This window comes from Lontra canadensis, unplaced genomic scaffold (genome assembly GCF_010015895.1).
Source record: "Lontra canadensis isolate GAN:19392208 unplaced genomic scaffold, GSC_riverotter_1.0 scaffold56, whole genome shotgun sequence".
Classification (NCBI taxonomy): Eukaryota; Metazoa; Chordata; class Mammalia; order Carnivora; family Mustelidae; genus Lontra; species Lontra canadensis.
The window spans coordinates 1,628,778-1,693,020 of record NW_022631050.1 but is presented as its reverse complement, the minus strand read 5'-3'; the positions used below and the strand labels follow the sequence as shown (position 1 = coordinate 1,693,020).

Sequence of the window (64,243 nt, the reverse complement as noted above, 5' to 3'; positions counted from 1 at the left end):
AGCTTTCCAGTGAGTCCCTGTTGGCTAATTTGGTATTCTCAGTCTTTCCCATGTCTCTGCTGTTTCTCTCTGCTGTCTCTTGCTGAAACCACACAGCTCTGTAGCTCTTGGTGGTTTGTCCTATCATCACTTGTATTTGGGGCTGTGTAGATACTTTCTGGTAGTTGTTGTCTATAGAGTTTTGGGTTTGCTATTTGTCTAGTTTTTTAATCAGGGAAATTTAGGGAGGTTAAAAATTCATGTCGGGGCTATCACCATTTTCCTACTATTTCTTCACACTTAATCTTTAAGTAAAAAATATTAAGATGTGGGGGGTAGGGTGTTGGGTGAGCCTGGTGGTGGGTATTAAGGAGGGCACATATTGCATGGAGCACTGAGTGTGGTGCATAAACAATGAATCTTGGAACACTGAAAAAAAAATAAAATAAAAAAATGTTAAAATGCTATTAAAATGCCTGAGAGATTATTTTGCTTGATTTTTGTTGTACTTCTTTGATTAGAAAGAAAGGATTGTGTTGAAAAGCAGTAGTTAGTGTGAGACACAAATAATTTTGGAGACTTTCTCTATGATTTAAAGAATAAAGGTGATCTGGAAGATATAATGTGTCATGGCCTGGGCATGAGAGTAAAGGACGCAGTTTCAAATAATGATGGAAATTTACATTCCAAAGAGGATCTGATCTGACAAATTGCATTGGTACATGGGAAAGAATGAGTATTTCCCCATTTTTTTCTGATTTTGGGAATAGCACGAAGACTCCTGGCTTAGATTTCCCAGAGGCTCAAGCCATGACACCAAAAGTATGTTGGAACCATCTCCTTGGTAAATAAACTCATGCAAAATATAGATTTTCTCAGTATGGGATCTAACATAATGAAAAATGATTATCCTTATTTCAATATGGGTGTTTCCTTCTGATAAATTCAGAGAGTTTCTCACATAATAGTTACACCAAGGAGACAACATTCCTATGAAGTTTAACTGTAAGGCACTATAATCCCTGTTATAGAGGGGAAGAAACAGAGATATCTCATTCATTCATCCATTTATCTAATCAACCATGGTGATACAAGTATACTAGTTATGTTAAATCAGGTCATAAAACTCAAGAGTGCAAAATATTTTTTTAAAAATAATTGAAATTAGCCACAATGTCAAAATCTAATTCTTCCTAAGGCAAGAAAGCTTAATTTGGCCAATTCCACATGTACTTCTGTTACCCAAAAATCGCTCCTGACCCCAAATCATTTCTGGTTAAAATATAATCTCTTTATAATGATCTGACTCACCCTTGTTCTTCTCAGGGTAGCCACTAAATTCTTTGGGGTGGGCTGTGGAGGCAGGTGGCAAGGGTAGATACCTAGTTCTCAGATGCAAACACCCTTGGCTTTACCTCAGAAACTGATGTCCACCTTTCTATTGATTTTGGATCACTGATCTATGCACTTAGCTCTGTCCTTCTTTGTTTTGACCTCTAAGCCATTCCATCCTTTATAGTCCTCTCTTAGCCCCTTTGAATGGTCTTTAATGCCATAGATACTACAGAACAGGTGTTGGGGCATTTCTCTGGCTCTCCATACCCAAATACTTCATGCTAACATGCTGCTCTCTGTTGGCTTATCAAAGAGAAACACCAGGACCTTGGTTGTTTTTCAGATTTCTGCCCTAGCAATAGAACTCAGATCTCCTTTGTCTTCCAATCTGAGAAATATATCTGGGGGTTCTGTTATTTCTAACTCCATAGTTTCTTCTAAGCTAATCTTGACTATGAGTGGGAGGTATAAATCCCTTCTTGATGATACCAAAACCTCTAGGATGAGGGAAATGGTTCCCCTGTGCTTGTGGCAGTTTGCATTATTGTTTATAATTAACCACCACCCACCACTGGTCTGTAAGATTAGAACCCATGCTCATTGATATGTGATTTACTTATGGAAGCTGTAGACTTCTTCTCCACTGACTTGGAGTTTGACTATACGAAAAATTTTGGCCAATAGGATTTGAGTAGACATGTCATGACATGCTGAAGCAGCAGCTTTAAGAGACCTCATGGGTTTCTGCAGTCTCTCAGGTTTTTCCCACATGTCATGAGAATTGCCAAGTCCCATACAGGGACTGCTTCTTCAGCCTGGGGCCTGGAACAAGAAGATCTTGGGAGCTGATCCACAGCATGTTATTGTACACGCAATAAATAAACCTTTGTGGCAATTAGCCATTGGGATTTGGGAGCTGTTTGCTTTTACAGAGAAGCTGATTTATATATTACGGTCTAATTTCTTTTCTTCTTTCAGCTCCTAAAGAGCTATTTCAAACCCAAACCTTTGATTTATAAGACTATTGACACACCATGAGCTTCAAATATCTGTTAAACAAACATCTGAGACTTACTTCTTCTTTCTCCCTGTGGCAGGGAAGGAAATGCCCTAGCTGTTTGGGAAGAGTATAACACCAAGGGTAGAGGACATGGAAATATATGTCTGTGTACAGAGCTGGAGAGTGAGGTACCTCAGTTAGTATGTCAGATTTCTATCCTGACATACAGAACTGAATTAAAGAATGAAATATACAATTTGAAAATTCCCAAGATATGTATCCTTTCTGTGCTTAAGACATTTGTAGGGCAGAATAGTGATTTCTTTAAGTAACTATAATACAGAGCAATAAATATTAAGTGTGTCATCAAAGTGTGCAGAGAAGTGCTATGCAGTGCATTGAAGACTAGGGCTTAAAGGGTAGGTAGGATTTAGAAATACAGGCATGGGGAGAAAAAGCACTTGGCATTCAAGATGCAGATAAGAGGTAAGTTACAAAGGCAGGAAAGTGAATGCCATGGATGGGACCTATCCATGAGTAAGCAAGTAAATATGAGTGACTCTGTTTTGTTCATTATTAAGAGACTGATACGATGGACAGGTTGGAAAGGCTAGCAGAGATCCAGCTGCAGTCCTAGCTAAAGAGTATAGACCGTGATGTAGCTAAAGACCATGCAAGAAGAGGGCTGGAAAGTGAATTTCAGCAGCATTTATTATTATAAAAGCAATGTGTCCCTTTAAGGTTTTGACACACAAAGTATATATACATAAACAGTTGAGAGAATCAATTCAGAAAAATTCTGTTTTCTACCTAGGTGTGATTGATTACTCTCCCCAAATGGCCTGTGTACACTAGCTGTGTGTGTATGATTGTTAAACAATCATTGTATTTATGAAGTCATTTCTGGAATACAGTCACTCTGGTTTGTTGGTGGTGGTCCTGGATGGCCTGTTTTTCATCAAAGAAACAATCTTAATTTCCTGCAGTAGTTGCCTACTGTTCGGGCACATTTCTGTACGTAGATCTCCTTGACATTTTAATTAATGATTAAAAAACAAGCACATGGCCATGTGAATATACTTAATGGCACTGAACTGTACACCTCAAATGGTGAAATAGTAAATTTATGTATATTTTGCCACCACCCCCGCAGCAAATCTTCCTATGGAATAGTTGACAAATTAATAGAGGTTTAGAGCTGTAAATTCCTCAGTTCATATCTCAATGTCAACCCTACAAGTGTCGAGGTTGACTAGGAGAAGTGTGACATTCTAGCACCAGCCGATCTCTTTCTGGTCTTTCCTGTCTTGCAGATAACGATCTAGGGATCAGGAGAAAAGTCTTCTCTATCTCTTGCCCACTGTAGTGCAGGTGTGTGTGTGTGTGTGTGTGTGTGTGTGTGTGTACGCGCGCGCGCACACACACGCACTCCTGTGTGATTGGAGACCACTTAACCGCTAGTCACTCTCTTCTTCATCTTGGGGAGAGGTGCCGTTTAAAGGTTCTGTCACAGCACTTTAAAGGATCCTGGACAATTTGGCAGGACCTTAGGTGGCAACCAGCGGACTGAGGGCGCGGCTGGAGTGAAAAAGGTTTGGATCTCAATGACAGGAGATGAAAAGTTGCAAAAGCTCTGTCTAAGCGTCTACTCCGGATCAACTTTCCTGGGTGTAGGTGATAAACAGCTAGCTCTTAGGACCTGTTCGCTGGGTGGTGCACCCACCTTCTGCCTCCTGCTTCTTTCCCATCCCCGCCCCAGCGTCCCTGTGCTCGCGGTGCCCGCACCTGTCCGGCGCGCACTCGGCCTGTGAACTCGGCCTATGAGGGGTGCTGGAGCAGCCGTGCAGCCCCCGCCGCCGCCACTGTTGCTGCTGCCGCTGCCTCTGCCGCCGCCTCTGCCGCCGTCGCCGTCGCCCTCGCCGCCGCCGCCGCCGCCGCCGCCGGGCCGGCCCTGCCTGGCACATGCGCAGTGGTGACGCCGGGCCGGCGCCTTCAGTCTCCTCCTTCGCCGCCTCCCGGTTCCGCAGTCACTTCCTGCAGCTGTTTCCCTGTGGGTCCGGCTGGACTGACTTTTGACAGTCAGCCTTCAGCTGCGGCGGGGGCTCGGCCGGGGCCAGCCGGGAAAGTTGCGCGGAGCGAGACAGAGTTGAGTCAGGCCGAGCCGAGAGCGCGGGGCAGACGGCGGCGGGCGCCCCGGGTGGACGCGGCGCCCAGACTCCTGGCGCGGCCGGAGGGTTCCGGTAAGTGAGGACGATCGCGAGTCTCGGGGCATTTAGGACAAGCCCGGGATCGAAGGCGACTAGCGGTTCCTATCGGGTGCGGGCTTTCCACCTGCCCTCCACGTGACAGGCTTGCGCTGCTTTTATTTATCCGTTTGTTTTTGAGCTTTTCACGTGTACCATTCGGATCGTCTAGCGGTGCTGCTGCCTTGGCCCTCGCGTCCCCCCCGCCCGGTAGGAGACGGGGGATTCCATCTTTCGTGATGGCATCCTTACGGGATTGAGGTGCGTGTGTGCCCGTGTGTGTGTGCGCGCGCGCTTGTGTGGATGCAGGCACACATTAGGAATGTAAGGTATATGTGGGCGATGCTGAAGTGTCTGTAGCTTAGACTCAAATGTGTGAACGATTCCCCTGGATAGGAACCGTCGTAGCTGAGACTGGAAAAACATTCGCCAGTTCACCAAGGCCTTTTCTTCCCCAGATCCCTGCGTTCTTTTCAGTCTTCCTTACAGGACATACCTTGCTTCAGCTGATTATTTTTCAATTTTTCTCTCTCTCATTCCTTCCCCATGCGTTCTGATGACCTCTGAATAATGCTCACCGTTTTCGCCTCGTTTCCAGAATTCCCAGTGACTGTACAGACTTCCCTAGTTTGCTGAGGTGTCAATAACCTGTTCCTTTACACTGTTGTCTTTCCTCTGTAGATTTCTCCAGATGAGAAAGTGGTTGTCTTTAATACAGTATGTGAAGAGTAGGCCCCAGTCCAATCGTGAAAACTATGCTATGACCATCCGTTTTCTTTAAACAGGGTACACTATGAAGCTTTGACTTTCTTTATTATCTCCTCAAAACCCCTTCCAAACCAGGACCTTAACCATCATAAAGCCTTCATTTGTGTCACTTCAAGCATCAAATTGAATGGTTTTTAAGATCTGAGGAATATTTTATTTACATCAGCCATCGAGTTAGTTTCTTTTCATCTACTGCAGTAGTTGAACGGATCTGAGTCGCCTTTGCTTTGAGTATCTATTCCACCATCCATGCTTTCTCTAAAGGCTTGGTTTTATTTCTTTTAGATTTATGCCAGTTTTTGTTTGCTAGCATAGTGAACAGATGTAGTTGTCATGCACAGAGCCTTTTTGGGAGTTATATTATCATTTTGATTGTTGAATATTACAGGAAATAACTTTGGAATATCTAGCTATTTTTAAAAAACTGTAAAGGTGAAATGTGATAATGGGTATGTCTGTACTTGGCAAGAGTTTTTATTTTTTTTTAGGAATGCAGGGGATTTTATCAATTCTGGAGGGGGTCTCTTGTACCTCTGGGCTTTGAGACTGTCCTTTGTTTTGATGGAAACCTGTAGGCAACACTGGGGGAGATGCGTGCTGGAATTTCCTCAAGTGGGAGTGAGCTTTCATAAAACAAGTCCAGACATGTCTAGGCAATCGGTAGTATTTGATTTTGTTTATATTGTTGATTTCCTTTATCCCGGTATTTCAACACCCTCCTCCATTTTCCGTTCTGAACTGGCAGCTTGTCTGTGGCAGTTTGATATCAGTATGTCTCTGTACAGGTGGTTTGTGTAGTCTTTTAATATTGTGAATTATTATAATTAGGTAGTTAACTTTTTGAATCCATGGTTTTTGTTTCCTTAGTTTTCCTTTTTAAAATGTCCATGCCTGTCTTTGTGTGATTTAATTGAGAGGAATAATATGATTACAGAGAATCTTTTTAAAGGTCCTAAATCTGCATTGCTTTCCTTTATGTTCCCAGAGATATGGATAGCATACTTCTGATTAAGAATAAAAAATATTGTTCTTTTAAGTATTATGAATGAGAAGTACTGTTGAATATTATGACCAATTTTTGTACTTTGTTACTGCACTGATACCTCTGCTGCTCCCAGACCCTGAATTTAGTATAAAAGTTGTTACTTGATTGCAATTTCCATGTGTATACTTATTAAATGTGGTAAAAGAGATTGTTAACTTTTTAAAATTTTGGTTAATTTTGGTAAATGTATTATTGTCAGAAAATATACACATTTCTCTTGCAGATGGAAAATTTCAGCCATTTAAAATAGCCATATTTTATTCACCAAGGAAAGAGGTTTTAATAGTACTGAGAGAGTGGAAGGAATTGTGTATTTTGGAATTGGGATTTTAATTTGAGTTAATTAGAATCATGGAAACTCAGAACATGTACTGTGGTTCATTTTGAGATACTCAGGGCTAGAAAGCACCATCTGGGTGGGAGGCAGGAGAAATCATGTATAAAATCAAAGAGGTATTGGAACATATTGGATCTTTTCTGAGCAAAACAGAATAATCAGTTACTTAATAAAAAGGGAAAAGGAAATTGCTGAAAGACTGAGGAACTAGAATTAAATGGGGGCTTCTGACAGTGTGAACCATTACCTCAGAGGACATTTACTTGATACATTGTTTTATGCAGGTAATTTATGGCTAGAGGGAGAGAAGATATTCTGATTTTAGAGGGGATTCATGAATATAGTTTAAGACCATCTGAGGTGGGGTCCTAAGCTCAACAGCCTACAGGGAGCAGTTAAGTAACACAAATATAGTACACTAAGCGGGAAGGAGATGGCTTGGAGAAGACAGACCTGGCTACTGGGGACAGTGCCTCTCCATTCTAATTAATTGTCCATGTAGGACCATGTGTCAGATGTTGCCAGATCATCCCTTTATCAGGAGAAGCCATGAATCTCTTGATTTTAAAATGTTGATGACTAATTCAATTTAAAAAGTGAAAGCAAAACACTACATTATATGTTCCAAACAGAGCACATCTGAGGCTGCCTGCGGCCTCTGCTATGAAGAATCATTCATTGGCTTCCCTCTTTAAATATTACTGGTTGATGGGAAGGAACTCTTTTATTTATTTATTTTTTTTACACAGTAACTGAGTTCCTTGATATTTTAGCTAGCTCTAGAAGTGTTTGAAGGATTCTGAGACTCGGAAGTCTTTATTTTGCTGTTTTTGATTCCTCTAGATGGAAAGACCAATTTGGATGAAAAGGAGACATTTGCTGAGGTCCTTTGCCACTGGTGTTTTTGTCTGTGCTTAGTAATCATTGAGAGTAGTTAAGTGTCAGTGTGCCTGAGGGAAGGGGTCTGGACTGGGTGACCTTTGATGTCCATTTCAGCCGTGTGACTTTTAGATTTAATTAGCCATGGATGCAATGCTATTAATGTCCGTGGGCCCGAGGGACCACAGTTGGAGCTGGGCCAAGCAAAATAAAGTGAAATCTATAAGGCTGTTCTCCGTGGAAGAGTATAGTGTCAGTGTGGATTAACAGATAGGGGAAGTCTGCTAGATGAAGCAAAAAGAAATCCCAAAGGTGGTTTGGAGAAGTGGAGGAAGGGGTCAGATGGTGTGGTCATTTACATGTTGTATTGCTGAGGTAGCATTGTTAAGTGGGCTTTTTTTTTTTTTTTTTTTTTTTTTTTTTGCTGTTGATAAAGATTTGAAGATTTGAGTTCTCATCGCCCATCGGATTATGCCCAAGACTTTCCTACCCAATGATCCTCTTGCAACACGCCGGCCTTCCTCTGCCTAAGCGGCCCTCATCCTCTCCTCCTATGTCAGTGGCTGCCCGGTCTGCAGGAACTTTGCAGCTTCCGCCACAGAAGCCTTTTGGGCAGGAGGCTTCTTTGCCTCTGGCCGGGGAAGTAGAGTTACCGAAGGGAGGGGAGCAAGACTCTGCCCTGGAGGAGCTGTGTAAGCCCCTGTACTGCAAACTCTGCAATGTCACCTTGAACTCTGCGCAGCAAGCCCAGGCTCATTATCAGGTAAGGGGAGAATGGAAGGCCAGGCATTTGGTGAGAGAACCTTTTAGGGCTTTGCCCATTTCAGAGTCTTTTCTCCAGATATGACCAGTTGTGCCTGGAATAATCACGATGGCTTAGTGAACGACTAGACATTAATTTGTTTGATTACAAGCATAATGTTCCCTACATTAAAAGAACACATCACTTTTCACAGAATGAGACGTCAACCTAACTGTGTGGCTTTTGGTATCTTGCTAGTCATTGCATGCTAATGTATATCATCTATGCTTGTGTACACACCTGTGATCCTAAGGTGAATAGTTTTTGAGACATGATGTACCAAACTCAATTCCACCTGTTTAGAAGAGTTAGCCTAATGAATATTGTCTTCCAGCTAATACAGTTTACATCGGTTCGAGGTAATCTATGAATGTTATGCTTTTTCTCTTTGACTTCTGACTCTTCTTACATAACCTGTCACTGCTAAAGAAAACACATGTATTTTTCTGTGGCTGGAATAAAATGACATTGGAATATTGAACCTTACCCTTCATAGGAAACATACTCTGAACTGATGATCATTTCTGAGATTTAAAGCTCTCACCTCCATGTAGAGTATCTAGTCGAAAGGACAATTTTAAAGGGGTTATTACCTAAGAACAAAGAGAAAGCTAACCTTTGTCTAGAAAGAGAGAGTGCAGTATTTCTTTTTATTCTAGATTGCTATCCGTATACAATTATATAATTTCCTTTTTTTGGAGAAAGGAGACCCGAGAAGCAATTGAGGCCAAATGCCACTGAATGAAAGGATGTCTTCTGGGTCAGCACTGATTTGACTCTATTCTCTGCACAAATAGCTGCAATCATAAGACATATGGTAGAGAGATGACTTAGACATGTATTTCTTCTATCGCGAGGCTCTGTCTGTAATGTAAAGTTGTTATTTACTCTAGGTGAAAATCTTTTTCGTTTTGTTTGGATCCTAAAGACTGATGATTGTGTCACTTTGTGATTATACCTCAGAAATATTTTGAGGGTGTATTGTTTTCTCTAGGATTGAGGGGAAGATATAATGTGTCGCTTCCCTGGAGTTGCCTTTGTTTGGGTTTGTTTTGCCCTCAGGTGTAGCGCATTGAGTTAATTATATCTCAGATCCTGGCATTTGTCCTCAGTGGTGCATAAAGGCATCTTCTGGTTTTATTTTTACATTTCCCCCCTCCTTCAGCCTCACTCATTCCCTCTGTGTATCACTCTCCAAACCATAGTGGTTTGATATGGGTCTTCCTTTGCCTATTTTGCCATTTGAGGGGAGTTCTATTAGGGTGCTGCTTCTCAAACCCAAGACACAGTGCTAGCTTTCCTCTTCATTTGTTCCTGTGACAGATTCAGTGTTACAGCCTTAAGACCCCCTTTGAAAAAATCAAGCTTGAGATCTAAAGTTTTGGGCTTTAGCTGTATAAAGCCCCTTGTAAGTCATTAACTTGAGAGATAACCCACCTTTGTGCCCTTTAAAGAAGAGTTGTTTACTTTTATGAGGTAAAACTCTTGGGCAATATGTAATTTTAATATATGTGTATGGGTTATATCTGTATCTCCTGCCTTTTTTTCCTCCTAATACCACTTTGTGTCTCCATAGACAGTGATGGATGCTTCTGGTTATGCATAGAGAGGATTCAGTTTGAGCAGGGTCATTGGATTATAAAGCTTAAACTAGATAAGAAACAGGATCTGCATTTTTTTCCTTTGATTCCGTGTTTTCATGCGTGTGTGTGTGTGTGTGTGTGTCTCAGTAATCAGATTTTTAAGTGGAAATGTTGGAGGAGAAGGGCAGCCTGTCATAGTGGATAATGTAAGCAGCCAAAAGCTTGGGTAAAGATAAAGAAGAAGATAGTTGGTATTAAGAAAGTAGAACCTGATGGAAAATTAAAAGTTTCATTTTTTTCCCTAACAGTTTGTTTCTAAGAGCTTAGAAGCAAAGATTTGAATGAAGTCAATGTTATTCTTAAAGAGGGAGGGTTTTTTTTTTTTTTTAAGATTTTATTTATTTATTTGACAGAGAGAAATCAGAAGTAGGCAGAGAGAGAGGGGGAAGCAGGCTTCCGCTGAGTGGAGAGCCCAAAGTGGGGCTCAAACCCAGGACCCTGAGATCATGACCTGAGCCAAAGACAGAGGCTTAAACCACTGAGCCACCCAGGCACCCCTGTTTTTGTTTTTTTCTTTACAGAGAAACAGGCCAAAGGAGTTAGTATATGAAAATATGGAGCAATTTCATTAGGATAGTATAAAAAAAAGTTAACTTTAGAAGTAAAATCTAGATTTCAGCAAGAATGATATGGTCAAGATGACAGAGTATGGATCAAAGAGTAGATCAGAATAATAAACAATTAGAGCATGAACATTACTTAGAGGTGGGGGAAACCACTATAGAGGGGAAACATAGAAATATCTACCTGAAGGATGCATCAAAGTCTCCGTACATGGTACAAAAATAGGCGGTGATTTTTAAAAAGGCTACTAAAGACAAAGGTAGGACCAGCAAGTAAGGCTTACCAAGAACCAGGATTAGGTAGATTGACAATGATTCTAAGTAGACTAATACAACAAAGTGGTAGATGAGATGATGGAAAGTTTTATTTCTGAAAACCTGCTTTATCATTTTTAATATAGAGTGATACTAAGACTGCAAATTCACTATTTCAGTTATGTGTGAGATAAAAGGGGTCAGTGGTAGACTGTTTATAAGCTGGATACACATTTGGTGTAAAGTAATAAATCACTGTGATTACATTTCTCCAAACAGTTGAGTCAGTTGGTGCCATTGTTGAAATCGCAAAGTTTCAAATTGCCCATGTGTTGTAACCAACCTTCACTCTGGTGTGTGTGGTGTTACACTAGAGTGTAACTGTATCATATTCCAGAAATCCAGGACATACAATGGAAGCTGCTGGATAAACACTTCTTTTAAGCTCACTCTGACATCCCACTGTTCCTGAGTTGGGGCTGCCTTAGCAATGAAGCATGTGTATCTGTGATCACCACAGATTTAGTTTTATTCCCAGGACTTGTCACCCAGTCAGTCTGCTTCAGAATACCCTGCATTGTTGTTTTATTTTTAATGATATTGCATATTTTTACATTCTCAAATTTATGGATTTAGTTATATCTTAAAATAAAAGCTTTGAAAGAAAAACACATGCCTTCATTTTATTAAAATCTGTCTGCAGGCTTCAGGTTACTTAGGGCAAGCCTGGCATGGAGTAACACAACACTGTGTTAACAGCATACATGCCCAGAGGAAGAACTACTTTGGGTGGAAGGTTGTTAACAGAAATAAAACAAACAAAAAAATGGATAAATTTTGCTAGGGCGTCCACAGTGTAAAATAATGTCAACCCATGTATCTGCTAATTTGCATGTCCGTTTGAAAAGTAACTACTCTGATACTCAAAGTACATTTCTAAAGTTTGTCATAAATATAGGTTTCTGTTTGTAATATTTAGCAGCCGAATAGTAATGTGCCATATTAATTAGATTAATTTGAAAGTGAGACAGAATGCAGGTTAAAAAAAAGTAGTTCTAGAGTTATGAGAATGAAGTTGATGTTATCCCAAAATTTAGAATACTGATTTTAGCACTTATATTTTAACATTGGTCACATTGGTAACATTGGTTTGGATGGCATGATTAGCAACTCTAATCTCAGCTAATTTTATGTTTTCAAAATTCTCCCACCTGGTTTTTTTTCCAAATGAACTTGCAATGGACTGAGAATAGTCAAATGGCACTTCATTAGGGGACAGAAGTTTTCCTTGATACTGCTGAAGGTTGTGTCTCACCAGCTCTCTGCCTTCCCATCCCAGTACGACTACCTCATTTCTTCTTCCAAAGAGTACATACCTCTTCTGACAGGCTGATTCCTCACCCTAGCTCTGGTTTTCATCACCTGTCATCACTTCTTTACCTCAATCAAATTAAAAACCTGCTCATGTTTTTCTTTGTAAATAAAAATAGCAACAACAGCCTTTTCTTTGCTTTTAATCCCTCTGGTTGGCAACTTTTCTTCTCTCCTTAGAGTTCTGACAGGTATAATTGTCCTCTCCTGGTCTTCATGTCCCATCTGTTCCCAGCCCACCCCTGCATTCTGGTTTCATTCCAATATTCTACTGAAAGAGTCCTCTCCATGGTCACTTGTGACCTTATTGGGCAAATCTAGCTTTTTCTCACTTGACCTTTTGTAACATTTGCCACTGGTAGCAGTTCCTCAAAACATTTAACGAATTTTTACTCAAAACAACGCCTGGGGAACAAAGGCCATATAATGAAAAGCAGTAATCACCTGTGCTCCCTTCCGCCTCCATCCCCATCGTTTCTTCTCCATTCTCTCTTCCACTTCTCATCTTGCCTCGGCTATAGTTTTACTTTAATACTGTTAAGGTTGATCAGATTTTTGTTTATTCAATAATAAATTAAGTTTACCATGCTCTATTTGTAAGGTTGATTCTAATTGTTGGAAATTGACATTCAGCATTTGCATTGCTATAACTAGGGAAATATTATTCTTTGAAGAGGTGTTTTCTTCTCTGTGTTTCCAAAGTGACGATCCCATGCTACTCAAGAGGAATGTTCAAATGGATGACCCTTTCTTGAGTGCCACCAGTTACTCAAAATCATGTCCTTTTTAGTTTATGTCATATGTGGGTTGTAACTTAAAAATAACCTTTTGTTTTTCTTGAGTTTCTGAAACTTTAAAAACAGGGAGAAGAACCTTATGCTTTTGTAAAAAACAACTACTAGCTTCTTAATCATTCTTTTAATTGCTTATAATCCTTTTCATTAATCTTCATTAAATCCACTGATTTCCTGTTCTAATTTGGACTAGTTGTTTCATAACTGGATCTTGACTTCATTGTGTAGCTTATTGTATATCCTGGAGTTTTTATTTGCTTTTCTTCTTTTTCCTTCTTTCTCTCCCATAATGTATCTTTATCATAACCCCATTTCCCTCTCCAAACTCTCATACTTTCCACTGTAGAATTCCTGCTTTATCCTAGATCCCCCCCATCTTCCTGTTCCGTATGCAACTGATTGCTCCCTGGGCTTGCTACACAGCTGTCAAATTTGGATTTTTCTTCATTGCCCTCTGGCTTGGGCTACAATTCTCTAAATATGCATGCTTTCTATTTTTCAATCTTGTTTTGTTGGAGTACATCTTGACATTATTTGAAGGAAGAAAGAATAAATATAAATGTATATTATAATAGATCTCTGTCTTTAAAATAAAGTGAGAGAGTAATAAGACATAAATTTTTTTCTGAGCTCTTGTGTGTCTAAAAATGTGTGTATTATGGCTTCATAGGTAACCATTCATTTTCTGGTTGAAAGTTACTTTTCCCAAGAATTTTAAAGGCTGTACTTAATTGTGTGTACGTGTGTGTGTTTGTTTTTTTTGTTTTTTGTTTTTGTTTTTATTTATTTATTTCTTTATTTATTTTTAATCTAGTATTTCTGAGGAGAAATCTTACTCTGATTCTTATTCTTTTGTGGGTGACCTACTTTGATTTTCGGCTTTTTTCCTCCTGGAAGCTCTTAGGCTCTCCTTTTGATCCTTGATATCTGAAATTTTACAATGATGGATGTGTTTAGTTGTGCATCTTTTTTTCATTTGTCTTGGTCAGCACTAGAAGTTCTTTTCCATTTACATATTCCTGTTTCTCTTGAGCTCTGGGGAATTTTATTTGATACTGTTTCCTTGATAATATTCTTCTCTATCTCTTTTCCTGGTCATTCTATTAGCACTAGCCTGGACTAGCTGGATTGATTCTTTATATTGCTTATCTCTCCTTTCTTTTATCTTTACTTTATTCCTTCTTTTATACCATAAGAGGTATTCTTGAATTCTAAACCTATATTGAATTTTTTAAAATTTTGACATTTATGTCCTTAATTTTTAAGGGCCTTTTGATTTCTTTTTTTTTTTTTTTTAAGATATTATTTATTTATTTGAGAGAGCATGAAAGGGGAGAAGGGCAGAGGGAGAAGCAGACTCCCCGTGGAGCTGGGAGCCTGATATGGGACTCCATTCCGGGACTCCGGGGTCATGACCTGAGCTGAAGGCAGTTGCTTAACCAACCGAGTGCCCCCGGCACCCAAGGGCCTTTTGATTTCTTATTGTTCCCTTTACTAGCATCTGTTTTATAGGCTATTAGTTAAGAACATGAAATCATGGACTTTGGGGTCAGACTAGTCTTCAGGTTGTAGTCTTGTAACTTACTAGATGTGTATCACTGGAAGAAATATTTCCTAACTTCTCTGTGTCTCATGAAGAAGAATTTGTTGATGATAATAATGATACTGCACCTTAGTGTGTATAAGACATTTAGAACAGTTCCTGGTATCTGAGATGATGTTTAATACTCTTGAGTTTTCTGAGGGAGCAGTGGAGCATGGTAGTATGGGCTCTGGAATGAGATTGTCCCCAGCTCTGCCATTTACTCGTGGCTTTGGGCAAGTTTTATTTTATTTTATTAACTTTTCTGTTTGAATAACATTTAACTTACAAACCAGTTCCAAAAGCAGTCCAAAAAATTCCTGCATGTACCTCATTCAGATTCCCCAAATGTTAATACTTATGTAACTGTCCTACAATTATACAAATCAGAAAATTAACTCTGATAACAATAATATCTAATCTACAGACTACGTTTCACCAATTATCTAATGGTGTCCTTTTTTTAATGGTTCCAGGGTCTGATCCAGGATGAAATTTTGCATGTGGTTGTTTTATCTCCTTTAATTTAGACAGGTTTAGTTTTTCTTTGCTTTTTATATAGTCTTGCAGTTTTTGAAGAGTTGTTTTGTAGAATATCCCAATTTGTGTTTGATTGATGTTTTCTCATGATTGCATTCAGATTATGTGGCTTTGGGGGCAAGAATATCACAGAAGTGATGTTGTGTCTTTACCAGTGCATCGTATTAGGAAAGATGTGAATATTTTGTATCACTGGTACTATTATTTTGGTCACTGTTTAAGATGGTATCTGCCAGGCTTCTTCTTTGTAAAGTTACTGTTTTTCTTCTTGTGTTTAATAAGTATCATGTGGGGAGATACTTTGAGACTCTGAATATTTTATTTCTTACAGTGTTTTCATTCATTCATTTTAGCATTCGTTGATGATTCTTCCCTATAGTGATTACTACTATGGTGTTTGCCAAATGGTGGTTTTCTGTTTTAATTATTTTTTTTACATGTATTGGTTGGAATTTTATTTTAAAGAAGAAATTCCTGCTTTCTTAATTAATTCATTCATTCAGTCACCATGGATTATGGATTCTTATTTATTCTGGGATGTAATCTCTTACTATCATTATGTATCCTGATGTTTATTTTTTCCAGATTTGACCAGTGTGCGCCCCTTCAGGTTGGTGGTTGTGTCCTTTTGACATGACCCTGTAATATTTGTCGTACTTCCTTAATTCCTGAATACAAAAGATTCCAGGATTTTCTTGTATTTTCCCCAGGCTGGCCATTTCTTCAAGGAGCCAGGTTTCTTTTATTGGAAAATGGTATTTAGAAACCCAAATCTGAGTGCAGGGTATGCTTTTCACTACTGGGATGTTATTGTTTCTAGATCTTCTCAGTGACAGAGCTAGTAATATTTACCTATGTATATACATTTATATTTATCTACATGCACGTAATGTTGAAAACTGAGTTCAGACTGATACTTCCAATTTCAGTACAACACAACAGTGTACATTCTAATGTTCTACCTTTTCTTAATTTTTCACTCCTTTCTTCAATGGGGAAAAACCTAGGCTTTCATTAACCATAAAACACACACACACACACACACACACACACACACACACACACACATTTTCTTCCTCTCTCAGTATATATAGTTTGGAGTTTGATAAGCTATATGCCCATGAAAAACAAACCTACTAACCAGGGGATAGCATTTGTGAATTGTTCTTTTTGTCTTTAGGATGATATATTGTCAAAATATTGTTTAACAAAGTTACTTAGGTTACAGAGTTGCTGCCTGTTAAGGTTCTTGTTTTGTAAAGTTTTTCTTTACTATTTTTCTTCTTGTGTTTAATAAGTATCATGGAGAAGTTACTTAAAGACCATATGAATAGTTTTTTTTCCTCCCCTCCCCATTCAGTATGGTTATGTTATTCATTTTTCTATATAGATTTGTTTGCTTCTGTTTATATTTCATTTTTGATCCTTCCCTATCCTTGTTGACTTTGATTCTTTTTCTAAGTTTATGAAATGTTAATATAATTATAAAAGTCAGAACAATACAAAAATGTATATGTAGAAAAGTGTCACACTCTACCATTGCTTGTAGTCCTCATACATTTTTATTTTTTACTTTTATTTTTTGAAAGAGAGAGAGAGAGTAAGTGAGTGGGAGTGGGGAGGAGTAGAGGGAGAGAGAATCTTAAGCAGGCTCTATGTTCAGTGCAGAGTCTGATGAGGGGTTCAATCTCATGTCGCAATCTCAGTGTCAGATAGTTAACGACTGAGCCACCCAGGGATCCCTTTACACATTTTTAAATGATTTTACTACCCTGTTCAGTTATTTAATGTGTTATTATCTGGGGTTGTCAGTTTTTAATGATATCCCAGCTAAATTGTGTATTGCAGAATCAATGAACTTATTCTACCTTCTTTTTCCTTTTTCTATCTCTCTCTCTCTCTCTTTTTTTAAAAGATTTTATTTATTTATTTGACAGAGATCACAAGTAGGCAGAGAAGCAGGCAGAGGGGGAGGGGGAGGCAGGCCACCCACTAAGCAGAGATCCTGATGTGGGACTTGATCCCAGGACCCTGAGATCATGACCTGAGCCAAAGGCAAGAGGCTTTAACCCACTGAGCCACCCAGGCATCCCTTTTTCTGTCTCTTTTTTGTTGCATTATTTCCATTGTGTCATAACATGTAATATTTGAACATTAATCTTTCACCCTCATCTCCCCCTTTAATTCAGTCTTCGATCTACAATTATATCCATGAAAATACTCACCATCAGCCTTTTCGCTGAAGTTTTCCCAGTCATTTCTTGGTTGAACGAAGCTCCAAAAGATTCCTCAAGCAGGACTTAGGAGTATTGAATTCCTAGGGTTATGTATTTTTAAAATGCTTTTCTATAGTCTTGACTGTTGATACAGGGATAGTTGCCTGTACATCAAGCCTTAGTTCACACTTTTGTTAAGTTTAAGAAAAAATACTTCTCAACTACTGCCTTGTTTTACATATTATGGATGACATTCTAATTCTTACACATTTGTAAGTTATTTGATCCTTTTGCCTGGAGAGCTTGAAATGTCATACCTTTTAAAAGATATACTTTAGATCTGATTGTTTTAGATTAATTTTCCCAGATACTTGGTGTGCCTTTTCAGTATGTGGATTCAGGTCTTTACTTACCTTTGGACAGTTTTCTTGGATTACAGTTTCAAATATTAGTTCTGTTTTCTTGTTTTGTTTTTGTCTTTAGGGACTCTGGTTTGACATAAAGTATTTCTTCTTTATCTGTTTCCCATTTCCATTGCTTCCTCTCTGATCCTTTAAAATTTTCCTTCATATTGTTTTATTTTTGTGAGAATGAGCGATTGCTCACTGGGATTTGATTTTTTCCCTTTTTTACTTACGGTTATTTTGAAGTCTGGGCATTCTGTGGCTTCTGGTTCTGTGGAGGGCATGGCTTCTCTGTATTTTATTTGTTTTTCTTACTATTCTGTATTGTTTAGTGAGGGCAGATGGGTACACACAAATCCAGGCACCTGTTGTTGAGCTAGCTGAAAACTCTTGGGCAAGTTTTTAACTATCCGAGTTTAGTTTCCTCATATGTAAATTGGGATAATAACACCTACATGAAAGAGATATGAATATTTATTTAGAACACTGCCTGTCATATAAGTGCTCAAAAATTGTTTGTTGCCATTATTATTGTTATGTTATAGATGGAATATTGGCTTGAAAACTGTGAATACTGCCTTGGAAATAAAATATTTGATATTCTCTAAAGTTGACTCTTCCCGCAGTAATGTGTACCTGACCTTCTGCTTTTTCAGGGACATGCTTTAGTGTCTGCACCATCTATTCTTCCGTCATGCAGATGAGCCCAAGTAAAACCCATCTTTAAGACCAATCTTCCATTGACTATTTCCCCCTTCTAACTCTCAACCCTATCTCTGCTTCCTGTCATAGAATTCTTCTGAATAATTGCCTATACTGGTTCTTTCTACTTTTTCACATCTCCCATTGTCTCCCCAAAGCACTCTGAGTGACATTTTAACCCCTAATAATCTACTGAAATGGTTCTAACAAAGTTACTCTTGACCTCTAATTTTTAAATCCCAGCATTACTTCTCTGTCCTGATGTTACTAACCCTTCAGTAGCATTTGACCTGGTGAACAACTCCTTTTTTTTTTATTAGTTTTAAATTATTATAAAATACTTCAGACATAAAAAAAAGTACAAAATAATATAATTAACATGTATATTGCCATCTAGCTGAAAGAGTGAAAACTATCCATTCAGCTGAAGCCCCCAAGCATCTCTTCCCAATTGTGTCCTCTCCAATACTCCCAGATGTAGCTACTATACTGAATTGATATTTATTGTTCCATTACTTCTTTTGTACTTTTGCTACATATGTGTTTTCTTATGTACTATGTAGTGGTTTTCATGTTTTTAACTCCCATATTAAAAAAGTTATTCTCACATATCTTCTTTTGCATCTTGTTCTTTTCATTCAGCATTTTGTTAGGAGAATCATTCATGTTGCCATGCAAGGCCCTGGAATGTTTATTTTCACTACTGTATAGTGTTCCCTTATATGAATAGACTATAATTTATGCATTATCCTATAGATGGATACTTCAGTTATTTTTTTTAAAGATTTATTTGTTTATTTTTAGAGACAGTGTTTGAGCAGGGGGAGAGCTAGAGGGAGAGGGTGAAAGAGAGAGAGGGAAGCAGATTCCCTACAGAGCATGGAGCCCGATGCAAGGCTTGATCCCATGACCCTGAGATCATGATCTGAGCTGAAGTCAAGAGTTGGAGTCCTATATATACAATGAATATTAGCAGCCATCAGAAAGGATGAACACCCAACTTTTGTATCAACATGGACGGGGCTGGAGATTATGCTGAGTGAAATAAGTCAAGCAGAGAAAGTCAGTTATCCTACGGTTTCACTTGCTTGTGGAGCATAAGGAATAATGTAGAGGACATTAGGAGAAGGAAAGGAAAAGTGAATTGGGGTAAACAGGAGGGGGAGATGAAGCATGAGATACTGTGGACTATGAGAAACAAACAGGATTTTGGAGACGAGGGGGTGAGGGAGATGGGTGAGCCTGGTGGTGGGTATTAAGGAGGGCACATACTGCGTGGAGCACTGAGTGTGGTGCATAAACAATGAATCTTGGAACACTGAAAAAAATTAAAAAAGAAAGTGTAAACAAAGGCTTTTCTTTATCTTTAATGTAAGCTGCCTATGAAACATAGATTCTGTGTTTTTATCAGATCTTTGATTACTTAAGGAACTGAGTCTTTGCTATTAAAAGAGCCAAGTGTTTTTACCACCGTGTGACTTTTCGTATATGTTAAATTTCATGGGAAGCATTGTGAAATAAGAAGTGATACTAAATTTTCTTTAGAGTATATTTGTATGAAATTCCTAAACCTGATGTGCCCTGATATTACGGTGTCAGTCATCATTTGAAAATGTCTCTCAAGGAAATAACCAAATTCTCTTGTCAATTGCTGAAATAAAGTCTCATCAGATCCTTAAAAAAAAACCCCAAAAAACAAAAAACAGCTCACCTACTGTGGAAATTGCTTTTCCTTATAGTTTTACCAATGAAGTGTATATATTAAATACTTCCAGGGTGCCTGGGTGGCTCAGTTGGTTGAGCCACTGCCTTCGGCTCAGGTCATGATCCTGGACTTCCAGGATCGAGTCCCGCATTGGGCTCCCAGCTTCTTGGGGAGTCTGCTTCTCCCTCTGACCTTCTCCTCTCTCATGCTCTCTCTCACTCATTCTCTCTCCAATAAATAAATAAAATCTTTAAAAAAAAATTCTAAATACTTCCAGGTCATTTTGCCAGTGTTTTTATAATCTTATGTAAAATAAATAACCAGTAAGTTAAAAAAAAAAAAAGTTGGACTCCTAACTGACTGAGATGCCCTGACACTTCAATTATTTTTTCCTTTTCATTATAACTAATAGTCCTCCTATGAACATTCTTACAGATATCTCCTTGTATGTAAGTTTCTGGTGATACCTAGAAGTATAGTTTCTGGGTCATAATATGTCTAACTAGATTCTCCTTTTTTTTTTTTTTAACATTTTATTTATTTATTTGATGCAGAGAGATCACAAGTAGGCAGAGAGGCAGGCAGATAGAGAGAGGAGGAAGCAGGCTCCCTGCCGAGCAGAGAGCCCAACGCGGGACTCGATCCCAGGACCCTGAGACCATGACCCGAGCCAACCCACTGAGCCACCCAGGTGCCCCTAGATTGTTCTTTTGAAGCACTTTATTCTAGGCTTCCATAATACTCCCCACTTATCTGGTTTTCACTTTGATAGGCCCAACATTCTCAGTCTCATTTTCTGGATCTTCATTCTCTATATTATATTATCCTAGGGCTTTTGTCCTTAGTTGTCTTCTCTCTACCCAGCTCCAGCTTTGATTTACTCTGATTTATCCCCCATGCTAATCCCGGGTTGATTTTTATCAAATGCAATCCAATCATATAACTACTTTGCTTAAAGTCCTTCAGAGGCTCCTGTCTGCCTATAAAGTCCAAGATCTGTTTCACCATTAAGCTCCCTAAGTATCTCAACTCCTACTCTTCTCCAAAGGATCCAGAAGATCATCTCTTCTTGTGGCTTTTTAATATTACCTGCTGGGCTTTTGATCATAGTATTTTTTCTCTTCACAGTTTTCTTTCCCTTTCCTCCTTACCTGCCTGGTAAACTTGTGCTCATTTTAAAAGATGACTTGATTTTCTCCTTTTCAGGGAGCCTTCTCCGACACATTTAGGCAGAAGTAAGAAATTCCTTCTTTCTGTTCTCCTGGCAGTTTATTCATTATCTCTTTTATAATACTTGATTCATTTATTCAACAAATCTTACTGTGTGCTAGAAACTGTTCTAGACATCAGGAATAGAAGAGTAAACAAGACAGGTCCTTATTTTTAGGAGTCTGTATTCCAGAGAGTACAGAAGAGAAACAAGTAAACACAATATCATTTTAGATTGTTCTAAGTGGCAGTAGGATAAACCTGACTCTGTGATGGAAAGCATGTTGTGCAGAGGGTGGGAGGATGGCGGGACACTTCAGATTCAGAGAGATGCCATTTGAGTTAAGATCTGAAAGGAAAAAAGGAGCCAGCCAAGCAGAGATCTGCGAGAGGAACCTTCTAGGCAAAAGGAACAGCAAGTACAAAGGACCTGGAGCTAGAATGAGTTTTGTTTCTCATAGTTCTGGAGGCCTAAAGTCTGAGATCAGAGCAATAGCATGGTTCCAGTGAGGTCCTCTTCCACACTGTAGACGGTCAACTTCTCCTTGGATCCTCGCGTGGCAGAATGAGAGAGAGGGAGCTTTGGGGCTTCTTTTTACAAGGGCACTGATTACCCTTATGACCTAATCACCTCCCAAAGGCCCCACCTCCACATATCATCACATTGGGATTAGATGTCCACATATGAATTTTGGTGGGACATAGTCATTCAGTCCACAACAGAGGTGAAGACAGATAATTTGGGAGCTACTAACTTGTCAAGATTATATTTTAAAGCTATGAGACAGGGGAAAATAATGTAGATGGAGAAGAGGGCCAAGGCTGGAGCTTTGGATGTTGCAGCATTGAGAGAATAAGTGGTGGGTAAGGAGGGCATCCTAGGAGACAACAGAAAGGAGTATTCATGGTGTTGTGCTGGCTAGATTTAGAACATGGTGAAGGCACGGATGTACCCCTGGATTTGACTCCCTGGAGGTCACCATGACCACAGCAAGAGCACCTGTAGGACATTCCAGTGGTCAGAAGGTAGAACTCATCTCCTTACTTTAATTAACTGCTTACATATATCTGTCTTCTCCTCTTGAGTGTGTGCTAGTCCTTTTTATTTCTAGGGCTTAGCATATAGTAGATGGTGAAAGACTGTTTGCCTACAGGTTTGAAGTTTACAGTGCAGTCTGAAGAATAACACATTGTTTCACCCTCATTTGGAATGCTTTCAGACCACTGGCCCTTCCCTCAAATTTCCGTCAGTTCAAGGAAAATAATAATGTGAATAACTACTTAAACAAAACATGCTGCAGAGGTGAATGCATCTTAACAGTGGTTCACAGTGCTTCCTGAAGTAGTCAAAGGTCTTGCTTTGGATTCAGAGGGCCTGCTGAAGCTCTGGCTCCATTACCTAGCCCAGCTGAAGGAAGGTGCCAGCGCAAGTCCTCCACACTCTGTGGATCGCAGCTCCTCACCTGTCATATGTGGATAATATTAACAAATTCCTCTTACAGGAATTTTTGTCAGCAGCAAATGAGCTAATGCACACAAGAGCCCTTTGCAAGTAAAAAGATACTCTGTAAGTGCTATTTTTGTAAAAAGAATTGGATTATCCATTTCATTACTGACTTATAAAATAGATTAGATCACAGTGTAATAAAATTTGTGTTTAGGCAGTGGCATATGAATGACAAGTTGGGGGAGGAAGTAGATCACTGGAAAATGTGATACTTTTCCAGAAATATATAGGAAATTAATTTCTTTTGGGTTTGTTCTCTTATCTTTCCCAGATAAATCTTTCACTTCTGTTAGAACTGAAGTGTAGACTCTTCTACTTTAAGATCTAGTGGGCTCTTTGCCCCGGTGTTGCATATATCTGCAAGAATAAAATGTAGTTAATATTGCTTGGGTTTTTTATTTTTTCCCATTTTTTCTATTACTATTATTTTTTTAATGAATACATGAACTCTAGTTGACACATTTTTTTCTTGGTGACTACTCATTTCACTTTGGTTCTAGGGTAAAAATCATGGTAAGAAACTCCGAAATTACTATGCAGCCAACAGCTGTCCTCCTCCTGCCAGAATGAGCAATGTGGTGGAACCTGTGGCTACTCCAGCTGTTCCCGTCCCTCCGCAGGTGAGACACACATATCAGGGTGGGAGTTGTCCTCTGCACACATGCTCATGGATGAAGTTTGTCATCCAGAGGCCCGTCAAGGTACAGTTGGGCAAATACTCCTACAAGGTTCTACTTGGCACTTTTAACTCCTCAAACTGTAGTGCAGTGTTTAAAGCATGCCAACATGCATGACCTTGAGATTTCTCGTTGGCTTTGGTTGTGATGCATGAAATGAAGAAGGAAATATTGTTACATATGGCTTTTTCTTGGCATGTCTTAGAATTCTGGGTTAAATGACCCTGGATGTCTAGACTCTGCCCTGAATGAAAAGAGAGGTTTTCAGTATTTATTTCTTTATTGTAGTTAATCCCATTTACTTTATAATTTGCCTTCCAGCAAGGTCAGTTTTTTGAGATTGCCCCTTTCTTCACACTATGGAGAGAACCTGTATAAACTTTTTCTGGACTTTTAATATAATGACACACTTGAGATTCACATTCCTTTCACTGGTAGATAAAGCAGATGTTTTAGGCAAGATAATGCTGTACTTTAATAGCCTCTGAAATATGGATTGTATTCCTTAATCTGTTTTTGTCCATAGAACAATACATGGTCATAAATAATAATAGCTCTAATCAAGTATTTACTATGCCAGGCACTCTGCTAAGCACTTTTCTTACATTACTTCGTTCAGGGCTGGGACTAAGGTGAGATGAGGGATGCCCTTGACTGAGGCACAAATTTGAGAGGGAGCCAAAAAAGTAATGAAGATAAATATTTTAATGTACTACTTTAAAATTCCAAATGAATCCAAAAAAAGTCAGTGGTAAACGAAATGTCAAAAACTTAAAGCTGGGTAAGTATTACAGATTCTCCTTTTGCCTCAGGCTGCAGTATAGCTTGGCATGGCACTGTGACTGGTTCTGTCTTTATTTAAAATTTTGATATTTTGTTTATGATGATTTCTTATATTAGGTTTGATTTATATAATTGTTCCATTAACATATTATTTTATCTTGATTATTGAGTTTTTTGATGCACCCTTAAATTTTATGCCCATGGAAAATGCTTGCCTTGCCTTAATCTAGTCCTGGGCCCTAAACTTCATTTCATGCTTCCAAGAACTTAAGAGGTATTGACTTGACTACTCCGAGTATAATTCATGGGCTAGCACCATTTGTCTCACCTGGAAGTTTATTAGAAGCTCAGAGAAGCCAAGTAACTTGTCCATGGTGTTATGTGTTTTGTGAAGTGGTGGAATAAGAATTTCTTTCGACCTTGGACCTCTGCTCCTAACCGCCATGGTGTAATTTTACCTTCCCTAATGTCAGTTTTCCAGTCTTTAAAACATGGATGGCAATACCAGCTTTTCCTCCATCCTCACGAATTTGTGGGGTAAATGAGAGAGGATAAAAACAGAATCAAAGAAGAGAAAAATACCCAGACAGATCTTCAGGCCGAGAAGTTTTCAGGGTCCTGATTCTTGCTCTGGACAGGACAGCCGCTCCCAGCTTGGGACAGTTTTCAGCTTGCTCCCCCTCCTTGAGGGAACCTCCAGAGCCTTCTTTCCTAGCATAGCCCTTTGTGATTTTTGGAGACTGCTCTTCTGTCCCCCAGAAAATCTTCCCATGCTGGTGAAACCGTACAGTTTCCTTCAGCTGGTCCTGACAGGATATGCTTCCAGACTCTTTATTAGGTATTTTATTCTCCTCTAGCCCAAATTTAGTTTGTCTTTTTTTGTTTATCCAACAGTATTTATTGAGTACATACTATCTTCCAGGCACTGTGTTAGGTTTCTCTGAACTCATTTCTCAGCCTGAATACGGTTGCCTGTATCTGCTGGTTATTTTTCCTTACTTATATTATATCCATAGCTAATTTGTAGACTTTGTGGGGGACAGAGGCTCATTTGTAAATATACATCTGCTTATCCCTTCTGCATTAGGTAGCAAGCCCTATAAACAGTAGGCATTCATTAAATGCTCGTTGATGGATTCTGGAAGGACTTGATCTTTCTGGTAATGTGATTTTAGGGTTTTCCTATACTGCCCTGAATCTTCTGTGCTTCTTTTAAAAAATTTCTCCATGGAGATAGCAACAAGCCATTAATAGGTTTGGTACAAAGGTGATTGTAATACAAAACCATGATTATCTCCCAGCCTTTTTCCTTTGTTGTTGTTGTTTTTCTGGAATGAATTACATCCTCTCCTTATAAAGCTGAGTGCTTGTGGTCATACCATAACCTTTGGTTATCTTCCAACTCTTAGGAACTTTGAGGGGAAGGAGGGCAGAAGCTCCACATTTTTTTAACTTTGTCTCTTGTGTCTTTGATGTCAGATGGGCTCCTTTAAGCCTGGAGGCAGAGTGATCCTGGCCACGGAGAATGATTACTGTAAGCTTTGTGATGCCTCCTTTAGTTCTCCGGCTGTGGCTCAGGCTCACTATCAAGGGAAGAATCACGCCAAGAGGCTGCGGCTGGCGGAAGCTCAGAGTAACTCATTCTCGTAGGTATTGCCATTTTCTCTCAGGCCAAAATGTTGTGTAAGACTGTCTTTAGAGAAAAAGAGTTGAAAGGGATCCTTGTTTAGAAGTCTCACACTTTTCAAATTTCTTTTCTTCAGGGAGTCCTCAGAGGCCGGTCAGCGGCGGACCCGGAAAGAAGGGAATGAGTATAAGATGATGCCTAATAGGAGGAATATGTATACAGTACAGAATAATTCAGGTACCTTGGCCACATTCTGGAAGTGGTCTTATTTCCTTTAATGATAATAGCCCTGAGAATTTGCAGTTAGCTAATTGTTCATTTGTCTAGTGGCTTTTCAATCTGGTGTTTATTTCAGGTCTTTATTTATTTATTTTCTGTGTAGTTTATTATTTATTTTGATTTTAAATTATAGTTGATGTTTTAAGGCCTTTTTTTTTTTCCAAGACTTTATTTTTATTTATTTATTTGACAGAGATCACAACTAGGCAGAGAGGCAGGCAGAGAGAGAGAGAGAGAGAGAGGAAGGGAAGCAGGCTCCCTGCTGAGCAGAGAGCCTGATGCGGGGCTCGATGCGGGGCTCGATGCGGGGCTCGATCCCAGGATCCTGGGATCATGACCTGAGCCGAAGGCAGAGGCTTTAACCCACTGAGCCACCCAGGCGTCCCTGTTTTAAGATCTTTGATCATAGTCCCTTTACACTGCTTCTGGTGATTGCCAGCCGAAAAAAGTAAAATGCGTTATAAAAATGGGCTACTTGGTTTAAAGTTGTGTCCTGTTAAATCTCCATTTGTTGGGGAAAATAAAAAAGATTGAGCAGTGGCTTTAAACTTGGGGGAGTTTTTACAAAATAAACATGCCTGAACCATGACTTAGAGATATTTAGTCAGTAAATTCGGAGTGGGACCCAGACATATGTGTGTTTTAGAAATGCTTCCTCAGTGATTCTCATATACACCTTCAGTTCAGAACTGCTGCATTATAGGAATGTTTTCTGCATTTTCTGATTATCTCCAGGAAGGAGAGTAGGACTGAATAGTCCTTTATCCTCCCCCATCACAGCTTCCAATGCACACATATACTAGGAGAGGTAACTCATGGGAACAGTAGGTCAAATGAAAAACAAAAACATTCATTGGAAAGGCAAGATAAACAGAAAAAGGGACATAGAGAAAGCATAATGTACTATGATTAATAAAAGTTGAAACATACATCAGTGATTATAGTAAGTATAAATTTATTGAAGTCCCAGTTAAAAGACAAAGATTACAAGATTGGATTAAAAAAATTCAGCTGAGAGGGGCACCTGGGTGGCTCAGTCAGTTAAGCGGCTGCCTTCCGCTCAGGTCATGATCCCAGGGTCCTGGGATTGAGTCCCGAATTGGGCTCCCTGCTCAGCAGGGAGTCTTCTTCTCCCTCTCCCTCTGCCTGCTGCTCTGCATACTTGTATGCTCTCTCTCTGTCAAATAAATAAATAAAAAAATCTAAAAAAAAAAAAAAATTCAGCTGAGAGTCACCTGGGTGGCTTAGTTGATTAAGTGTCTGCCTTAGGCTCAGATCATGATCCCAGGGTTCATGGGATGGAGTCCCACATTAGGCTCATTGCTCAGCAGGGAGTCTGCTACTCCCTCTGTCTCTGCTCCCCACTGCTTATGCTCTCTCTTTCTCTGTCAAATAAATAAATAAAATCTTTAAGAAAAAAAAGTTCAGCTAAGATGTAATGAGCACTGGGTGTCACGTAAGACTGATGATTCACTGAACTCTACCTCTGAAACTAATAATACTCTATATGTTAATTGAATTTAAACTAAAAGAATTTAAGAAAGAAAATAAGAAAATAGATAAAATAAAAAATTTAGCTGAACTGAAGGAAGCTGAGATAACTGCATTAATATTAGGTAAAATAAACCTTAGGACAGAGGGCAGTTTGGACTGTTTTCTGGGCAGAGTACAATTAAATGAGGGATCAATAACAAAAAATATATTTAAAAAACCCTACAAAATTTCCATTTGTTTGGAAATTTTTAAACACTTCCAAATAACTCTGGATCAAAGAAGAAATCATACTGGAAATTAAAAATTCCTTTTTAAAAAGATTTTATGTATGGGGCGCCTGGGTGGTTCAGTGGGTTAAGCCGCTGCCTTCGGCTCAGGTCATGGTCTCAGGATCCTGGGATCAAACCCCACATCGGGCTCTCTGCTCAGCAGGGAGCCTGCTTCCCTCTCTCTCTCTCTGCCTGCCTCTCTGTCTACTTGTGATCTCTGTCTGTCAAATAAATAAATAAAATCTTAAAAAAAAAGATTTTATGTATTTGAGAGTGATTGAGAGAGAGCACTGTGCATGAGCAGTGGGAGAGGGGCAGAGAAAGATGAAGAGGCAGACTCCCTGCTGAGCAGGAAGCCGGAGGCTCTTTGGGACTTGATCTGTAGTCCCTGGGATCTTGACTTGAGCCTGAGCCAAAGGCAGATTCTTATTCTTAACCAACTGAGCCACCCAGGTACCTGGAAATAAAAATTCTTAAAATCAAACAGTAATAAAAATATATTAAATTTTGTAGGATACAGTGAAAGTAATATTTTGAGAAAAGTCTTAAATATTTATTATAGTAGAAAAGAAAGCAGAAAACTAATAAGCGATGGTCCAACTTAAGAATTCAGTTATATAACTGGGTATTTATTTACCCAAAGAAAACAAAAACACTGTTTTGAAAAGATATATGCAGTCCTGTGTTAATTTCAATGTTATTTACAATAGCCAAGATATGGAAGCAACCCAAGTATCCCTTGATAGATGAATGGATAAAGATGTGGTGTGTGCACATGTGTATACACACACACAGACACAAACACAGACACACACACACACACATACTATGGAATATTATTCAGTCATAAAAATGAATGAGATCTTGCTATTTGCAACAACATGGATGGACCTAGAGGGTATTGTGCTAAGTAAATACAGAGAACCCTAGGCGAGGGGCAGGTGGCTTTGGCAAAACAGTGAAGGGGAATGGGAGATACAGGCTTCCAGTTACGGAGTGAATAAGTCAGGGGATCAAAGATACAGCATAGGGAATATAGTTGGTGGAACTATAATAGTGTTGCATGGTGACAGCTGGACTGTACCTGTGGTGAGCATAGCATAATGTATAGAGTTGTGCAGTCCCTGTGTCATACACCGGAAACTAATGTAACAGTGTGTGTCAACTATGCTTCAATAAAAACAAACAATAACCCCCAAACCTAAAATACATTAGTTATAATTTGATTTGCCTATAAATAGGTTACATTGAATATTTTGAATGCTGAAGGAGAATTTATTCAGGTAATTATAGATTAGCTTTTTTTTTTTAATGCAATAGGCCAGTAAATTCATAGTTAAAAAAAAGAAGTCAGTTATGTAAAAAGAAAAAAAATTACCGATAATTCCGCCAACATTTTTGTATATGTTAGTATGTCATTCCCATCTCTATATATATTCTTTGAAATAGAAATGTGATTATACTCACAAAAAAAACTGAGGGTTGCTGGGGGGAGGGGGGTTGGGAGAGGGGGGTGGGGTTATGGACATTGAGGAGGGTATGTGCTATGGTGAGTGCTGTGAAGTGTGTAAACCTGGCGATTCACAGACCTGTACCCCTGGGGATAAAAATATATTATATGTTTATAAAAAATAAAAAATTAAAAAAAAAGAAATGTGATTATATTTTGTGATATTCTTGTTTCACTTAATAGCATATTATAATCACATTTTCATGTAACCAAAGAAAATCAAAGAGTTTTTATTACTTACAGTGACTGAATGGTTTTCTGTTGCATTCATTACCATAATTTTTCAAATCATCTATTTGTTCTCCTTTTCCCACATCCTCCCATAAAAACTTGTATGCACACTGATGAAATAATATCCTTGTTGATAAATCTCCATACAAAAATTCTCAGTGTTTTCTTAGGATAATTCTTAGAAGTAGAATTTTTGGATTAAAAAGTTAGTATAATGATAAAACTTTTCATATAATGTTTGGAAGTTAAACAATTTTTACAATTTTACTTACTTTTTACAGACATTGTCATTTGGAGCTGGGGTTTGGCTCTACAGTAACCTTTCTGACAGTAGTTGGAGGAATCATTTCGCTTCTTAGATTGAACGTGTATAAAATTGTAATTTAAAAAAATCTATTAATTTTGCATTCATTTAAAGCTGAGAGTGAATTTTATAATTTGAGCTTAGGATGACATATTATAGTGATAATCAGACTGTCATCATTTATGTAGTGAATATTTTGAAGTGAATCCATTTTTATCTCTTGCTTTAGCAGGTCCTTACTTCAATCCCCGCTCTCGGCAGAGAATTCCACGTGATCTGGCCATGTGTGTTACCCCAAGTGGCCAGTTTTACTGCTCCATGTGTAATGTTGGGGCTGGTGAGGAGATGGAGTTCCGGCAGCATTTAGAGAGCAAGCAACATAAAAGCAAGGTGTCTGAACAGCGGTACAGAAATGAGATGGAGAATCTGGGATATGTATAGTGGTTGTTGTATTCAGATAGAGCAGCTTTTCCTGCCTGTTGTTTGCCTTCTGTCAACATGCCCTGCTTTTGTGGTCCTTTTGATCTGAGTATATTCCTCTGCTTAATGTTAATACGTGTAACCTGCAGTGGTGTACCATGAGCTATCAAGACTGGGGAAGGAAAAGAATGTGCTTCTTAGGTCATGATGCGTTTTCAGGTCAGTTGTGTTGAGCTACTTAGAGCATGTGACCTACCTACCCCACGAGAAATAACTTTTTATCTTGACCAAGTTCTGGTCAACTAGTAGCCTGATCACTTAGAGCTTTAACTATTTAAAAATTTAAAATTTTCACCTTCTTTTGCAGTTTTAGTTTTACGTACTGTTAAGTAAAGAATTTTATTGAGTTCTTACTTCAGATAATGGTAAAAACAGGTAAGCAGAGATTCTGGTTTCCCAAGGTTTCTTTGGAACCACCTCAACACAATGCCTTGCCAGTAGGATATATGAATATAAACCGGATTAGGGTCTTTCCCAGGACAATGTTTTCCCCTTGTCTTCCCATTGTTGATTGAATATAGATTTTCTTGGATTTATACACTTCCAGTGTGCTTGTAGACTTCCCAACTGTGAAATTTCATTTCCACTTGTGGATTTTACACATTTAAATGCCATCTTCTTCCTTCCTTCCCCCTTCCCCCACCCCACCTCAGTTGAATTAGCTTGTTTAATGAGCTCATTTTCATGCCCCAGCTATTTTGTGGGCTCTCCAAGCCCCCTGTTCCAATATTCAATGTGTTTAAGATAGATATGCTATTTTTTTAAAAAATATTTTTCAGATGGTTTTGAGAAATGTAAAGATGTGTTTGATTTTTTGATTTAGAGTTATTCACTGGTAATAATCTACTTATATGACAATCTCGATTGTTAAGTTCAGATCTCTTGATATTTGTTTTGGGAGACTTTTTCGATAAACTGATCCTTATGGTTTACTTATGTTCTTTCCTGTCTTACCCGTTGGTTGGCTACCCTGAAAAATACTACTACCTTATTATTTTATAGATAGAGAGGATTAAAAAAAAAGTTAACCAAATTTTAGTTTCATAATATCCAGTAGTAAAATACATGAACTTCAGTTCTTTGTAATTCAGCTTCCTTAAAGGTTGTGGAGATACATTATGGATTACTTTGGTATCTGATCATTTTAACAGTATTATTATTTGGTTTTGGTTTTTAAAATAAGAAGCTCTAGTGTATGGCTAGATAAACTAATGGAGTACTCTATGAACTTTAATTAGTTGTATTTTATCTACTTACTGTATTTACATGGATAAGACTGGTGCTCATCCATACTTTTTTTTAGAAGGCCACATTCACCAGGAAGTTTATAATGAGCAGTATCTTTGCACTATGGTCAATTCACATTTGATTGCTTTAATTAATAATTAAAAATAAAACTCCTATTTTTCCTTGAGAATTCTATAGGCAAAGAGATGGGGAGAAGGAAATTACAATCATCATTCCTTGCCTTTAATCCTTATGAACAATTTTTGAGCAATGTAGATCTGTATTTAAAATTCAGTTTTGGGATAACCACTGGTACAATTATCAACTTGTTCTTCTGTTGAAGTGGTGGTTTTTTGAAAAATAGAATTGTTTAGTACATTTTTTTCCCTCCCAGAAACAGGAGAATGAAATAACATTATTGAGATTCTATCTAGACCTGTGACTCTGAGCATAATAATCCTTTTATACAATTGATTAGTTTAGACCAATTTAGAACTTATTTTATTGGTCAGTAGGTTACTCATATTGCTGCTAAGTATCATTTTTGGGTAGAATTTAATATTATAGTGCTGGCCACTTAGTTCTTTAATTATTTAAAAACTTTATTTTCCTCCCTTTCTCTGTATGTCTGTGTACATATAGACATACATACATATATGTATGTGTATATAAGTACATATATACACACATACATATATATTTATGTGATACCATAGAGAAGATTTCATTGGATCCTTATTTCAGGTAATAGTAGAAGATCGTGGATAAGAATTTACAATTTGTAAAAGTGGCATTTATCCACTTTCAGTTTTTCCTTTGCAAATAAAATTGAAGGATTTTCCCCACTCTCCCCACTTAATAATTTCATTACATATATACAAAAAGCAGTGGACTTAAAGGCCTTGATGTCTTTCCTGGCCTTGCATATTCAGGTTTCCAGTCTCCCAGTGCCCTTAATGGATGTTATGAATGCATAAACGCATTTTCTTTAAAGAAAAAAGTTAGATTTATAGTGTTATTTCTTACTTGCTCTGTTTCTTTGCACTAAAGAAGAGCTATGTGTTTGTTTTATATGACACTTTAGATACCATATTGCCTACAATAACTCGGTTTGCTCCTTAATTTCCAAACTGTAGGAAGTTGATAACTTCCATGATCATTTATAGAGGTTACCTACACATCCAAAAAAAGAGAAAATCACAGATCTCTATGACAGTGGATTGTTTTGGGGTTGTTACCTTGCAACATTCTCCTGTGCTCCATAGGTGAAGCAAAGGTGACAGAGGTTGTCAAAAAGGAAATACCTAAATAAATATATCTCTGTATGGTACAATTTCTCATCTTGATGCATTCCTATTAGACAGTGTTTTTTCCCTGTCAAAGAAGGCCGTCGTTACTACCACAGTCAGTGATACGTGATCTCTGTTGGTTTCCTTTTGTGAAGTCCAGTCCTGCTTTGTAATCTGCTCTAGAATCTGCACCCTGTGCTGCCCAAGAGTCATGTTAGTATCTTTGTATATGCTGTATACAAGGACGGACAGAGGCCTAAACAGCGGAAGACCTTTAGTTGAGTCAGTAGATTTCAGTAATCATCTGCAAGAAGAACTCATAGCATCAAAGTCTCTTTGTGAGTATCTTTCTGTAAGTTGTCATTTGAAGTCAATGTTAGAAGATAACAATTAGAAACTCTTCTTAAGATATCGAGGGCAAGAAGTTGTAAAGGAAAAATTCCATGTTCCAATTAAAAGATTGGACTGCCTATGCCTTTGAAGTGTTTTTTTCAAAAAGTTAAGCTGCAAAACAAAGTGTGCCATGTAAATCCTTTTGGCTCTACACTGAACAGAAAATACTTTGTTGGTCTTGTCTTTGTATATCATGTACTACAACCTGTAAATATGTGCATGTTTTTTATTACATTTGTCTGCTTGTCTCTTATTGCACTGAATTCTGCAAGATGAATATTTTATACCATTCATTTAGAAAAAGTTCTTTCTCCAACTCTTCTTCATTATTTCCCCTCCTAATGAGTTGGTAAACTTAGAAAACCATTTAAGATTTTTTGAAACCCTGAGATTGAGTGAAGAATCATGGCCGCCTGAGACCATCCTTATGTTCCTCTGACTTAACACAGCTGAAGGGAAGCATGAGATCTTCCTTCCACCTTATTTTACAGAATTGATATGCTTGTTTATAGCTGCTTGTCTACACTTTCAATGAGGGGAATGGGAAAATACATGTTTCGTGTTTATAAATAAACACGAAACATATATTTGCTTTAATCTTCCTCTGTAGATAGATTCTAAGGATTAGCAGTGGGATTTATGATTCCTTCACTCCTGAATTGGGTGGGACCCTGAGCAATGACAGTTTGAGGACTGTCCAGTGACCTGTGTAATACAAGTCTTGCTTGTCAGGGGAGACATGTAATTTTGGGCATGGTATCCTCTACAGAGAGGCCTAGGGATGGTGTATTTGGAACTTGTTTTGTTTCCTTAATATTGGAATGTAGACTGAAAGTGCTCTCTAAAGAACTTGGTGAGGCATATATAAGACAATAGAATTTCTTTAGGAATATAAATATTTTGTCAATAGAGACAAAAGTTTAATGTAGGCTTTTGAACAAATGCTTAAAAAATACTCCACCTTAACAACTATTTTTTTTTTTTTTTTTAACCAGCCAAATTACTATTCAGGAGTTTCATACATAATAGTGTTTTGTTGTTGCTTTTGTTTTTTGGGGGTTTTTCTTTGTAGACCTCTATCATCATAGTTACTAGCAGTCTTTCTGAGTGGACAAATAGCTGTGTAAATAGTTTCTCATATGACGTTTCTACTGATAGGTGTTTGACTTTTTCTTCCCAGTGTGAATGGGAGGGTCATTTGTAAACTCCCTTTCTGGGTAGCTACCAAAAAGTAAATACTGGCTTATGGTCCCATGTGACCCTGTCTCCATTAAGCCCAGAATATGAGTGCCTTTAGCAAGTTTTAGCATTTCACAGAGAGAAAAGATGATAGAATTATTGCCATTAATCACAATTCATAAAACAGAAGCTTGGAATAGCGAAGGTCTGTGTGAATTCTGCATTCTGCATTTTATTTATTTATTTATTTTTGGCTTAATGAGATTTCAATTTGATACTGAGTAATACTGTTAACATTGTTGATAAGGAACCACACACCCTGAAAATAAATCCAGTTGTCCCAAGCTAACAGTAGTCATAGATTATTCTTGACCTTGATCTATGTTGCATTTATATTTAATGAGTAGTAGTGTGGTGGATTGGAAGGGCTTGATTTACACTGATGTTTGGAAAAATTTTATTCCAGTGCTCTTTTCAAAACTTGTCTATTCTGTAGAGAGAAGAGAATTACTTACTTGCAAATGAGGTGTGTGAAGAAGAGACTATCTTGTTCACAATACTTACCAATTGTGTTAGTTCATCTCTATGTTAAAGAAAGGATCTTCAGAAATTGGGTTTGAGGCCTTAAGCAAAAATTCTCCCTTCAGTTAATTACAATTCTAAATTGCCTGAGTCTTTAAAACACACTGCTAAATTAACTTTATTGTAGAAATAGTAAAATTTTCCTCAATATTTTATTATGAAAAATTTTAAACATACATTGAAGTTAAAAAATTTTTACAGTATATCTACCAGTAAATTATGCCATTAACACTTTACTAGGTTTGAATTACCACCTGTCTGTCTGTCCCTCTATCCGTCCATCCGTGGAGTTTTTAAAAAATATATATTTCAGCATAAATTTCAGACCATATTCTCCCTTAAACACTTCAGCATAGGTGTTGTTAACTAGAGTTTATTATCTGTTTGAATATTGCTATCTTTTAAAAAGCAGTGTATGAAGTTGATAACTGGAACCAAATAACATACATTGTTTTCTCTTGTGGACTTTAGCCTTCTGGTTTCTGTTTTTATGTGTGCTTAGCGTGGAGGAAAACCACTCCTTTCCAACCTCAAGTTTTCTGGTGTTGGTCATTTTAAATGCTTAGTTGTCACACCTTTTAAAGTTCCATAAGAATTTTTTCTTTATCCCTCTTCTATAGCGTATTTTTGCTGAACTATGCAGCCTCTTTAAAATAACTGTAAATTACGGATTGAGGTTTATTAAATCACCTTATACCTCATTTCATTCTATTGCTGCTTTTCTCCATGAAACCACATCTCTGTCATTACTTTCACCTGCTCTACCAGAACATAGAGAAGTGGAGACAGTCAAACCCATAGATGATTAGCTATTTTAGACAACTCGAGAAGAACAGATTTCACAGTTGCGAAAGTCAAAACCATTAACTTATCTAAAGCCTTTGAATTCCCTGAGTGTTGTCATTGCCCATGCTTCCTCTAGCCATAATTAACAGGATTGAAAATGATTGTACTGTACAATGAGTTGTTGAAATTGTGAGCCTTAGTAATCATCTTTAGCTTTACTCTAGTACTGTTTAGAAAAAAAAAATTTTTGACATATGCCTTTATTTTTATGCCAATTTTTTGTGGGCAAAATCTGAAGAATTTAAGTGACTTGCTCCAGGTAATGAAGATTCAATGGATAAGTCGGAATTGAAACTTCACTGTTCCTGAGTCATATTCTTGTGCTTGTATGATAAGCATCATGGCTTCCAAGATAACTGAACATTCCTTTGGGGACCTTAAAATGAAAGTATGATTTTTTACTAACTAAACTTTCATTTTTAGGCATTTCACAATTCTTTGAATTTGAAGATTTTTTTTCATGGTCATGCTCCTCATTAAGCCAATGTAATTGCTAAAAACCTCACTTCACTGTTAATACCAACGAATAATGCAGGTTTTATCAGATTTCTTTTTGCATTTAAATAACCTTCATGATTACTCTTTTTCTAGTTAAGTGCTTAAGTGACCCCCTCACTAGTGAAAATAAATGTTCTATATCATTGATTCAATGTATATTCTCTACATGATATATTTTTTTAAGGAAAAGTAACCCCATATGTCAGGATGAGTGATATTCTAGGGCAAAGCACATATAAAGTTTATTTCTACTCTGCAAATCTGGCATTTACAGGAACAAAACTCTTTTAGAGTGGCTGGTCATTGTTTTGCCTTCTTTTGGTACTTGAGCACCTTGCTGTGGTTTTGTAAATCAGTGTGTCATTTTGTAAGAATTCATGTTGATTCTGTGTTAATTGGTATTCACCTTGTGGTATCCTCGGCTGACTGTAATAATTTAATTTGGGTATGGTGTGTCTGCTTTGAGATGCCTTACTAGAGCATGTCAGATTCTGCTCTGAAGCATTCCATGTATCTGCTAGGGCAATGAGTTGCCTCTCTTGGATGTATGCTCTAGATCCAGAAGCAAAACTGATTTTGCTTTCACTGTTAAGGTTGCATTTTTAGTGTAGTTAATGTTTTAAATTAGAGAATAAAATCACTTTAAAAAAAAAGGGAGACTCTAGAACCCTTCATTTAATGGCATGGCAAATTTTTAAAACCGCTTTTGCTATTTCACTAGAAAAATATCTAGTAAAGGATATAGCTAAAAACCGCCAGCCAGAACTGTATGAAATTGGGGTTGTTTCCTAAAATCTTTTCTAAATGTCATACAGGGGTTTAACATCTGTGTGTATTGTTGGGGCTAAGTGTCAGTCACCCACTTCGGAAATCTGTTTGCATTCTGGGGCGATAAAATGGCAAAAGTGTCATGGGATTAAAACCAATCAACTGTGAATTGTGAGATTGAAATTGCTTTTTTTGGTTTTATTTTCTTCAGCATATTGAAAATAGAAACCCAAAAGTTATTTAAAATTTACACTGCTTATGTTGATGGCTCATTTTGGCTGTGTATCCTCACTTATGTACTGATTTCTGATAAAAGCTTGACATTATTGTAACAGGTATTTTGTGTTCAATTTAATAAAACAGTTTCTGAGTCTTGTCTGCACATTGTTTGGTTCTGAGTTGGAGATCCTGGGGGAAAAAGATACACTGTCTGCAATGATGTGTTATTTTCAGTGCCCACCTTCGGTGGCTGTATGTTCAGTATTCATCAGTCTGCACATGATCTGCCAAGGACTTCTTGAATTTGTGCAGAGTATTGTCAACTCCTGGGCTTGCAGTAGACTTGACCAAACTGCTCACACTACTTCTTCCCTACATCACTGGAGTTAGCCTGAGACTGGAGCAGTTTCTCTATTTTATGGATACATTTAAAATTTATCTTCCTTTCAGATTCTGAGAAGTTTTGGGTTTAGCAGGACCATAATCACTGCTTCTGAAAATAAACACATATGAAAAGCCATCTACCCATTCATCTTCTTGGTGTTTCACATATAAAAATACTCTTATAATTGGGCGCCTGGGTGGCTCAGTGGGTTAAACCTCTGCCTTTGGCTCAGGTCATGATCTCAGGGTCCTGGGATCGAGTCCCGCATCAGGCTCTCTGCTCAGTGGGGAGCCTGCTTCCCTCTCTCTCTCTGCCTGCCTCTCTGCCTACTTGTGATCTCTCTCTGTGTGTCAAATAAATAAATAAAATCTTTTAAAATACTCATAATTAGCTTATATGTACAATATATTACTGGGTTATGGTCACTTAAGAACTCTGGTTTACTCAGTGCAATGTGCTTTTGAATTTAAATGCTCATTTTAAAAAGTAGATTATAAGCCTGGAAGGTGCTGTTTTGGTTTGTTTAATCAGGGTGCGAGACATATACACTTATTGTTGTGGAAAAAATTCTTGTCTGCACAAAAAAAAAGTTTCTGAATGAACTGAGTAGATCACATTGAATCTGTCTGTGTGTTGTAAAAATACTCAAGGCAGCACGTTTTATTAAATAATCTTTAAGATATTTTTAGCTTGAAAGAAAGCTATGATAATGGGCATCAAAAAATAGAATCATAAACCACTAAGCTTTTCAGCTTTTCTTTCTTCAGGCATTTCTGAAGCTTATTTGTTGGAAATTTATTCAAGATCAATTGCTGGGTGTTACCTTTTAAAACTACCTGTATGTGAAGGACTAGCAATGAAATTTCCCAGTCTTATAAATTAATATAAGATTGTAAAAAGATGAGAAGTAGATACTTTTGTGATGAGTTTTAAGATATTTACCATCTGAGTTGAGACTTAACCCACAAAGTTTTATACCTTCTTATGGGACATTCATGAACTGTTGAAATTTGGGAACTTACAAAAAGATGAAGACAGGCAGCAATTGTACGCTTTAAAAGAATTATTTAGTAGGGATGTGATTATGAATCTTACCCCCACCCCCCTACCACCTAAAAATGCACTCCATGGTGTAGATGCATATGTGTACCTATGTGTCAGAGAAAGAGAGATGAAGATAGATGGACACAGAGAGAAATGTGTAAGGAAGAAGTGTGTGGAAGTATGTTGTATGTGTGTTGTAATGAAGTATGTCCGAAGGAACAGATGTATGTTTGCCACTGGACAAAACCGGCTTCATTGTAGGAGTCTGTAACATCCACTTGGGACTTTGGTTGTCTTTAAGTATGTAATTAGAGCTTCAAATATGCTTTGGCTGAGGGCCATCCCTCCAGACAGGAACAAGATGTCTTTCATACTAGCTTTAATTTTTAATCTTTACTAATGCCAGAGGCTCTTCTCTCCCTGTTTTTCAGAAATCGCTTACTGGGTTATGGACTTTGACCAAAGGTATCTAGTGCCACCATGTGGACTCTTTAAATCTTACAGTTGGCAATTCGAATGTGGTTGGTACCATACCTCGGAAGCAGGATCCTTGGCTAAAAACCACCTAGTGGAGGAGAGATTTTAATCCATAAAGCAAGGGCAGAAATCTTGTCTTTAGGATAACAAGGAGTGTATTCTTTTACACCTTTGGCTACTAAAGTAGGCCGAATGGGAAAAGCGATGGATTGGGAATCAGAATACATACATATACATATACATACACTTATATGTGTGTATGTGTATGATTTTTTGTGATTTTAAAAAATGTCTATTTTGCTTTAAAAGAATCCATTATCCATGCACTTTCGGGTATGTGAACAGCAAACATGGAAACTGAATAGGAATAATTGTCAACAAAATGAAAAAAAACGAAAATTGGAAGTAAAGGACAAGAAAAATCTCTTATCAAAGGAAATTCTTAAAAATAAAAATTATGTAAAAATGGCAAATATTACCATATATGTGGAAATGATGCTGACAATATAAAAACTAAACTACAAAATGCAAAATATAAAAAGTTTTCCCAAACATAATTCATCTTGGGGAAAGCATGTTTTCTGCTTCAATAAGTTGGCAATACAGTAGACATATTTTTAAGTCTTCTGTTAAATATTTTGAACATTTACAGAAAGTGTGCACTAGGATAACAGGCCAGTTCTGTCAACCGTGTGCTCCTGGGCATGCCACTTAGCTGTTCAGTTATTCTGAATTGTGGTGTTAAGTGTGCATTCCAGTTATTTCTTTTCATCTTTCTCAGCAGTATGGATGACTTAGAGAATTATTCTTCTTTAAAAACTGGTTGAGTTTTTTTGACTAGTTAGGCCCTGAGCTCACCTCTGACCTCATGCTCCCATGTTTTCCTCCCCAGAAGTGATGGCACTTACCAGTTTCTTAGGTATTTTCCAGAGATACTCGATGCAGTATGAAGGATGGCATTGCATTCACTAATACTTCTGGTGACCAGTGTGCCTGGGCAAATATTCCATACCAGCACATGTGGACCTTATTTTTGACTGTATGGTATTCCTCCATATGATTTCCAAAATATATTTTACTGGTCCTTCTTTGATTGGTCTTCCTTGTTTTTTTTTTTTTTTAAACTGAAAGCTTTAAAAAGTTGTGGTGAAATGTACACAATATAAAATTTATCATTTTAACCATTTTTAAGTCTGCAGTTCAGTGGCATGAAGTACATTCACACTGCTGGGCATTGTCACCACCAACCATTTCCAAGCCTTTTTTCACCTTCTCACACTGAAACCCCATAACCCACTGAACAATGGCACCCATTTCTCCCTCTCTCCAGCCCCATGGTAACCACCATTCTACTGTCTGTATGAGTTTACTACTCCAGGTACCTCATATAAGTGGGAGTGTACAGTATTTGTCATCTTGTGACTGGTTTATTTTATTTAGCATAATACCTCCAATGTTCATATAGTAGCATATATGACAATTTTCTTCCTTTTAAGTCTGAGTAATACTCAAATGTATGCACATAACCACATTTTGTTTATTCATTCATCTCTCAATGTACATTTGGGCTGCCTCACCTTTTGGCTATTGTGAATAATGCTGCTTTGAATATAGCATTTATGTATTTATGTATATAAATTAAAAACTTTTTAAAAGTTAGAAATTATTTCAAAGATGCAAAGTATAGAAGATAACAAAACAGACATACAGGTGCTCACCGCCAAGCTCCCGAGCACCATCAGATCCTAGCATTTTGCTGTATGCTGTTATTTTTAGAAGAAATAAAACATGATTTCAGCTGAAACCCACTGTGTACCTCTTCCCACTTCTAATCTTTTTTTTTAGTGCAGATTAACAGTATTTTTTGAAAAAATATTTATTTGACGGAGAGAAAGATCACAAGTAGGCAGAGAGGCAGGCAGAGAGAGGAGGAAGCAGGCTCCCTGCTGAGCAAAGAGCCTGATTCAGGGCTCGATCCCAGGACTCTGAGATCATGACCTGAGCCGAAGGCAGAGGCTTTAACCCACTGAGCCACACAGGCACCCCCCACTTCTAATTTTTCTCCCTCCCCAGATAAACCACAGTCTTGAATCTGGTTTTATTATTTTCATGTAAAATATTAATACCATATGTATCCATAAACAATACATAGTGTTGTTTATGCTTTCATAACTAATGTAAATGACATCATAATGTGCAAATGCCTTTGTACTTTTCTCTCAACATTTTGAGACTTATCTATGAGGATACATGTAGTCATAATTTATCCATTTTAAATGCAATAGAGTGTTCATTTGTCTGCATGTACCACAATTCATCCTCCTGTTGATGGACATTTTAGGTGGTTTTCAGTATTTCCTTATTAAAAGCACTACGGCCGTCAGTGTTTTTTACATATCTCCTTAGGCATTTGTGTGAAAGCCTCTAGAAACCAGATCTTAGCTATATCACCTTGGAGCTTTTTGGAAAGACACCATCCCAGGCCCCATGCCAGACGTACTGAACTACACCTTATCTTAAGTAAGGTCTTCCTTTATGAAAGGTCCTTTATGAAAGCCTAAATCCTTTAGGCATATTGAAGTTTGAGCAGTTGGTCTCAAACGTAGTAGCACATTGGAATCATCTGGGAAGTTAAAAAAAAAAAAGCAGCAAAACAACCTTATGCCTGGGTCATATCCTCAGAAGTTCTGACTTAATTGCTCTAGGGTGTGCCCAGGTCTCCTGGGATTTTTAAAAACTCCTTAGATGATTCTAATATGTAGCCACGATTTAGAATGACAACTCGGACCAGTACAACTGTGACTGCATTTTATGTGTCACTTGGCTTTTGCTGGGATGCCACTCCAGAAAGGAGAGTTTTACCCATGATGGACAATGTCAGGCACGTAGAGACCATAATGGAACTTCTAACCCAGGAAATAACCAAAACACTTGAGCAAATGCTTCATCCTATTTTAAGTACTTTTAAAACATTTTAATTTGTTTTTAATTGAAAGAGTTTAATTTACTTAACAAATACTTGGAAGGTACTAACTATGTATCAGATAATCTCCTGGAAAGCACTTTAATATTACTAATCTTATTATGTGTTGAAAAATTTCCTTGCTACTTGAGAAAACCTTGAAATTTTGCATGGGATAGGGCAGTTTATCACAAAGTCCAAAGAACCTGTTAGGAAGGAGGAAGAATGCAGCGCAGGATGGTGAACCCCTCTGCTTTGTGCCCTGAGTGGCCCTGCGGCCCCATGGGACTCGACTTCCAGCCTGGGGTACCCGCAGAGGGAAGCCGCCCTCCACTCACCAGAAAGGGCGTGGTTTGGGAGAGCACAGAGCTACTGCCTCCCGAAGGAAGAGAACTTAGCCCTTTGTCATGTAGTGGTGAGAGCTTTTCTCCCCAACAGTATGTCATCGTGGTCCAAACTGGGAAAATTCCTGGGGAGGCTTGGGGCTATTTATTTATTTATTTTTTAATTATTTATTTATTCCATCACTCTGCATTTTTGTGAATAAGTTTTACAATCGAGCTCTCAAGTCACTACTGGATTTCAAAGTATATTTATATGACCTGAAGGAACTTTCTTGGAGACAGGAAATTCTCTTCTGCAAAGAGATATTCAATCACATAAGGAGACATATGTACATTTTTGCTGTCTATTATTCAATACCTTTGTAAAGGGGAAATATTCCTTAAACTCCCCATTTTTCCAATCCCACTTTTTCCTTCCTAGAGGTAATTGGTATTATTAGCATAATGCTTATCCTTCCAAACCTTTTTCTGTGTATTTCTAAATATGTTATTTTACACTTTATGAAGAAGAATTTTTATGTCCTCTACTTGTAATATTTATTTTAGTGCATCTTATTCAACTTTATACAGTAATAATGCTGGCCAAGATGGACAGAAATCCAAATTTTTATGTTAAGTCACCAAATGATGTTATGGCAAGATTTTATTTGGAAATATGCCCCTTCTTCACATGTTTGGCTTTTGTTCTTTGGCCCATCAGCCCATAAATGCCAAAGTGGCAACCACCTGCAATAGGGCAGTTAGAAGGGAGTGTACAGATCTGTCCTGAAATATGGCACAAGCCCCAGTTTTCCTAGTAGTGACTTCGCAAAGTCCTTGAGCCCAGAGATGAAATCCTGTTTTGCCTGCCAGCTACCAAGCAGTAAAATGGTGATCACATGCAAAGAGATATGAAACTTCTTCCCTTCCTTTGTCCGCTAAGAGGGACTTGGCAGGAGGGTATGTTGATGGAATTCTCAGCAGCATCAGGCAATAGCTGTTCTGGCAGTGCCCATTTGCAGAACACAATGACTATTTCCTACCGCCCCTGCTGGAAACACAAACCCATTGGCTGGGTGCTATCCTGTCAGCAAGCAGAGAAAATTCCTATGGAACTAAATTCATCAATCCTCCTGCAGAGGAGGAAGAAGGGAGCAGAGGAAGAACAGTCTCATGCTCAGGACATAAAAATTCCCCAGGCTGCTGGTGAAGTGAGCCTCTGGCCCTAGAGCACAGGGAGTTTGGAAGCAAAAATAGAGGCATATCTCTCGTCCCCAGGAAAGGCTGTGGCCCTACAGTTTTGTCCACCCAAAATAGGACATATCTTTTTTTTTTAATTGATTAACATATAATGTATTATTTGCCCCAGGGGTACAGGACTGTGAGTCATCAGTCGTACACACTTCACAGCACTCACCATAGCATACACCCTCCCCCATGTCCATAATCCAGCTACCCTATCCCTCCCTCCCACACCCCCAGCAACACTCAGTTTGTTTCCTGAGATTAAGAGTCTCTTATGGTTTGTCTCCCTCCCAATCCCATCTTGTTTCATTTCCCTCCCCTCATCCCCCAGGAGCCCCCCGCCCTGCCTCTCAAATTCCTCATATCAGAGAGATCATATGATAATCGTCTTTCTCTGATTAACTTACTTAACATAATACCTTCTAGTTCCATCCACATCTTTGCAAATGGCAAGATTTCGCTTTTTTGATGACAGGATAGTAATCCATTTTAGATATATACCACATCTTTTCTATCCATTCATCTGTTGATGGACATCTAGGTTCTTTCCATAGTTTGGCTATTGTGGATATTGCTGCTGTAAACATTCGGGTGCATGTGTATCTTTAGGGTAAATACCCAGTAGTGTCATTGCTGGGTCCTACATAGTGTAGCTCTATTTTCAACTTTTTGAGGAACCTCCACACTGTCTTCCAGAGTGGCTGCACCAGCGTGCATTCCAAGCAACAGTGTAGAAGGGTTCCCCTTTCTCTGCACCCACACCAACACCTGTCATTTCTTGACTTGTTAATTTTAGCCATTCTGACTGGTGTGAGGTGGTATTTCACTGTGGTTTTGATTTGTATTTCCCTGATGCCGAGTGATATTGAACACTTTTTCATGTGTCTGTTGGCCATCTGGATGTCTTCTTCTTTTTTTTTTTTTTTTTTTTATAATTTTATTTTTTATAAACATATATATATATATATATATTTTCCCCCAGGGGTACAGGTCTGTGAATCTCCACGTTTACAAACTTCACAGCACTCACCATAGCACATACCCTACCCAATGTCCATAACCCCCCCCCAACCACCCTCTGCCCAGCAACCCTCAGTTTGTTTTGTGAGATTAAGAGTCACTTATGGTTTGTCTCCCTCCCAATCCCAACTTGTTTCATTTACTCTTCTCCTACCACATTAACCCCCCATGTTGCATCTCCTCTCCCTCATATCAGGGAGATCATATGATAGTTGTCTTTCTCCGATTGACTTATTTCGCTAAGCATGATACCCTCTAGTTCCATCCATGTTGTCGCAAATGGCAAGATTTCATTTCTTTTGATGGCTGCATAGTATTCCATTGTATATATATACCACATCTTCTTTATCCATTCGTCTGTTGATGGACATCTAGGTTCTTTCCATAGTTTGGCTATTGTAGACATTGCTGCTATAAACATTCGGGTGCACGTGCCCCTTCGGATCACTACGTTTGTATCTTTAGGGTAAATACCCAGCAGTGCAATTGCTGGGTCATAGGGTAGTTCTATTTTCAACATTTTGAGGAACCTCCATGCTGTTTTCCAGAGTGGTTGCACCAGCTTGCATTCCCACCAACAGTGTAGGAGGGTTCCCCTCTCTCCGCATCCTCGCCAGCATCTGTCATTTCCGGACTTGTTAATTTTAGCCATTCTGACTGGTGTGAGGTGGTATCTCATTGTGGTTTTGATTTGTATTTCCCTGATGCCGAGTGATATGGAGCACTTTTTCATGTGTCTGTTGGCCATCTGGATGTCTTCTTTGCAGAAATGTCTGTTCATGTCTTCTGCCCATTTCTTGATGGGATTATTTGTTCTTTGGGTGTTGAGTTTGCTAAGTTCTTTATAGATTCTGGACACTAGCCCTTTATCTGATATGTCGTTTGCAAATATCTTCTCCCATTCTGTCAGTTGTCTTTTGGTTTTGTGAACTGTTTCCTTTGCTGTGCAAAAGCTTTTGATCTTGATAAAATCCCAATAGTTCATTTTTGCCCTTGCTTCCCTTGCCTTTGGCGATGTTCCTAGGAAGATGTTGCTGCGGCTGAGGTCGAAGAGGTTGCTGCCTGTGTTCTCCTCAAGGATGTTGATGGATTCCTTTCTCACATTGAGGTCCTTCATCCATTTTGAGTCTATTTTCGTGTGTGGTGTAAGGAAATGATCCAATTTCATTTTTCTGCATGTGGCTGTCCAATTTTCCCAACACCATTTATTAAAGAGGCTGTCTTTTTTCCATTGGACATTCTTTCCTGCTTTGTCGAAGATTAGTTGACCATAGAGTTGAGGGTCTATTTCTGGGCTCTCTATTCTGTTCCATTGATCTATGTGTCTGTTTTTGTGCCAGTACCATGCTGTCTTGATGATGACAGCTTTGTAATAGAGCTTGAAGTCCGGAATTGTGATGCCACCAACTCTGGCTTTCTTTTTCAATATTCCTTTGGCTATTCGCGGTCTTTTCTGGTTCCATATAAATTTTAGGATTATTTGTTCCATTTCTTTGAAAAAAATGGATGGTACTTTGATAGGAATTGCATTAAATGTGTAGGTTGCTTTAGGTAGCATAGACATTTTCACAATATTTATTCTTCCAATCCAGGAGCATGGAACATTTTTCCATTTCTTTGTGTCTTCCTCAATTTCTTTCATGAGTACTTTATAGTTTTCTGTGTATAGATTCTTAGTCTCTTTGGTTAGGTTTATTCCTAGGTATCTTATAGTTTTGGGTGCAATTGTAAATGGGATGGACTCCTTAATTTCTCTTTCTTCTGTCTTATTGTTGGTGTAGAGAAATGCGACTGATTTCTGTGCATTGATTTTATATCCTGACACATTACTGAATTCCTGTACAAGTTCTAGCAGTTTTGGAGTGGAGTCTTTTGGGTTTTCCACATATAGTATCATATCATCTGCGAAGAGTGATAGTTTGACTTCTTCTTTGCCGATTTGGATGCCTTTAATTTCTTTTTGTTGTCTGATTGCTGAGGCTAGGACTTCTAGTACTATGTTGAATAGCAGTGGTGATAACGGACATCCCTGCCGTGTTCCTGACCTTAGCGGAAAAGCTTTCAGTTTTTCTCCATTGAGAATGATATTTGCGATGGGTTTTTCATAGATGGCTTTGATAATATTGAGGTATGTGCCCTCTATCCCTACACTTTGAAGAGTTTTGATCAGGAAGGGATGCTGTACTTTGTCAAATGCTTTTTCAGCATCTATGGAGAGTATCATATGGTTCCTGTTTTTTCTTTTATTAATGTGTTGTATCACATTGATTGATTTGCGGATGTTGAACCAACCTTGCAGCCCTGGAATAAATCCCACTTGGTCGTGGTGAATAATCCTTTTAATGTACTGTTGAATCCTATTGGCTAGTATTTTGGTGAGAATTTTTGCATCTGTGTTCATCAAGGATATTGGTCTGTAGTTCTCTTTTTTGATGGGATCCTTGTCTGGTTTGGGGATCAAGGTGAGGCTGGCCTCATAAAATGAGTTTGGAAGTTTTCCTTCCATTTCTATTTTTTGGAACAGTCTCAGGAGAATAGGAATTAGTTCTTCTTTAAATGTTTGGTAGAATTCCCCCGGGAAGCCGTCTGGCCCTGGGCTTTTGTTTGTTTGGAGATTTTTGATGACTGTTTCAATCTCCTTACTGGTTATGGGTCTGTTCAGGCTTTCTATTTCTTCCAGGTTCAGTTGTGGTAGTTTATATGTCTCTAGGAATGCATCCATTTCTTCCAGATTGTCAAATTTGTTGGCATAGAGTTGCTCATAATATGTTCTTATAATTGTCTGTATTTCTTTGGTGTTAGTTGTGATCTCTCCTCTTTCATTCATGATTTTATTTATTTGGGTCCTTTCTCTTCTCTTTTTGATAAGTCTGGCCAGGGGCTTATCAATCTTATTAATTCTTTCAAAGAACCAGCTCCTAGTTTCGTTGATTTGTTCTATTGTTTTTTTGGTTTCTATTTCATTGATTTCTGCTCTGATCTTTATGATTTCTCTTCTCCTGCTGGGTTTAGGGTTTCTTTGTTGTTCTTTCTCCAGCTCCTTTAGGTGTAGGGTTAGGTTGTGTACCTGAGACCTTTCTTGTTTCTTGAGAAAGGCTTGTACCGCTATATATTTTCCTCTCAGGACTGCCTTTGCTGTGTCCCACAGATTTTGAACTGTTGTATTTTCATTATCATTTGTTTCCATGAATTTTTTCAATTCTTCTTTAATTTCCTGGTTGACCCATTCATTCTTTAGAAGGATGCTGTTTAGTCGCCATATGTTTGGGTTCTTTCCAAATTTCCTCTTGCGATTGAGTTCTAGCTTCAGAGCATTGTGGTCTGAAAATATGCAGGGAATGATCCCAATTTTTTGATAACAGTTAAGACCTGATTTAGAACCAAGGATGTGATCTATTCTGGAGAATGTTCCATGTGCACTAGAGAAGAATGTGTATTCTGTTGCTTTGGGGTGAAATGTTCTGAATATATCTGTGATGTCCATCTGGTCCAGTGTGTCATTTAAGGCCTTTATTTCCTTGTTGATCTTTTGCTTGGATGATCTGTCCATTTCAGTGAGGGGAGTGTTAAAGTCCCCTACTATTATTGTATGATTGTCGATGTGTTTCTTTGATTTTGTTATTAATTGGTTTATATAGTTGGCTGCTCCCATGTTAGGGGCATAGATATTTACAATTGTTAGATCTTCTTGTTGGACAGATCCTTTGAGTATGATATAGTGTCCATCTTCATCTCTTATTATAGTCTTTGGTTTAAAATCTAAGTGATCTGATATAAGGATTGCCACTCCTGCTTTGGATGTCTTCTTTACAGAAATGTCTGTTCAGGTCTTCTGCCATATCTTGATTGGATTATGTTCTTTGGGTGTTGAGTTTGATAAGTTCTTCATAGATTTTGGATACTAGCCCTTTATCTGATATGTCATTTCCAAATATCTTCTCCCATTGTGTCAGTTGTCTTTTGGTTTTTTTAACTGTTTCCTTTGCTGTGCAAAAGCTTTTGATCTTGATGAAGGCCCAGTAGTTCATTTTTGCCTTTGCTTCCCTTGCCTTTGGTGATGTTTCTAGGAAGAAGTTGCTGCCGCTGAAGTCGAGGAGGTTGTTGCCTGTGTTCTCCTCAAGGATTTGATGGATTCCTGTCTCACATTGAGGTCTTTCATCCATTTTGAATCTATTTTTGTGTGTGGTTTAAGGAAATGGTCCAGTTTCAGTTTTCTGCATGTGGCTGTCCAATTTTCCCAACGCCGTTTGTTGAAGAGGCTGTCTTTTTTCCATTGGACATTCTTTCCTGTTTTGTTGCAGATTAGTTGGCCATAGAGTTAAGGGTCCATTTCTGGGTTTTCTTTTCTGTTCCATTGATCTATGTGTCTGTATTTGTGCCAGTATGATTATAGTCTTGATGAGTACAGCTTTGTAATAGATGTTGAAGTCTGGAATTGTGATGTCACCAACTTTGGTTTTCTTTTTCAACATTCCTCTGAATATTCAGTGTCTTTTCTGGTTCCATAAAAATTTTAGGATTATTTGTTCCATTTCTTTGAAAAACATTGATGGTATTTTGATAGGGATTGCTTTAAATGTGTAGATTGCTTTAGGTAGCATAGACATTTTCACAATATTTGTTCTTCCAATCCATGATCATGGTATGTTTCTCCATTTCTTTTTGTCTTCCTCCATTACATCTGCTCTGATCTTTATTATTTCTCTTCTGCTGGATTTAGACTTTCTTTTTTTTTAAATTTAATTTTATATATTTTTAAAATTTATTTATTTATTTTTTTAAATAAACATATAATGCATTTTTATCCCCAGGCGTACAGGTCTGTGAATCGCCAGGTTTACACATTTCACAACACTCATCATAGCATATACCCTCCCCAATGTCCATATCCCCACCACCCTCTCCCGTCGCCCCTCTCCCCAGCAACCCTCAGTCTGTTTTTTGAGATTGAGTCTTTTATGGTTTGTCTCCCTCCCAATCCCATCTTCTTTCATTTTTTCTTTTCCTACCCCCCAACCCTCCCACATTGCATCTCCACTTCCTCATATCAGGGAGATCATATGATAGTTGTCTTTCTCCAATTGACTTATTTCGCTAAGCATAATACCCTCTAGTTCCATCCACATCATCACAAATGGCAAGATTTCATTTCTTTTGATGGCTGCATAGTATTCCATTGTGTATATATACCACCTCTTCTTTATCCATTCATCTGTTGATGGACATCTAGGTTCTTTCTATAGTTTGGCTATTATGGACATTGCTGCTATAAACATTCGGGTGCACGTGCCCCTTCGTAGCACCACGTTTTTATCATTAGGATATATACCCAGTAGTGCAATTGCTGGGTCATAGGGTAGCTCTATTTTCAGTTTTTTGAGGAACCTCCAGGCTGTTTTCTAGAGTGGTTGCACCAGCTTGCATTCCCACCAACAGTGTAGGAGGGTTCCCCTTTCTCCGCATCCTCGCCAGCATCTGTCATTTCTTGACTTGTTAATATTAGCCATTCTGACTGGTGTGAGGTGGTATCTCAGTGTAGTTTTGATTTGTATTTCCCAGATGCCGAGTGATGTGGAGCATTCTTTCGTGTGTCTGCTGGCCATCTGGATGTCTTCTTTACAGAAATGTCTGTTCATGTCCTCTGCCCATTTCTTGATTGGATTATTTGTTCTTTGGGTGTTGAGTTTGATAAGCTCTTTATAGATTTTGGATACTAGCCCTTTATCTGATATGTCGTTTGCAAATATCTTCTCCCATTCTGTCAGTTGTCTTTTGGTTTTGTTAACTGTTTCCTTTGCTGTGCAAAAGCTTTTCATCTTGATGAAATCCCAATAGTTTATTTTTGCCCTTGCTTCTGTTGTCTTTGGCGATGTTCCTAGGAAGAAGTTGCTGCGGTTAAGGTCGAAGAGGTTGCTGCCTGTGTTCTCCTCAAGGATTTTGATGGATTCCTTTCTCACAGTGAGGTCCTTCATTTATTTTGAGTCTATTTTTGTGTGTGGTGTAAGGAAATAGTCCAGTTTCATTTTTCTGTATGTGGCAGTCCAATTTTCCCAGCACCATTTGTTGAAGAGATTGTCTTTTTTCCATTGGACATTCCTTCCTGCTTTGTCGAAGATTAGTTGACCATAGAGTTGAGGGTCTATTTCTGGGCTCTCTATTCTGTTCCATTGATCTATGTGTCTGTTTTTGTGCCAGTACCATACTGTCTTGATGAGTACAGCTTTGTAATAGAGCTTGAAGTCCGGAATTGTGATGCCACCAACTTTGGCTTTCTTTTTCAATATTCCTTTGGCTATTCGAGGTCTTTTCTGGTTCCATATAAATTTTAGGATTGTTTGTTCTATTTCTTTGAAAAAACTGTATGGGATTTTGATAGGGATTGCATTAAATGTGTAGATTGCTTTAGGTAGAATAGACATTTTCACAATATTTGTTCTTCCAATCCATGAGCATGGAACATTTTTCCATTTCTTTGTGTCTTCCTCAATTTCTTTCATGAGTACTTTATAGTTTTCTGAGTATAGATTCTTTGCCTCTTTGGTTATGTATTCCTAGGTATCTTATGGTTTTGGGTGCAATTGTAAATGGGACTGACTCCTTAATTTCTCTTTCTTTTGTCTTGTTGTTAGTGTAAAGAAATGCAACTGATTTCTGTGCATTGACTTTATATCCTGACACTTTACTGAATTCCTGTACAAGTTCTAGCAGTTTTGGAGTGGAGCCTTTTGGGTTTTCCACATATAGTATTATATCATCTGCAAAGAGTGATAGTTTGACTTCTTCTTTGCTGATTTGGATGCCTTTAATTTCTTTGTTGTTATCTGATTGTTGAGGCTAGGACTTCTACTACTATGTTGAATAGCAGTGGTGATAACGGACATCCTTGCCGTGTTCCTGATCTTAACGGAAAAGCTTTCAGTTTTTCTCCATTGAGAATGATATTTGCAGTGGGTTTTTCATAGATGGCTTTGATATATTGAGGTATGAGCCCTCTATCCCTACACTTTGAAGAATTTTAATTAGGTAGGGATGCTGTACTTTGTCAAATGCTTTTTCAGCATCTATTGAGAGTATCATATGGTTTGTATTCTTTCTTTTATTAATGTATTGTATCACATTGATTGATTTGTGGATGTTGAACCAACCTTGCGGCCCTGGAATAAGTCCCCCTTGGTCATGGTGAATAATCCTTTTAATGTACTGTTGGATCCTACTGGCCAGTACTTTGGTGAGAATTTTCACATCTGTGTTCATCAAGGATATTGGTTTGTAATTCTCTTTTTTGGTTTTGGGATCAAGGTGATGCTGGCCTCATAAAATAAGTTTCAAGGTTTTCCTTCCATTTCTATTTTTTGGAACAATTTCAGGAGAATAGGAATTAATTCTTCTTTAAATGTTTGGTAGAATTCCCCTGGGAAGCCGTCTGGCCCTGGGCTTTTGTTTGTTTGGAGATTTTTGATGAATGTTTCAATCTCCTTACTGGTTATGGGTCTGTTCAGGTTTTCTATTTCTTCCTGGTTCAGTTGTGGTAGTTTATATGTCTCTAGAAATGTATCCATTTCTTCCAGATTGTTGAATTTGTTGGCATAGAGTTGCTCATAGTATGTTCTTATAATTGTTTGTATTTCTTTGGTGTTGGTTGTGATCTCTCCTCTTTCATTCATGATTTTATTTATTTGGGTCCTTTCTCTTTTCTTTTTGATAAGTCTGGCCAAGGGTTTATCAATCTTATTAATTCTTTCAAAGAACCAGCTCCTAGTTTCGTTGATTTGTTCTATTGTTTTTTTCAGTTTCTATTTCATTGATTTCTGCTCTGATATTTATGATTTCTTTTCTCCTGCTGGGTTTAGGCTTTCTTTGTTGTTCTTTCTCCAGCTCCTTTAGGTGTAGGGTTAGGTTGTGTATTTGAGACCCTTCTTGTTTCTTGAGAAAGGCTTGTATCACTATATATTTTCCTCTCAGGACTGCCTTTGCTGTGTCCCACAGATTTTGAACCGTTGTGTTTTCATTATCATTTGTTTCCATGAATTTTTTTAATTCTTCTTTAATTTCCTGGTTGACCCATTCATTCTTTAGAAGGATGCTGTTTAGTCTCCATGTATTTGGGTTCTTGCCAAATTTCCTCTTGTGATTGAATTCTAGCTTCAGAGCATTGTGGTCTGAAAATATGCAGGGAATGATCCCAACTTTTGATACTGGTTGAGACCTGATTTGTGACCCAGGATGTGGTCTATTCTGGAGAATGTTCCATGTGCACTAGAGAAGAATGTATATTCTGTTGCTTTGGGATGGAATGTTCTGAATATATCTGTGATGTCCATCTGGTCCAATGTGTCATTTAAGGCCTTTATTTCCTTGTTGATCTTTTGCTTAGCTGATCTGTCCATTTCAGTGAGGGGAGTGTTAAAGTCCCCTACTATTATTGTATTATTGTCGATGTGTTTCTTTGATTTTGTTATTAATTGGTTTATATAGTTAGCTGCTCCCATGTTAGGGGCATAGATATTTAAAATTGTTAGGTCTTCTTGTGGGACAGACCCTTTGAGTATGATATAGTGTCCTTCCTCATCTCTCATTATAGTCTTTGGCTTAAAATCTAATTGATCTAATATAAGGATTGCCACCCAAGCTTTCTTCTGATGTCCATTAGCATGGTACATTGTTTTCCAGCCCCTCACTTTAAATCTGGAGGTGTCTTCGGGTCTAAAATGAGTTTCTTATAGGCAGCATTTTGTTTTTTTTTATCCATTCTGATACCCTGTGTCTTTTGATTGGGGCATTTAGCCCATTAACATTCAGGGTAACTATTGAGAGATGTGAATTTAGTGCCATTGTATTGCCTGTAAGGTGACTGTTACTGTATATTGTCTCTATTCCTTTCTGATCTACTACTTTTAGGGTCTCTCTTTGCTTAGAGGACCCCTTTCAATATTTCCTGTAGAGCTGGTTTGGTGTTTGCAAATTCTTTCAGTTTTTGTTTGTCCTGGAAGGTTTTTATCTCTCCTTCTATTTTCAGTGATAGCCTAGCTGGATATAGTATTCTTGGCTGCATATTTTTTCATTTAGTGGTCTGAATATATCATGCCAGTTCTTTCTGGCCTGCCAGGTCTCTGTGGATAGGTCCGCTGCCAATCTAATGTTTTTACCCTTGTATGTTACGGACTTCTTTTCCCGGGCTGCGTTCAGGATTTTCTCTTTGTTGCTAAGACTTGTAAATTTTACTATCAGCTGACGAGGTATGGATCTATTTTTATTGATTTTGAGGGGCATTCTTAGCATTTGATGTTTGTTCCCTTTGCCATATTAGGGAAATTCTCTACAATAATTCTCCCCGATATACATTCTGCTCCCCTCTCTCTTTCTTCTTCTTCTGGAATCTCAATTATTCTAATGTTGTGTTGTTTTATGGTGTCACTTATCTCTCGAATTCTCTCCTCGTGGTCCAGTATTTGTCTCTTTTTTGCTCAGCTTCTTTATTCTCTGTCATTTGGTCTTCTATGTCACTAATTCTTTCTTCTGCCTCATCCTAGCAGTAAGAGCTTCCATTTTTTGATTGCACCTCATTAATAGCTTTTTTGATTTCAACTTGGTTAGATTTTGTTCTTTTATTTCTCCAGAAAGGGATTTATCTTTCCAGAAAAGGTTTCTCTAATATCTTCTACGCTTTTTTCGAGCCCGGCTAGAACCTTGAGAATCGTCATTCTGAACTCTAGATCTGCCATATTACCAATGTCTGTATTGATTAGGTCCCCAACCTTCAGTACTGCCTCTTGTTCTTTTTTTTGTGGTGAGTTTTTCCACCTTGTCATTTTGTCCAGATAAGATTTGTTTTCTCTTCCTCTGGAATTCCGCTGTTCTCCTTGGTGAGTGAAGTTGGTCTTGGCTGGGTTTCTTGTTGATCTTCTGGGGGAGGGGCCTGTTGAAGTGATTCTCAAGTGTCTTTGCCCCAGGCGGAATTGCACTGCCCTTACCAGAGGCCGGGCTAAATAATCCGCTCAGGTTCGCTTTCAGGAGTTTTTGTTCCCTGAGCGCTTTCCATGGAGTTCTGGAGGACGGGAATGAAGATGGCGGCCTTCCAATCTCTGGCCCGGAGTGGCCGAGAGCTCAGGGTTCTGCTCCTCAGTGCTCCCTCAGAGAAAAGCGCCCAACCACCCCTGTCTCCCTGGTCGCGCTTGGAGGAAAGTAATCAATCGCTTGCACTTGGAGAAAAGCGCCCGGTTGCTTCCATCTCTGTGGCTTCTGGCTGTGTTCTGAGCTCACCCAGCCTGTGACCGGTTCAAGGTAACCCCGAGCTGAGAGCTCACTCCTTGGCTTTGTTGCTGTGGGCAGCTTCTCCACTCTAATACCTGCGAGCTCTGTGACACTCAGACACCCTCGGTCCTTCTGTGACCCCACGGGACCTGGGGTTACGCTGACCCCGTGTGGGCTTCCCCCGGTTTAGCCTCTGGAGCGATGTCTCTCCATGGAGCAGACTTTTAAAAGTTCTGATTTTGTGCTCCGTTGCTCTGCCACTTGCTGGGAGCCATCCCCTCCCCCGTGGTCTATCTTCCCATCGCTTTGGATTCACTTCTCCGCAGGTCCTACCTTTCAGAAAGCGATTGATTTTCTGTTTCTAGAATTGTTGCTCTTCTCTTTGGTTTCCTGTTGGATTTGTAGGTGTTCGCAATGGTTAGATAAGCTATCTAGCTGATCTCCTGCTACCTGATGTCTCAGCCTGCTACTTCTCCACCATCTTGACTTCTCCGGATTTAGACTTTCTTTGCTGTTCTTTTTCCAGCTCGTGGGAATTGGTTGGCATTGTGCAGCCATTTAGGCCACACTCGTGCCTGCTAGTTAGAGTGCTTTCTTGCTAGGTGCCTGTGGCGGCCATCTGGGAACTCAGGTCGGGGACTGGGGTCTCTCATGAGGGTCCCAGCTGAGCAGAGCTTTCCCAGGGACAGAGTTGAGGGAGGGGCTCAGGCTGAGCGCCAGGCTCCATGTCAGTGGCCTGGTGGGGCGGCAAAGGTGTAGGTGGCTATGGGGAGGCATGCAGGTTTCTCCCGCCCTGAGGGTTTTGCGCAGCTCCAGATGGCACAGATTCCTCCTGGGTGGCAGGCAGAGTCCTAGCGTGTGGCTCTGGATCCCCAATTTGGAGGGCTTGAGGACCAGGACTCTTGGGACACAAGGCTGGAAATGCAACCCAGTGTTCGAGGTAGGGCCTTGGAGCATGGCAGGCCTGATCTGCCAGTGCTGAGGCAGGATCCCCAGGGTCTGAGTTGAGGACAGGGGTCACGCTGTGCGTCTGGCTATGAGTTGGTGTCCAAGGGAGGCCACCATGTTTGGGGGATGGCCTCAGGGAGGCATGCAGGTTTCTCCTGGTCTGAGGGTTCTGTGCAGCTCCAAACGACACAGTTTCCATCTGGGTGGCAGGCGGACTCCTGGGCTGTGGCTCCAGGGTCTCCAATATGGAGGCCTTGGGGGACAGGCCCCTGGGGACTGAAGCCTGAAAACCAAGCTAGTGGTAGGGTTAGGGCCCAGGGGCAAGGCAGGCCCAATCTGCCACCACTGAGACCGGCACTGCTGGGGCTGTTTAGAGGGAGGGTTTGGCCCCACGTGCACCTGGCTTTAAGAGTACTTTCTCACAGGATTCGGGCCACCACCACTCGGAACCTTAAGCCAGGCACAGGTGGTTCTCCTGAAGGCCTGTGCAGTTGGAAGGGAGTTCACCGGGGGTTTCTGGCTTGTTCTCACAAGACTTCTGCCCGAACTGACATCAAATTGGGCAGAAAGCTCATGAGAATTGGGTGGCATTATGTGGCCATTTAGGCCACACTCATGCCCGCTATTTAGAGTAGTTTCTTGCTAGGTGAGTATGGCGGCCATCTGGGAACTCGGGCTGGGGACAGATGGCTCCCTTGAGGACCCCAGCTGTGGGGAACTTTCTGGGTGCAGAATTGAGGGAGGGGCTCTGGCTGTGCACCAGGCTCCGTGTTGGTGACCTGGTGGGGCGGCAAAGGTTGGGGTGGCCTCGGATGGCATGCACGTTTTTCCCGCCCTGGGGGTTTTGTGCAGCTCTAAATGGCACGGTGTCCTCCTTGGTGGTAGGCAGAGCCCCAGCGTGTGACTGGAGGGCTTGGGGGCCAGGCCTCTTGGGATGCAAGCCTGGAAATGCAACCCAGTGTTCGTGATAGGGACTTGGGGCATGGCAGGCCCGATCTGCTGGCGTTGAGGCAGGATCCTGGGGGTCTGAGTTGAGGACAGGGGTCATGCTGTGCCTCCGGCCCCAGTTTGGTGGCCAGGGGGAGCTAAAGAAATGGTGGGTGGCCTCAGGGAGGCATGCAGGTTTCTCCCAAACTGAAGGTTCTGCACAGCTCCAAACGGGATAGTTTCCATCTGGGTGGCAGGCAGACTCCTGGGCTGTGGCTCTGGGTCCTCATTCTGGAGGCCTTGGGTGACAGGCCCCTGGGGACAGAAGCCTGAAAACCCAAGCTTCGGTTTGGGTTAGGGCCCAGGGCATGGCAGGCCCAATCTGCTGGCGCTGAGACTGGCACCCCAGGGGGCTGATTAGATGGGGGAGGTTTGGTCACATGTGGGCCTGGCTTTTAGAATGCTATCTCGCAGGGTTTGTGCTGCCACCACTCGGGACCTCAGGCCACGGCCCCGGGGGCTCCTGTGAGGGCCCACTCAGCTGGAAGGGAGTTCACTGGGGGTTTCCGGCCAATTCTCACGAGCTTCCTGCCCAAATTCACTTTGATTTGGGAAGAAAGCTCGTGAGAATTGGCCGGTGATGTGCGGCCATTTGGGCCACACTCGCGCCTGCTATTTAGAGTGCTTTCTCAGAAGGTGTTTGTGGCGGCCATCTGGGATCTCAGGCTGGAGACACATGGCTCCTGTGAGGGCCCCAGCTGAGGGGAGCTTTCCCAGGGGCAGTGTTCAGGGAGGGGCTCAGGCTGAGTGCCCAGCTCCATGTCGGTGGCCTGGTGTTGTGGCGAATATGGGTGGGGGGGCTTGGGATGGTATGCAGATTTCTCTTGCCCTGAGTGTTTTGCACAGCTCCAAAGGGTATGGTTTCTTCCTGGGTGGCAGACAGAGTCCTAGGGCATGGCTCCTGGGTCCCCAATCTGGAAGACTTGGGGGCCAGGCCTCTTGGGATGCAAGCCTGGAAACGCAACCCATGTTCATAATAGGGCCTTGGGGCATGACAGGCCCGATCTGCCAGTGCTGAGGTAGGATCCCCGGGGGTCTGAATTGAGGACAGAGGTCATGTGGTGCATCATCAACCCCTGGGTTGGTGAACAGAGGGTGCCGCCGTATTTGGGGGGTGGCCTCAGGGAGGCATGCTGGTTTCTCCCAGACTGAGGGTTCTGTGCAGCTCCGAATGGCACAGTTTCCATCTGGGTGGCAGGCGGACTCCTGGGCTGTGGCTCCGGGGTCCCCAATCTGGAGGGCTTGGGGGACAGGCCCCTGGGGACGGAATCCTGTAAACCGAAGCTAGGGTTCAGGTTAGGGCCCAGAGGCATTGAAGGCCCGATCTGCCAGCCTTGAGACCTGCACTCCTGGAGGCTGATTAGAGGGAGGGTTTGGCCATGCATGCGCCTGACTTTTAGAGCTCTTTCTCACAGGTTTTGGGCCGCGACCATCCTGACCTCGGGCCAGGCCCAGTCGGCTCCCCCGAAGGCCTGCTCAGCCACAGGGAGTTCTCCAGGGGTTTCCGGCCAATTCTCACAAAATTTCTTCCCAAATCAACATTGATTTGGGCAGAAAGGTCCTGAGAATTGGCTGGCGCTGTGTAGTGATCCCGGCAACACTCACGGCTGCTATTTAGAGCACTTTCTCGCTAGGTGCGTGTGGCGGCCATCCGGGAACTCGGGCTGGAGACACTTGGCTCCGGTGAGGTCTTCAGCTGAGGGGAGCTTTCCAGGGGCAGAGTTGGAGGAGGGCTGAGGCGGAGTGTCAGGCTCCTTGTCGTTGGCCTAGTGGGGCAGCGAATGCGGGGATGGCCTTATGGGTACATGCAGGTTTCTCCCACTCTGAGGGTTTTGTGCAGCTCCAAAAGGCACGGTTTTCTCCTGGGTGGAAGGTGGAGTCCTAGGGTGTGGCTTCGGGGTCCCCAATCTGGAGGGCTTGGAGGCCAGGCTTCTTGGGATGCAATCCTGGAAACGCAACCCAGTGTTCGTGTTAGGGTTTTGGGGCATGACAGGCCCAATTGCCGGGGCTAAGGTGGGATTCCTGAGGGTCTGAGTTGAGGACAGGGGTCCCGCAGTGTGTCCAGCTCTGGCGTTGTGGTGAGGGGTGGTCGCCGAATTTGGGGATGGCCTCAGGGAGGCATGCAGGTTTCTCCTGGACTGAGGCTTCTGTGTAGCTCCAAATGGCACAGTTTCCTTCTGGGGTGGCAGGCAGACTCCTGGAGTGTGGCTCCGGTGTCCCCAATCTGGAGGGCTTGGGGGAACAGGCCCCTGGGGATGGAAGCCTGAAAACCCAACCTAGGATTTGGGTTAGGGCCCAAGATCATGGTTTCCTCCTGGATGGCAGGCTGTGTCATGGGCTATGATTCAGGGGTCCCTCATCTGGAGGCTTGGGGGCCAGGTCTCTGGGACTGGAAGTCTGAAAACCCAACAAAGAATAGGGTTAGGGCCTCGGGGCTTGGCAGGGCCTATGTGTCAGCACATAGGCGGCTTCACCTCGGGGCTGAGTGTAGGACGGGTGCCAGGCAGCACTTCACCCTTTGGGTTTGTGGCCATGGTGTCTGCCAAATGTGGTTTGGACCTCAGGGATATGCAGGTTTCTCCCTGTCTGAGAGGTCAGCTCAGCTCTAAATGGAACAGGTCATCTCGGTGGTAGGCTGACTCTTGGCGTGTGGCTCCAGGTTCTCCAACCTGGAGGGCTTGAGGAATAGGCCCCAGGGACTGAAGCCTGTAAACCCAACCTAGGTTTACAGTTAGGGCCTAGGGGTTTGACAGGACCAACCTACGAGTGTCGAGGTGGGCAGCCGAGGGGTCGAGTACAGGGAGTGGTTTGCCGCCTGTGCACCTGGATTTTAGAACACTTTTTTGCAGGGTTCAGGCTGTGACCACACGCCACCATGGGCCAGGCCGAGGAGGCTCCCCTGATGGCCTGTGCCGCTGGAAGCGAGTTCTCCTGGAGTTTCTGGCCAATTCTCATGAGATTTCTGCCTAAATCGGTATTGATTTTGGCAGAAAGCTCATGAGAATTGGCTGGTATTGTGAGGTGCATGCAGGATTCTCCCGCTCTGAGGGTTTTGTCCAGCTCCAAATGGCACTATTTCCTCCTGGGTGGCAGTCAGAGTCCTGGGATGTGGCTCACGGGTCTCATCTGGAGAGTTTGGGGAACAGGTCTCTGGGGACAGAAGCCTGAAATCCCTACCTAGGGATTAGTGTTAGGGCCTAGGGGCATGGCAGGCCCCATTTGCTGGCCCTAAGGTGGGATCCTTGGGAGACTGAGTTGGAGAAAACAGTCAGGCAGTGCGTCAGGATCTGGGTTGGTGGCCAGAGGGGCAGCCGAAGTTGGCGTTGGCCTCAGGGAGGCATGCAGCTTTATCCTCGTCTGAGGTTTCAGCCCAGCTCCAAATGGCATGGTTTCCATCTGGGTGACCTGCGGACTCTTGGGGTGTGGCTCCAGGTTCACCAACCTGGAGGGCTTGGGGAATAGTCTCCTGGGGACAGAAGCTTGAACACTCAACCTAGGATTATGGTTAGGGCCTATGGGAATGGCAGTTCTGATTTGCCAGCACTGAGGTGGGCAGGCGAGGGGGCTGAGTAGAGGGAGGTTTTGGCCGCTTGTGTGCCTTGCTTTTAGAATGCTTTCCTGCAGGGTTCAGGCTGCGAATACTCGTGACCATGGTCCAAGCCCAGGCGGCTCCCCTGAATTCTTGCACTGCTGGAAGCTAGTTCACCTAGGGTTTCCAGCCAAGTCTCAAGATATCGATTTGGGCAGAAAACTTGTGAGAATTTGCCAGTGTTGTGTCGCAATTTGTGCCGTGCTCGTGCCCCCCCTGTTTAGAGTGCTTTCTTGCAACCCATCCAGGAACATTGGACAGGCCCATGCGGCTTCACTGAGGGCCCCCACTGAAGGGAGCTTTCTTGAAGGCAGTGTTGAGCGAGGGGGTGAGGCTGAGTGTCAGGCTCTGTGTTTGTGAACCTGTGTGGCGCTGAAGGTGGGGGTGGCCTCAGGAGGGCATGAGGGATTCTCCCACTCTGAGGGTTTTGCGCAGCTCCAAAGGGCACAGTTTCCTCCTGGATCGCAGGCGGAGTTCTGGGGTGTGGCTCAGGAGACCCTCATCTGGAGGGCTTGAGGGCCAGGTCTCTGGGGACAGAAGCCTGAATACCCAACCTAGTGTTAGGGTTAGGGCCTAGGGATGTGGCAGTCCTGATGTGCCAGCGCTGAGCTGGGATTGCCAGTGGACTGAGTTGAGGACGGGCATCAGGTGGTGCATCAGGTTGTGGGTTTGTGGTCATTGGGCTGCTGAAAGTGGGGTTGGGCTCAGGGAGGCATGCAGGTTTCTCCTGGTCTGTGCAGCCCAGCTCCAAACAGCATAGTTTCCATATGGGTGGCAGGTGGACTCTTGGAGTGTGGGGACGGAAGCCTCCAAAACCGAATCTAGGGTTGGGGTTAGGGCCAGGGCCTATGGGAATGGCAGTTCTGATCTGCCAGCGCTAAGGCACGAAGCCCAGGGGGCAGAGTAGAGGGAGGTATTGGCTGCACATTCCGCTGACTTTCAGGTTGCTTTCTCACAGGGTTCGTGTCACAACCACTTGCGACCATGAGCCAGGCCTGGGTTGGTTCTCTGAAAGGCCCAGACTGCCAGAAGCCAGTTTACCCGGGGTTTCTGGCCAATTCTCATGACCTGTCTGCCCAAATCGATATTGATTTTGGCAGAAAGCTCATGAAATTGGCCGGCGTTGTGTGGTGATTCGGACCGCACTTGCATCCATTCTCTAGAGTGCTTTCTAACTAGGTTCCTGTTGCGACCATCCTGGAACGTGGGCAGGGACCACCCAGCTCTGATGAGGGCCCCTGTTGAGGGGAGCTTTCCAGAGCAGAGTTGAGGGAGGGGGTCAGGCTGAGTGTCAGTCTCTGTGTTTGTGGTCCAGAGGGGTGCCAAAGGTGGGGGTGGCCTGAGGGGGGCATGCAAGCATGTCCTGCTCTGAACATTTTGCTCAGCTCAAAAGGTCATGGTTTCTTCCTGGGTGGCAGGCAGAGTCCTGCGGTGTAGCTCAGTGGTCCCTCATCTGGAGGGCTTGGGGGCCAGATCTCTGAGGACTGAAACCTGAAAACCCAACGTAGGGTTAGGGTTAGGGTATAGGGGCATGGAAGGCCCGATCTGCCAGCACTGAGGCAGGACCCCCAAGGGGCTGAGAGGAGGACAGTATTCAGGTGGCCCTGAAGGCCCTGTGAAGGTGAGGGGGCCTTGGGAAGGCATGCAGGTTTCTATCGGTCTGAGGGTGAGTCCAGTTCCAAATGGCAGTTTCCATCTGGGTGGTTAGGCTGACTCTTGCGGTGTGGCTCCAGGGTCCTTGATCTGGAGGGCTGTGGGAATAGGCCCCTGGGGACGAAAGCCTAAAAACCTAACCTGGGTTACAGTTAGGGCCTAGAAGCATGGCAGAACCGATCTGTCAGTGCTGAGATGTGCAACCCAGGGGACTGAGTAGCGGGAGGGTTGGCTACATGTGCACTTGGCTTTTAGAGCGCTATCTTGCAAGGTTTGGGCCACAACCATTTGCGATCATTGGCAAGGCCCAGGCAGCTCCCCTGATGGCCCGCGTCACTGTTAGCAATTTTACTTTCACCGTTAGCGATTTCAACAGATAGTGTTATAATTTTTGCTTCAACCTTCAAACATAATTTAGAAAATGGAAGAGCAGAAGGAGTCTATCATATTTACCTATATTTTTGGTTATTGTGCTTTTTCTTTTCTCCCGATGTTCCAACATTCTAATTTTTATCTTTTCCTTTTTGTTTCGAGAACTTCTTTTGGTTGTTCATTTAAGGTAGGTTTGCTGGTAACACATTCTCTTAGTTTTCTTTCACCTGGGAATGACCTGATTTTCTTTTCCTTCCTACAGGTAATCTTTGCTGGGTGTAAGTTTTGGGGTTGACAGTTCTTTCTTTCAGCATTTGCAAAGTGTTATGTAATTTCCTCTGGTCTCTAAGGTTTCTGGTGAAAAATACACTGTCATTCAAAGTGTTCGCTCCTATATATAACAAGCATTTTTTCTCTTACTGCTTTCAAAAGTTTTTTTTTTTTTTTTTTTTTTTTTTTTTAAGAACTTTGACATAATGTGTCTTGGTGTGGATTTCTTTGGGTTTTCCTCTTTAGGATTTTAATGTTTCTTGACTCAGTAGGTTTGTCTTTTGCCAAATTTGGGAAGTTTTCAGCCGTTTCCACCTTAAGTCCTTTTGCAGCCCATCTTCTTTCTCCTCTTTTTACAATTCTGATGATATAAATATTTCAGTTCTTTTTATAGACCCACATGTCCCCAAAGCTATGTTAATTTCTTAAAAAAATATTTAATTTTGGTTGTTCAGATTTGATAATTTCTATTGCTATTTTTTCTATTTCACAGATTCTTTCCTCTGTCACTTTCATTCTCCAGGGCAGTGGTGAAGATCTTATCTCATCTGTAAGACTCCTCTGACACCACACCAGTGGGGAGGTAGGGAAAGTCCAGTCTCCCATAGGATCTCTCCTGAAACTGCAGGAGGGGAGGTTCATTACTGGCTGAGGAGATAAAATTCAAGGTTCTTATTTGACCTTCTTGGATACAACTTTGGCAGGGGTATTGGGGGTCTGGTGAGGGTGGAAGCCAGGGCTTCCTACTCAGCCTTTGTTGACATAAGTAGGGTGGGGACCACCTTGTTTTTCTGTGGTGTTGGATGGAGTAGAACAGTGATGGTCTAAATATTTTCTATCTTGCTTGGTTCCCCCTTTCCTAGTCTTTTGGAAGACATCAGGCTTTAAAAAAAAAAAAAACTGCATTTGTTGGTGTTTACTCGGCACCTGGTTTGTTAGCTGCAAGACTGAGATAAACAGAAAATACTGAGAACTCATGACAATATTATTCCTTGGGTCTTGGGATCCCTAGCCATTCTGCTTTCTTTTCTCCACCTTTCTGATTATTCTTATGGTTGTTTTGCATAAAATGTTCAGAGCTTTTAGTTATACTGAGCATACACCTACTCCATCTTCAAAGAAGTTCAGAGTTTTGTAAATATATCTCCACAAAAAAAAAAGTGAGCTATGAACTATAGCTTCT

At 40.5% G+C, this 64,243-nt stretch overlaps 1 protein-coding gene across 3 annotated transcripts; it reads left to right on the top strand.

Moving 5' to 3' along the window:
* Window positions 1–4,308: 4,308 nt before the first annotated feature.
* On the top strand, window positions 4,309–37,697 carry ZMAT3 (zinc finger matrin-type 3). Of its 3 annotated transcripts, none has more exons than XM_032875387.1 (6): window positions 4,309–4,554; window positions 8,023–8,349; window positions 23,380–23,499; window positions 25,819–25,985; window positions 26,103–26,203; window positions 30,286–37,697. In XM_032875387.1, the coding sequence occupies exons 2-6, from the start codon at window positions 8,080–8,082 to the stop codon at window positions 30,492–30,494; spliced, it is 867 nt and encodes a 288-aa protein (XP_032731278.1). In that variant the 5' UTR covers window positions 4,309–4,554; window positions 8,023–8,079; the 3' UTR covers window positions 30,495–37,697. The 3 variants fall into 3 exon arrangements, with proteins under 3 accessions (XP_032731278.1, XP_032731276.1, XP_032731277.1); XM_032875385.1 differs by having other exon boundaries at window positions 30,283–37,697; XM_032875386.1 differs by lacking the exon at window positions 4,309–4,554 and adding an exon at window positions 4,582–4,818 and having other exon boundaries at window positions 30,283–37,697.
* Window positions 37,698–64,243: the final 26,546 nt, after the last annotated feature.

Bases quoted from the DNA above. Each gene is read 5' to 3' on its own strand.
- ZMAT3 (XM_032875385.1), top strand. From the start codon at position 8,080: ATGATCCTCTTGCAACACGCCGGCCTTCCTCTGCCTAAGCGGCCCTCA. The intron at 8,350-23,379 runs GTAAGGGGAGAA...CTTTGGTTCTAG, and splicing joins AAGCCCAGGCTCATTATCAG to GGTAAAAATCATGGTAAGAA. The intron at 26,204-30,282 runs GTACCTTGGCCA...CTCTTGCTTTAG, and splicing joins TACAGTACAGAATAATTCAG to CAGGTCCTTACTTCAATCCC.